This window comes from Conger conger, chromosome 12 (assembly GCF_963514075.1).
Source record: "Conger conger chromosome 12, fConCon1.1, whole genome shotgun sequence".
Lineage (NCBI taxonomy): Eukaryota > Metazoa > Chordata > Actinopteri > Anguilliformes > Congridae > Conger > Conger conger.
In genome coordinates, this window is record NC_083771.1 from 6,795,892 (window position 1) to 6,855,827 (window position 59,936).

Genomic DNA, 59,936 nt, shown 5'->3' on the forward strand with positions numbered 1-59,936 from the left:
TAGTCCTCATGGTAGATTGTGCTGTGGAGCTTTGCAGAGCAGAATATAGAAAAGAGGCATTTGTGAAATAGCAAAAAACCCGTATCAGAAATGACATATTTTCTTTTAAATCTTCTCCCTAAACCTTCTTCCCACATACGGTGCATCTGAATCCCTGATGTCCACTTGTCTGTTTTTAGCTTTGTTTGAGGAAGACCTGGCAGAGGGTGACACAGAAGCGGCTGGTTTTTCCTGGTGCAGTCTGTCCTGGTCCTCCCATATTAATCAGATTTGCTGTGGAGCCATATGTCATATCTGCATGATAAATCCTTGTTCCCAGGCAGAGGCTCCACCTATTGTGTGGTGCTAGGGTTTTTTTCCAAGCAAAGCACAAGATTTATTATTGTACTGTATATCCTATTCACGTGTTCTGGCAACAAAATCAGACTTAACAGAAGAACATTTTAAGTATGAAACATGCAAGACTTTGAATGTTCGTATTAATCTTGCGTCCAAATCTAAATTGCAAATATCACCATCAATATATATATATTTTTACTGTTACTAGTTTTATTGACAATTCAGCAGTAAATCAACTCTTAATGTGTACATATGGTCCCTATTGAACTCATTGGACTCAACTCATATGTACTCTGAGTTGAATTAACACTGGACATTTCACTGTGACTGTTTTCTTTGATGGAAAATATTTCATAAAATGTATCATTAATGTTTTTTTACAATCTGAGAAAGGAAAAACATGTAGACCTTTTGAGAAGCCTGGAAAAGATTAGGGCTGACTTGGTAAGTACAGCAGCTGTTCATAATTACGGTTGAAAATTCAGATGGAGATCTGCATGATAGGCATGAGTTAATATGAGCAGGGATCTTCCAGTCATAAATATATGTATTCCTTTGGAAAGGACAGACACAACTGCAATCGATGCAACAATAGAATGAAAAGCTATGGGCATAAACAACGGATCCAGTTGATTTCATGTATATAAAGAAAGAATGGAAAGGACTGATGATGGAGAACTTGGAGCATGTGAGAAGCTGAGATGTAACTTTTCCATGTTAAGAGTGATCCAAGAGGTAGGATAGGAAGCAAACCAGCATAGGGGCTCAGCCTGAGAGTCACACCCTCATCAGGATGGACATGGAGATCTTGCATCCCATAATGTCGGGTGCTGCATAGAGATGACAATAGAGACATGGAAAACTGCCAGCTGATATCAAGGAGTGGAGGGGGTGTTAATAAGAGAACAACTGTGTTCAATTCTAGCCCTGCTCTTACCAGATTGGACAGGGTCAAGGCCATTGTTCCAATAGAGAAACCTGGACTTTTTTTTTTTTAATGCAATGCATCATGTTCAAGTACTCAAAATGGAAAGCAGCTGAAGAGGGACCTGGCTAGGTATCTGTACAATAGAACGGTCAGGACAGGATTTTTCTGAAGATATGCATCTTTTTGTTTTTAAGGAGAAAACCAGAGATATAGGTGCAGTGAAATAGGATCCAGAGCACAAGTGATCATGTTTTGAGACAGTAAAAACTGGGGGATGTCATAATGTGTTAGTAGAGAGTGTGGAGAGGAAATGAAAGCCAGCTAAGAGGCTGGTAGATACTCGTTGGGGACTTTTAAAAGGCCTACCAATGTCACCAATGTTGTTGAAGAGGGGAGTTGAGAACAAAGGTAAACATAAAGAACAGTGAGTTGCTACTATGAATGTTTACCTGAAAGGCAGGTGGTCTGAAGTTAGGAGACAGAGTATATGAGTGTAGAGAAAAAGACAGACTAGAGTCTGTATGGATGGAAAGTGTATGGATGGAAAATTACGTGTATGGATGGAAAATTAGTGCATGGATGGAAAATTAAGTTAAAATACACCAGTCTCACAAATGTTACAATTTATTGATTAGAATTGCTACTTAATTTGCAGTAGTTAAAAAACTCCATTTAAAACCATTTTGGAGTGAATAAAGAGTAAATCAGCTGAAATGGGGATTTAATAACAATAGTTAGCCAATTATATGTTTTTCAGTGTTAGCTTTGCAAACTAGACCCTACATTGCCTATTCAGTGACCCACTATCTTTAGCTTTTTTTGAAAAGTGCAAAAACTTGCAACTATTAGATTTTTTTTAGTTCCAGACCTTCATTATATCAAACAAATTCTTTTTGATTGTAGATTATTTCTGATTATCATCAGTGGAAAGTGAAGAACAGTGATAACTGATAATTATTCATTAGCATTATGATGATTAGGGTGTGCCCTGCGGTGGATTGGCAGCCAGCCCAGGGAGTACTCCTGCCTCTCACCCAAAGCATGCTGGGATAGGCTCCAGCACCCCACAAAACCCTGACCAGGAATAAGCGGGTTAGATAATGGATTGGAGGATGGATGATGATTAAGGTACAGGCGGTTTTATTTTTCTTCACTCCCTTACTGAACTATGAGTGCATTTTTAAACTTTTTGAAGGCATGCCACTAGCCTCCATTCTACATTAGTTGCTTTGTTTGCTGCAAGTGGGAACATTTGAATCATTTTAATGGCAGTGTTTTAGAAGTTTTAATTTCACATTAACGTCCGAATACTAAAATAAAGTTTTTAAGAAAACCAACCATAATTATGCTAGTTCACATTAGTTATTTAATTAGATAAACATCCGTTTGTTTATTAAATAATCTCAAAGTTATGAAATGAAGACATTCACGAGGAAGAGGGGAAAGTTTTTTTTTTATATGTTTACCTTACTTTGTGTCAAGTAACTCTCCTCCCTCTTCCCATGGATCCAAACAGGATGTCCTCTCCTCTGCACTTCAGCTTCCCCCTTTGTTGCCATGTTGAATGGGTGGTCAGAGAACCTAGCACCATTGAACACCCCATAATTTATGGGTTCTCTGCTTGTTTGCCCACAGATGAAACATTGTGAAGTAGTTCCACCAGGAAATTCCTGTAAGAAAGAATTCTCAATTTTCAAAGGTTAAGTTTTTTAAGAATTCAGAACAGTACAGCATATACATTTTACATTTAAATCTGTAGATATGTAGTACGCTGTTTTGATTGTATAGACAAATTTACATCTCGCAGATAATGTGGGAGGTGTTAATATAGACCTATAAACTTAAAACAGCAGACAATATATTCTTTAGAGTTTCCAGTTTTAATGTGGTATTGTTCTGAATGAGCATTTATAAAATGCCATCTTTACTGCTGAAAACTGAGAATTCTTTTGAGAATTTTCCTTGTGCTACTACTTCACCCATCTGGACAGTGGGTTCCATAATTTGTGGGACAAAGACATATTTTTCTCAGTTTGGCATTGTCTGCACAATTTTAGATTGGTGACCAAAAATGTGTTTGACCTCTAATGAATCGCCCCTTTGCTTGACACAAGCTTAAAAATGGCATACCCACAATGAAATAGTTACTATTCTTGAACCCTTTTGACTTCAGGCATAATCTGGTGTCTTCTATAAGGTAACCCTTTTAAGAACTACTGACCCTTAAATATTGCTGAAACAAAGTTACAGAAGCTCAAACACAGTGAAATCTGAAGTCCTGGTTCGACTGGATACAGATCATTGTAGTTGTGGTTTGTGCAACACTGGACAAATTAATCACCTTTCAAAGACATTTGGAGACTCCAAACGGACACATGAAAACTAAATAATATTATGGGTCTTATGAGGTGTAAAATGCTGCAATTTGCTTACTAAAATATCCATCCATCCATCCATCCATCCATTATCTTAACCCGCTTATCCTGAACAGGGTCGCAGGTGGGCTGGAGCCTATCCCAGCAGACAGGTCGCCAGTCCATCACAGGGCACACACACCATTCACTCACACACTCATACCTATGGGCAATTTAGACTCTCCAATCAGCCTAACCTGCATGTCTTTGGACTGTGGGAGGAAACTGGGGTACCCAGAGGAAACCCACGTGAACATGGGGAGAACATGTTCCACACAGAGAGGCCCCAGCCGACCGGGATTCAAACCCAAGACCTCCTTGCTGTGAGGCGGCAGTGCTACCCACTGCACCATCCATGCCACCTGTACTAAATTATACAGCACTTTATTCTGAAAAGGTGTTTGGACTGTTTGGACTGTCACCCTCCCCTACCTCTCTGTTCCAAACTCCCTCTCCTTGCAGCTCTCCTCAGACAGCAACTGGTCGCGAAGTTCATAAAACTCAAGGACAAAAATCACAGTAATCTTAATATATTTATTAAAGGTCAGGCAGGTATGTAGAGGGTTACACAGTTCATAGTCAGAAGTCCAGGCAGAGGTTCATTACAGCGCACAGCAAAGGAAATCCAAAATGCGGTCCCAGGCAAAAGATTGATAAAGAGAAGGCAGTCCAAACCGGTAATCGAAACAAAGTCCACCAGAAGGAGAATCCAAAAGGCGGTGGTACTGGTACACAAGTCAGTCAGGTCAAACCACAGACAGCTCTGAATGGCAGGAGCACATTACAATCTGGCAACAAGTAGACTGATCAGACAGGTTTAAATAGAACAGATAACGAGGGAAACGAGAATCAGGTGTGCCCAATAATCAGGAAGTGAGGCACAGGTGAAACGAATGAATGAAATGAATGCAATGTGCTCAGAGAGGGAAACAAAAGGCAAAACAATGGATAAACATAGATCATGACACAAACAGTCAGAGACATTGGCCAAACCATCAGTTTACCAAAATCCACTGTGTACAGAAAAATAACGCTGGTGAGCTCAGTAATTTGATGATCCATTCTCACTATGGATCTTGATACACATTCTTAATGCATATCACATATCATGTTCAAATCTTGGGGTGTCTTTCTTCCTGAGGCTTGGCTAGCTTTAAATGAGCCAGACTGAAACAAATACAAAATATGAAGCCATCGTCCATCAATACATAGAAATATTCATATCTTAATACACATTCTTAATAGATGTCACAAATCATATGACCATGACTCATCCGCTCTGCTGGAGAACGACCCGTCCATACAACTGTCCGAACTATGGTCAGGATGCAAAGACAGGAAAGGTAACCAGAAGATGTTGGAACGTTTGTATCTATAAATAATGGCTATTTAGAGACTATTAAGTTTGACAGGGGCTCTAATTTTCAGGTAATGAAGGGGAACTAATGAATTAGTACTGCTAGGTGTTGGATTGGCAGAACCATAGATGTCCATGATTATATGCCAATTCGGTATCCTGTTGGGTCCAAGCATTCACATTTCACCTGTCAGCGTGCTTCTACAGGCTATTATTTCTTAATTGAATTCACTGTACTATATGAAAAGATAAAAAAAAGTTATGGTTTTTCTCAACTGATTTTATCAAATCAGAACCTGCATTGCCCTGGTATGATGATGAGCAGAGGTAGCTAGGTAGCTATTTGCCTAACCTAGGTGGTAATTAGCCAACTAAGATAATGTTACCTCATTTAACTGAGAAAACTGTAGCTACCCAGCTGACACAGAATACAAACTAGCAAACTATAAAAGATAACAATTAGCTAGTGTTACATTAAATGATTGGCATTTATATAGCACCTTTATCCAAAGCGCTGTACAATTGATGCTTCTCCATTCACCCATTCATACACACACTCACCCCCCGACGGCGATTGGCTGCCATGCAAGGCCCCGGACCAGCTCGTCAGGAGAATTTGGGGGTTAGGTGTCTTGCTCAGGGACACTTCGACACAGCCCGGGCGGGGGATCGAACCGGCAACCCTCCAACTGCCAGACGACTGCCTGAGCCATGCCGCCCGATTTCAGATAAAACCTGTACGCAAGCTAGCTAGTTAGTTAAAATTTGCAACAGCACATTCAATAATTCTACATTATCTGTTAACCAAGCCACCTGTGGGCTACTGGGGAAACTGCCAACTATTCATAAAGAGAAGCATTGTATATATGGTGTTCAAATTAAAAAAGCGCTATGTAATTTTAACTGAAGTGCTGATATTTTTCACAGCAGTCTCCACTGCATAAACTCCACTGCTTTCTCCTTGCTAGCGAGTTAGCTAGCTTGGACTTGAAGTGTAATCTGTAAGCTGTTTGCTCAGCCAACTTTTTGAATCTTCCGTACCAGTCCCTATGTCGTACATACTGCATAAGCCTCCTGGTGCATGCATGTTTCAACAAGGCGTGTCAGTCACTCGATAATAGCAAAATATGCTTCTAGGCCGGCCCTACTGGGTCCAGCAATAATCTAACATAATCTTAGGCATATATGTTACCTCTTCTCCCAGAGGGCTATCACTCAACAGTTATTAGGTGATGGGAAACGTGAACTTCTGCCAAACTACCATGAAAAATAACAGGGACACAGACAGACATGATTTTAAAGTTTATTTAATACCTACAGCCTTAATTTGCCTAGACTAGCAGCCATTTTCAGGCAGCTGATTCAGCTGCTGCTTACAGTTTTTGCAAGCGTGTGGTTGAGACACCGTCTTCCATGCAAAAAAAACTGACATTATACATAAGGGCCGTGGCCAATTAGCATATATTCCAAACATTTAGTTTCCACATTTGACATTTACGATTACATTAACATTCACATTCATTATTTACATTTATATTTAATATTTACGTTTACATTTAACATTTACATTTATATTTCATGTTTGCATATAATATTTATATTTATATCTATTATATATAATGTTTAAATAATGCACTAATGATTTGCACCAACTTCTCTCTAAATATTTTTAAAAGTGACATTTGAAAATGGTTTGGGGTAGTTTATTTGCAAAAACTTGAAGTATCTAAGTAGTATTAAAAAAAAAAAAAAAACTATTTCAGGTCTGATATAGGCCTATAGATAGGCACAAGAAAATATGCAATGGCTTGCAGTAGTTTGCAATGTAGGCTAATAAGTTACTGTACACAACTCTACACAATCGACTTCTGCAGTGCATTAGCCATGCACGCAAGCTATTTTCACAAAGTACTTGACATCTAGGAGTTAAGTGAAATCAATTTAGCTTACTTTCTTTAAGAATGGGTAATTAAATGTAGTCCATCCACAAATCTGTTCATGCTATAGTACCATTACTAAATGCGCAATGGAGAAATCTTTGGCAAGAAAAAAAATAAAAATAAACACAGGGCACACAATTAAGATAAATGATCTGTTCTGCTAATAGTTCCTGTTTTACTTATATTAACAATTATGTTTGTAAATGCTTGTCTATTCTTACTGAAAAACATTTGCTTGCATTCTTCATGTGCAGTGTTGATTCATTCAGTGAGACACATTTAGTTTTGGATGAGCGTTGACCAAAGCTAAGCTCAAAGGCTCTAAGGAAGATGCAAGTGATAAATGATAAATCCTTGATGAATTACAATATACCATGATACCCATTAAACATCAAACATGCAAAGACCCAGTACTATTAAATAATAATACCCAGTGGCCAAGTTGATAAAGGTGTTCCCCATCATCACAGATGGTACCATACAGTTACAGGTTTGAACCTAGGCTTACAACCAACAGTGGAACACATACGGTGTTGTTGTTACAGTATGTGAATCTGAATGGGTAATTACCAATTTGGTCAGTAAGCTGCAAAGACAGATTTTAGTTTGTTTAAAAAATGGCCTTTTATTTAGTGTATTTCACTTTTTGTTGGAATGAAACATTTCTGCTTCCACACCAAACATGTACAGTCTGACACTCACTTCATAGGCACAACTGATGCCAGAAATTAACATATTTTAAGGACAAGTTGATTGGCCATGTTGTTTTCCTTCTCAATTTCTCACTTTCTTCTTAGAATTCTGCCAAAGTTATAACAATACTCAAGAGATTTTGGAGTATTTTATGAGTTATCTGTGAATGCACTGAAATTGTCATTTTGTACTGCGTGTATCCAGTTTCCCAAACATGGAGTTGGTACTCATAGGCTACAGTACAACTCCTTGTAAATAGCTAGAACTGCAGCATGAATTGTTAAGCACAGAAACCATATTACACAGCATCCATATTACATTTGAAGTATGCAATAACATGCTATAAACTCCAAAATTGTGGAATCTTTTTTTTCTATATGGTTGCGGGGAGGCTTGTCCTACTATTTTAGGGAATGGGGGGGCCCATGGTCTGGTGTGAATCCAGACATGCCAGTGCCAACTGTGGCCAGCAAACCCCACACAACAACACATAGCTGGCTCTACCGTCTCCAAGGGATGGGAAGGATTAATTTAGCCAGGATGACAGTGTTTCATGGAGGTGTGGTATTGTAGCATTATGGCCATAGAACTGGGCTTGCAACTGTGGGTTTGATTCCCAGTTAGGGTAAGGGAGATTGGGGTCTGTTATGGCCCGGGGTGTTTTCTGAGTATGAAAATGACGCAAAACTGATCCATTGAAATCCTAGGTGAAAGAGGACGTTTATGGGGGTGTGCAATGTGATTTACAGCAGGCTAGCTTGTTTCTGATCAGGCAAAAGAAAACATTGGGTAACAGTGGACCCCGTGTCACAACAGAACCAGATCTCCCCTACTGCTGTGGTAGCCACTGAGCAAGGCACTCCTTCTAATCTTCTGCAAATATCCTGCGGTATACTTGAATTGTGTGTAGAAAATGTAACTAAGATGTATGTACCTATCTAAAAGTGCTTCCTAAATGCCAAAATATTATGTTGTTCTGTAGGCACCTCGCTCTGTCCATGGTGTGTCTGTATCCTTGTTCTATTTGTAATGTTATACTAAATTCCTTCCACATACCCAGCTTTGCATTCTTCCATGGTATTTTACAATATATGCAAAATATATGAAAGAAATAATGGGAATGTATTATCAGTGTATTATATTTTCTCGTGCATGTTGCAATCATGCAGATTACATTAAAGTTAAAATCACCCAGGAGCTACACTTGTGATGAAACCATAGGTAATGGGCAAAGGATGGATAAACTGGAGTAATTATAGTCTAGCCTAATTCTCAGATGAATGAAATAAATCTTATATGGAATTAGCCAACAGCATTCACCCTCCTTTTTTCCAATAAACAAAGAGGTAGGCCTATCCCAACAAATCTCAATTATTTTAAAATGAAATAGTGACAGGGTGTGATAGGTTCAAAGTGCTATTCCAACTGGGCAATAGTTTCGTTTTTAATAATGTCTACAATAGCTATAAACGTCTTTAGTTGCAGACACATGTTGATACGTTTATATATGCATACGTGGTTCAACAAAGTCTTCCATAGTCATGTAAATTCAAGTAGGCAACCTCATTAATGTATTTATTCATTCATTGCTTCGCTAAACCTGTGCTGAAATGACACCGAAAATATGGATGGTCGAATATTCAATGGAAATGCGAGAACTGAAGGTAAACTGGACTGGGACGCTGTTCGATTAGACTTCCATCAATGCGAAGAGAGATCTGCATTAATCAAGGATGATAGTTTTTTTTCCACGAAACACACGTTGACCATTCCACTGCTCTCCCATCTCAATGCAAACTCTTGCGCACCCTCTGGTGCTTGCTAGTCTCCCAAACTTCTTTGTGTTGCTTGCTTTGCAGATTGTCTTCCTTGTCTCTGTGGTTGCTCATTATTCAGACAGACGGAGCTCAGGTCATCTGCAGCTGCAGCATAGGAGAAGCAGGAAAGATGGCGATCATTCACTAGACCAGGCACACGCATGAGCTACAAAACAACTTTCAGAAAGATCGCTTTTCTGGACAAACCCGTAAGTAAAAATACAATTCCAAAACGTCAAGCTCAAAGCTGTATTTGTGATCCATATGCAAGACGTTGTGCTAGACCGAATAATCTGGAGAACGTCTCGTGAATGACCTGGAAAGAGCTGAAGGGTTTTCTTTTTTCTTAGCTAGCTAGTTTATGACCAGTCGTGGTGACTTGGGAGAGCCCGAGAGAGAACGAACATTTCAGAGCTGGTGCTGGCACCTTAACATGTAGCTAAAGTCAACTAGAGATCATGTCCTCTTCATTATTCTTACCACCCTTTTATTTATTGCTTTCGATACGTGGTTCTTTTGGAAAATCTGGACTCTGAAATGGACCTCATTAGGGATTGTGCTGTGTTGTGAGATCCAACATTGGAGAGTTTTATTTTGGCAAGCCTGGTCAGGGAATTTGCTTTCACCCTCTCAATCTATTATTCGCCTGCTTGAAGGAGAAGCCATTGCACGGATTGCTCTTCTCTCCCAGCACCAGCGGTACAGAGCTGAGCCTCCATTAGCGACAGTCTGGCATTGCCGCTGGTCCACGTCCAGACACTCACTTAAAGCCATGTCCAGTTATTCTGCTCCTACATGTCTTCTGTTCAGTTAAAATCTAAACTGTTGGATTTTTAACGTGCTCTCTCTCCTGACTGGAAGTACATAGTTTTGTGGCGAAATATTTTGCTTTGCAGTTCGGATTCTTTACGTTCTTTCTCACCCCCTGCTACGGCTGCAAGCTGGGGTTTTGGATGTCTGTGCTGTCAGTGTTCTGAAGTCAGGTATGTCATTGTGGGCTTCACCATAAAATGGAGGAAGGCAGATGAGTCTCTTAGGAGAGCCAGGAGTCAGACAGGATTTCCAACGCAAGAACAAAGGTTGACTTTCTTGTTTTGGTTATCGGTAGGAGTTACGTTCGTACTGGTTGTGCGTCTGCTGAGAGAAGAAGATTCCAAGTGCGATTTTTTTTTGCTGTGGCAGAAATGGTCATGGTTAAGTTTTCCTTTTGTAGAAAATGGAGGGCGTTAGGGCTTCCAGAAGCCGGACTGCGAGAAGGGTTGGAGCCGACAGTGTGAGGGTGAGAGAGGGGCATGGATGAGATAGGAATTTTAATGCTTAATTATTCAGTGGTAGAGCCTACAGGTTTTTAACGTTCTACAGAGTGGCCTTCAAGAAGATTGGAGAAGTTTATTCTTGCAGACTTTAAAAGTTCCTGGAATTATCTTCTACCCACTTGACAAATTAAATGGCATCAATTAACCTAACACTTTCCACCAAGGTAAAGATTTATGGAAAGTATTAGCTTGTACTGCTGAAAACAGAATTCATCAGAGAAAGTACATGTCTTGGATTTGTATTTAATTAAAGTGTCATGTTGAATTTGTTTGTGTTCACAAGTTCATTAGAGGCCATCTAAAGTGGCATTCATTCAAATTGTGGGATTCTGCAACCAATTCAAAGCAGCTTAATAACAATTTGCGCATTTTTACATTTGACATGAAATGGTGTGATGTGTGTTTAGATATTGTGGACAGTTAAAATCCAAAGTATAATCATCCAATTGATAAATCAATATAACTGCTGTATATAATATGATTTCCCTGAAATGCTCATAATTGTACCAACGCAGATGATTTATAGATTGAAATATTGATATTTATACAAATATCAACTGCAGTTTTAATGGTTAAATAGTTTTTTATAGTCACATTTTTGCTGGTATATAGTGTGAATGCACATTTCACACATTTCACTAGAATTGTTTTAAGCATGTTTTACTGCCTTTCAAGAGAAAAGGGTTTTTGCTGCTTCTGCAGTAACACTGTTTAGTATGGAATCTTGCTGACAAGCAGACAGAGCTAGACAGTCTTTCTGCGACAGACTATTGGCTACAAATGATCAAAATGGAGGCGTTTCTGATATCAAAACGAATTAAATTCTCAGAGATGGGTGCTGTTTTAGAGTGTTTTGTAAGAACTGTTGTGTTTGACTGATATGATTTCCATAGGAGGGAGTAGATGTTGGCTTCTTCACAAGGTCATGAGTAGATTGTTCCAATTTCAAAATTTTTAAAGCTGATATTGGCCTGATGCTGTCCAGCCCATCTCTTGTGTTCTCCCCAGTATAACCTTTCATTATGCCTGTGTACCTAGCTCTTGATCTGGATCCACCTGAAGCTTGCTCTGAAGGATTCTTTTCAATATGATGCATATTCTCTTTATTTTACATAAATAACTAACCTTAAGGAAAGCTAACATCTATAATTTTTCAGACCCGAGTAAATAGCATAGTAAAACATACAGGCCTGTTTCCTCCAAATGCCTCTTTGTTATACAACTTCTTTTGTAAAAGTTTGCTTGTGTCGGTCTCAGGTTTGATGACCTTTGTTTCAACAGGGTCATAAGATGCCTCCTGATGGTTAGTCTCAGCTATACCTGTTTGGATATTTATTTTCTGAAATCTGGGCTGTAGTCTTTATCTGTGGCTCCCCAGTGTATTATTCCTACAGGAAAATGCATTCCTATTCAATACTTATTTGATCCCTACAAAACTGAACTTGTGTGCAGTGACTGTAGATGAGATTGGATACTGCAGTAGACACATTTAAATTCCTACAATGTTGTCAGATTTTGTGGATTGTATTTCATGTGATTTGTGAGGTGGTCTAGAAATAAAATAGCCTCCTCACAGTCAGTAAATAAAATAAAAATAAAAACATTAATTGACAGGAAATAAGTAGAATAAGGGGGTGACTGTTACCCACTACTGACACCCACAGCTAGAGTTTCAGTGGTAGGCTAGTTTTGTAATGAATATTTAGAATTATTCAGCATTCTGATAACAACACACAAGAGGTTTTTCTACAAACTGGTCCAGGAACGGGTTTAAATTGGATTATTAATTCATTACAGCTTTGGGGGCATTGAGAAAATTAAGTGTTTCATTGTATGATGTGAAATTGATGGAATCAAACAACAGATTTTTGAAGCCAGGTTATTTGTAATGAGTATAGAAATTGTGCTAACTCTATATGAGGACAATTGTACCGTGAAAAGATTGAAGTAAGCACAGTCTGACAAAAACTGAATTTTGCTGCATGTTTAATAGCTTTGATGTACAGCTGCTTGATCTTATTTTGTTCATCAAAGACATTGCACCTGCAGCTGGCTGTAATTGGAGCGCTGGTTGACTAAGTTATGGCCTTAGTGCTACTCTTATTTATTTTATCCTTGCCTTTGGATGAAACTGAGTAATGGAATAATGTATAGTTCAGACTGGGAACACTAAATTTATATTAGCATTTTACTGGAAATGATTTTGAAATCTTTATTCTGAATAAGGTGAAGGGAATGGATTTAAACTTGTCTACATTTCAAGATCCTGATGGATTAACCGGATTAGCGTATGGTAAACTGGAAATGATAACTTCTGTTAATGATCAATTTATCTTTCTGGAAAAGATCCTAGTCAAAATTTAGTTTTCTTAAAGTGACAATATGTAAGATTCTCATTTTTGTTTGTTTCATGACATCTGCATTGGTAGGTGGTGATTGCAGTAGAATTGCACACTCCCCTGTCGCCTTTCACATATCGATAGTGTTGTCCATGTTGTGACACAACTCAATAGCTACTAGAGATGTTCCCGAATTGTACTCCCAAAGTGCAAATTATGTGTTTTATACAAATTTTTGAATAAAATTTGTTCCTTCCTAATTTCTTCAATATTATTTGTATTTGGAGGCTTACCATATAGCTAGTTGTGAGTAGCTATAGCCTTGTGGGCTGAAAATAGCCGAAGTTACTTGACTTGCTTTTATTAACTGGCTCCTGACATGAGCCAGTTTTGGGGTAGGCTTTTCACTCGCTGCATTTTTTTGGCACTGCTATGCGTGTAGTCACATTTTGACTAATAACGTTAATTCACTAATAGTTTCTAATTTGAGAGTGAAGTTTAAGTAGTCTCTAACTGTGTTGGCAGTGTTGTCTGTGTTGTCTGCTCACTTGTTCTGAAACTTAAAGGACCACGCTGGTATTTTGGAGAAAGGCCATTAGTCTATATTATTTTAGTTTTTACATTGTTTTACATCATACCTTCCAGGTAGCCTTGTTAAAAAGACAAGAAGATGAAAATACAGGATGGAACTTTTAACTAGCTTATAACATTCTCTCTGGTTTGTAGTCACACCTTCACAACAGAATATTTCTCTGCAAAGAAACTAACTAAAAAACAAGCAAAATGAAATCCATTTTGTATATCCTAGATTTGTATTGTTAACCACCTAGTAATTGGCTAGCTTTTGGTATTTAGCTAGTCGTTTTTCTATATGAATATAGTATTCATATAGGAAAGTATTTTGAACTGTATCTAACATTAGCATGGAAATGTTAGCCTCCTAGGCTATTTTCTCTTGTTTTAGGGGTAAGAGCTCTTTTTCCACCGTGCCATAAAATATTTGGCTCAATTGTTAGCAATTTTGTTCTACTTTTGCATACCATGTTAGCCTGCTATTTATTGTGTGAAATTCAATTTGATTCCCTAAAACAGTATTGGGTTCACTTATGCACCTTACTTGCAACAACATGCAGATAAAACTTCTCAAACATAGCTAGCTAGCGATCTAAACTCAAGTGGTAACACAGTCTCCAGTGGCATAATTCAACAACCTTACCAGTCTAAATGCTAGGTGCTAGTGTAACAGGTGAGAAATTGCCTGCGAACCCCGGCCTCTCACTCGTCCAAATATTTGTTGAACAAACGCGTTACCAGTCAGCTAAAGACAAACTCGCCCCTAGCCAAGGGCAACAACGTTCTTTTGAATTTGAGGGTTACGTCATCAGGGAGGGTTGTCGCGGTAATCTGCTACAAGCCTTCGCTTTCACTGCACTTCACCATGCTTACTAGCGAACTAGCTGAGCTAACCACGCTACACTAGCCTACCTCTGCATCCGTCCATGTTCTTCTCTTTCTAAAACACTGTTTGAAACAATGACCTGTTTAATTCTTGTATCTTTTTCAGATAGTTGCTTTGGTTTTCTTCGATAGCTCGACATGTTTGTAATCAAACTTTTTGTCGCCGGACCAGACTAGAGGCTGAAAATAGCTAATGCAATTATAATGTAATTATACATTTAGTTTAACCTTACCAGCAAAATAGTCACCACAAGGTTTCAACAAGCACACTATACAGCGATCAAAGGAAATTTGAGAAGTGATGAGAAAAGAAATGTTGAAATATACCAGTCTCGAAAGGGTTACAAAGCCATTTTTTAAGGCTCTGCGACTGCACCAAACCACAGTGAGAGCCATTATCTCCAAATGGAGAACACTTGGAACAGTGGGCAATCTTCCCAGGAGTGGTCAGCCTGCCAAAATTTCTCCAAGGGCACAGCAACGACTCATCCAGGAAGTCACACAAAATCCCAGAAGAGCATCCAAAGAATTGCAGGCCTCTCTACCCTCAGCTAATGTCGGTGTTCATGACTCCATAATGAGAATCAGACTGGGTTTCACAGGAGAGTAGCTAGGCGGAAACCACTGCAAACCAAGAGAAGCATCAGTGCTTATCTCACGTTTGCAAGCAAGCACCTGGATGATCCACAAGTCTTTTTGGATAATGTTTTAATGGACAGATGAGTCAAAGGTGCAGGGTCCCATTATGTCTGGCTTAAAGCAAATGTAGAATTTCATAGTCAGAACATCATACCAACAGTCAAACATGGTGGTGGTAGTGTGATGGTGTGGAGATGCTTTGCTACCTCAGGACCTGGACGGCTTGCCAATATTGAAGGAACCATAAAATTCTGCTCTGTACCAGATAATTCTTAAGTAGAATGTCTAGCCATCTGTCAGTGAACTGAAGTGTAATTAGGTTATGCAGCAAGACAATGATCCAAAACTGATTGGAATTTTCAGGGAGGAATACGAAACTATTCTTCCCCAAGAAAGTCACTCAAGCTTAGTTAGTTATTGAAAATTCTGTCTCAGGAATTGTTCCAGAATAACCCTTATGTGTTTGATTTGATCTGGCTGATAAGATGGTGGCATAGGTGATGTACACCTCCTCAGGCAACTATAACAGCTTGTAAATGCTTCCTGTAGTTGCTAGTAGTCTTTAAATTCTCGCTTTTTTTATTTTTCCCCATTCTTCCTGGTAGAACACTAGCTCAGAAATATTAATTCCAAAACCTTCATCTGTCTTCCCTGGAGGTACTTAATGGTTGATTTTGAGGTATGCTTTGGATCATTGTCTTGCTGGAATACCCAATCTCTCTTCAACTTCAGTGTCTGGACTGACCTTTGTACATTAGCCTCTAGAATTTCTTGATCCACTTGCTCAATATTGCCTGTGCCCCCAGCTGCCACACATCCCTAAAGCATAATGGATCCACCTCTATACTTCACAGTTGGCAAGGTGTTCTTCAGGTCTCAGGCCATTCTGTGAAATCTTTCTTGGTCTTCCAGACCTTGCCTTGACTTCAACTGTTCTACGAATCCTTGGACAATGGTTTAGAGAAACTCATGGTTGTTAACGCCAGACAGAACAGTCACTGCAGTTGGATATTTTAGAAGGCATGGAGAGAATAAAATTTTATACTTCAGAATAAAATGTTCAGCGCTGGAATTCATTGAAGCCCCAATGAGTAAATCACCTGGGTCTGGGCCTTAGTAATCATCTTAACAAAGAATCAAGTAACAAAGAATAATCCAAAAGGGCTGCCAAACTTTTACACAAGGCCATTTTCCTTTTTTATAATTTATAAACTGATTTAGAGTTTTCGATTGCATACAGATGCATTGTAACAGACATTTAAACCAGGGGTGCCCAAATATTTGCGCCTCATTTTAATTGTATTACTAGCATAATAGCCTAATTGAGGAGAACGGGTTATATTTGAATACTGTGCCTATATTAATTTCATAATTTCAATGCAGATGCAAACAAAACTTTTCTTAGAATTTTTCAAAATACTGAAGGTGTGCAGAGGACTCTCTACCAGTTAGACCAAACACCACCACAAGCCTTGCCCGGATGGGGCTACATCATTCCATTACTATCCTTTAGGAAATTTGTTTGTCTAAATAGATTAGTTATATGCCTTCATGACGGTGCAACCCCCTGCGGCAGGGCCAAGACTATGGTCTCTGGCTCCAATGTAGACAACCGTTTGTGAAACCAGGTCTTATGGTCACTAGGCAACAAGGAGTCATGTCTAAGGCCCCATCAATTATGGAATTGACATTCATGCAACTGCTGGTGCTTTTCGTTTTGTAGATGTGCACATCCGCAGAAATAGTGTGAAACACGCCGTTTCTGCCAGCTGTCAATAGAACTGGTCAGCTTGTTTAAACTGACCCGAGGCCACTTAAATCCATTTGTGGAATAGCATGAGTGTACGCAAAAAGGCTGCATCAACTTCCGTGTTTGTAAATGGGACGCAGTAAGCAAATTCTGATGCCACTGGTGCTGTGGAAAAATTCTGAATTCTTGAGAGTGGCTTGATTCTCCGCCAGTCCGCACTGACTGGACAAGGCGTTCTTTGAATATGAACAGTCATGGTCCTGTAGAGGGGATCCAATGGTGCCCAGAGGCAATGCAGCCGTTCAAGACAGATTAAATATTTAAGGTCTTGGGAGAAGGTCTCCCTGCTAAGTTAATATTAATGGATCTCTCATCTTTCCACCACAAATGGTATTACTGCAAGAGGGTGGTTTGGCTCACCTGGAGGGTAATTTCATTTATCAAATTATAAATAAGAAAAAATTAGATTCCTATGTTTAATTGTGCCCAAATGCATAAATCCCCACTTTTATAAAAAAAACAAAAAAAAAAACATGCAGTTGTCTTTTGATTAGATATTTAGGATTTGTCATTATTCACCTGTCTTTCCATATTTCAAAATAGTCAAATTTTAGAAATATATGTTTGTCCTGAAAAAAAGAAAACCAAAATACTAAATCCAACGTGTCATAGGAGGTCCACACAAAAGCTGTCCTGATGGTGGATCAAGCCTGCAGATCTGTAGGTATGTCCTCTACAGGTCTCTCCAAGTCAGTCGGTCTTGTAACCTCACCCGATGTAACCAAAGTAACTGCTATGTCAGGGCTGCACGGAAGGAGGCAAAGCTGAAAGTATTTGGCCGGGGTCCATGGGATTGGTCATTATGTGAAATCTGGCCTGTGCTTCCATCAGAACAACTACATTTTTGCATTTGACATGGGTGTGCTCAGTTATCATGGGACTATTTGATAGTGTCCAAGGATAAAAGAAGCCATCTAAAGGGTTTTGGAACAGTTAATTATGTCTACATTTGGCAGTGTGAACATGCTGAAGTCCATAAAGTTGGCAACGGCATGCAGAATGTAGTTGCAAGATAGGTGATAAGCAGAATTATTAGCTTTGTGGAATTGGTTGGTACTGCGTGGGTATAATAAATGGGTTCACGTGGAAATTAGTCTCGTTGATCTGGCGCGCCGTATATTGTTTCTCACTCATGCAAGGCATTTCTCACCAAGTACCAGATATGTGTGCTCCCAGTACATGATCTTTGAAGAGCTAACACATGCACTTTTTTTTCTTAAAAAAAATAAATAAATAGAATGTATGTTACCTTCAAAAACATTGTCCCTGATAGATGCAATAATACATATTTGTGGAACGGTATTTCTTGATTGACTGTTCTTTAATCATAAAGACCTTTCCTTAAATCCTTACACTTCTGTATTAATTCTGAAATTGGTGGGGGGGATTCAAATATCTAATTTTAATAATATCATATTTAATATTTAGTAATAATATTTCATAATATGAAACTCTTAACAGCAGTTTTGGATTGCTATACAGTAACTCATCATTTTATTATTATTATAATTATTATTATTAACATAACATAACTGTATTACCAAAAAGGATACCATCAACTATTATTATTATTTTTATTGTTTTATTATAAAAAAATATTATAGGAAGAAAGAAACCAAGAAGGCAAATTTGTCCTGCTGTATTCTAACGCCATCCATGCAAAAGGCACCAATTATGTGCTTATTAGCGAGAAATTGGCAACCCATTAAGCTTGTTTTAGCACTTAATAAGTGCCGATTAGACATTTGATTTTCTTATGCATATTCATATATTTTATAGGCCTCATGTTCAACCTGGATATTTTATTTTATTTTTGGAACCTTTTTAAAAAAATCTATATATATTTTTTTTAGCAGTCAAGCAAGTTCTCCGTTTCTTATACATATAAATTGAAACGATTGGTAATCATAGGAACATCAACATTTTTTGTGCTGACTGGAGGATTTGGAATACAAATTCATTGTAAGGCTTGCATACTATTTAATATCTTAAACTTGTTGTTGATTCTTATACATTTATGTGGCTTTTGTTTTTAAGTGCAAGTGTTTGCATGTCAATTGCTCAAATTACATAAATGTATACTGTGGGAGTGTAGTCTAAATATTTGTACCTTCTTAAGTAACAGTAATGCTGCATTTTTCAAAATTGTGTAGCTAATACACCCAGTTTATTTGCCTATTTGCAGCAAATTAGTTGTGAGTTTAGCATGTAGCACCTAATAAATGGTAAGTAGGTTATTGTGATGCTTATACATTTTCATATGTCATTTATACGTATATGAGTCATTTTAGCTCCTTATATTATTTCCAACTATACGAGTAAATAACCTATGTAATATGCCACAAAAGTGATCGTATGATTTGTTGGTGTGACTGTTTTCTGGGCCGCTTTATTTTTCCAGCTTTTCCCAGTTTTGTTGAAGGAAAATATTAGTGGGTGTCATTATTTGGTAAATTATTTCTATGTGATCATTCTACAGGATTTCAATTTTTGAACATTTTCCATTGTTGATTTGGTCAAAACTGCTGTATTGCTGAGAGTAACAAAGTTTCATTCTCATAATAATTAAATGTACGCAATTGGTTTGCTCATGCTAATTTTAGAACTAGGCTCACTCATTGACAATGAGTCAATGAGCCGTAGTCATCTCTACCACTAAGATGTTATTTGCAATTAGATTATTACAATTACCATGTTATTATGCCTTTGTAGAATATATCACGGTGCGTAGAGTGTAACTGAAAAGGGCTTGCAAACGATGGGACACGGATAGCATTATTAAAATTCAGATGACATTATTATAATGAATAAAAAAACATAGTATTGAAAGATGAAGAGCAGGCAATGGTTTTTTATTTGGTAGTACCAACAATGTTGATGGACTGATATACATTAAAACAGTTTAAAGAACAATTAAACCAGGACCATAAAGTGTATGACCTGGGCTTGTAATGCTGACGTTGTAGATTTGGTTCCCTGGCGGAGCACTGATGTTACACCCTTGAGCAAAAAGTGAAATCACTCTGGATACAAGCACCTGCTAAATGCCTAGAAACAAAAATGTAATTTAATTTAGCAAAATAATGATTAACTTAATATCGTATTAATATGTTGCATAATGCAGTTTTCATAATTAGAAAATGAATTACCATAGCTATATAAGAAAATATCATTGTGAAATGTAGCCATTGACTCCAAATGCCATATCATTACTTTATGAATTTTAGATTCGGTGATAATTTTGTCCTAATTTCTTTCATCATAAAGAAGCCTGAGGTAGCATGATCCAGGCATTTTAATGTCTAATTCCATTTATAAAGGAATCGGATCCAAGGGAATCTTGGAAGTTGCTGGAAGTATGTTTGCTGGTACCTCTCCCTGAACACTGTAAAATGTAGACAAGGTATGGACAAGACGTTGTAAAAGCTGACCACAAACGATGATCTCTGTCCTGCTCTCATTGGCCTCGGTGACAAAAACAAACATGAAGAGGAACTGGCTCAGGTCTTTGGTCTCAACCAGACGGTCCCATCGGTGCAGGAAGGTTGCAATAATGCCAGTCGAGAGGGTATTGCATTGCCTTGGCTTTGAGGATCATAAAATGGGGGACAACCGGCCACAGTTACTTTGGAGAATGCGGTAGGCAATCTAAAATGGAGGCATCTGTGCCGAGCCAGCATTCTTGCTGCCTCGGCTGTGATGCATAAGATAATTCTGTCAGGCCAGATGCAGCCGTTGAGGGAGGTGGCTTCTTGAGCAGGTTGTGTAATAGTCTTTTCAAGCAGTGAACGTTGAACCTCACTTCTCTTTGGCTCTGAATGGTTTGGTGTTCTGCTTTTGTGAAACGGTCGCGTGTCTTCATTCAGAGGTCTTAACTTGGTTTGGACTACAAGATGTTGTCATCACACCATTTTAACAACGCATGTTACAGTTATGTTCATGAAAAAATTATGGAATGCTGGGAAGGAATTTATAAAAGGAGCCTGTTTCTGTCGGTTGGCTAATGAAACTATAGATGGCAGGAATAATATTGAAGGCTGTTTTGGTGCACCTACCAAAATATTTGATTCTTTCGTCTTGTAATTGAGAAATAGACTGACCCTAAGTCTATTGCACCAGTCTCGGAAGAAGCAATCAGCTTTCTGAGGAGGGGGAAAAAAGGTTTCCTTTTCCACGGTGTATCTTTGATTCTAGGCTGATATGAACAATTATGCTTGACGGAAAATGTCTTTGTGTAGCAGGCCCATGATACATAGAGCTGCAGGCTGATGGTAAGCATTAAGGGCCAGCTGGGTAAGGTCAGGTAACCATCTGTGGTCTTGTGGAAGCTTTATGTGACCTTGCGTGATTGGTTTCAAGTCATCAAAGGGCAAATTACTTGATCATTTCACTTGGTAGATGTCACTTGGGACATGTTGCTGTCAGCGTATGGTATTGGCTTGTAACGGTACTATTACATACCATTTCATTACAATAAATGGCAAGTAAAGCTATTTTTGAGACCGGTTAATCTTGCAGCCGTCAGTATCATTTGTAAACATAATGTAAGTTGCAAATGTAAGAATGGAAAATGTTTTTGCAACTTTTTCCATCCTGTATGCTAGAAGCAATAAGTGATGTCTGTGAATCAAAAAATTGTAAGAGGAGGACTATTATATTTTAATTGTATTTTTAGCAAGTGATCTGTATTGTAATATGTACTTAAATGCAGGTGACTAAATTTAAATGGAGACAGTGTGCAAAACGTCATAGTGTAGTTTTGAGGCAAGTGCCCAAAGCAATATCCACTGTACCTAAAGGTGAGAACTGATAATACAGAGCATCTCCTTTCATTGGCCCCCAGTCAGGCAGAGTGCCCGATAAGCTTATTTAAATCAGGAAATTGGGTTTAGGGTTTGCAAAAAAATGAGAAATGTTATCACATAACAAAAGTTACATATATTCACGTAGTGTTCTGGAGAGAGGCTCAACTAATCACTGTCTACATTGGTAGCAACAAAGGGAACAAAATAACGCGACTACCTCCGGTGGAAACCTTCGCACGCCTAGCGCACGGAGACCTGAGCATTCACAACGCTTCTGTTCCAGTGGAGTGTTTTTTTTTTTTTTTTTCATCCACAGGGAACATTGTAAATTAAAACGTGCAATACTTGCCTCGAACCAAGTGGATTGTCTTGTGTTTTCGGGATAATACAACCTTTAAAGGAATTGTGTATGTAAAATTTTCAAGTTGAACATTACCTTCCTTTGCCTTTGTACTCTTCTTGAACTTTTAGGCACATAACCGAATGTGCCTAAAAATATCCTCTATAGATTATGGCAATGTGATAATTATGCAATACATATTTAAATATAATTGCATTTCTTGAATACAATAATCAAATTTCATTTAATTTTGTGTCCACTTGACAGCCCTCAGCCACTTTACCTTTTTTTTTTTCTAATATAGGCCTACCACGTCATGACACTTTGTATAGCAAGTGGCTTCTGGCTTGAAGTAAAGCATAGCAGAACTGAACTTCTATGAATTAGCCTAAATGGCCTCCTCGCTACATACAGTATAATACAAAATATGACGCTGTACAGTAAGCAGGGGAGTCAAATGTGAATTGCCCTGCTCTTTTAATGTCCTGGAATATGACATTATTGAACGTTGTTGTAAAAATAAAATAAAAAAGAGAAAAAGAAACGCACACATTTAAAGGGGCATCTGTTGAGTGTTTTCAGAGATGCTTCCTGTTAGTTGGTTAATGGTTGACCTAGTTCTGTTGCCATATGCTTCCTGGAACAGATTTTTAATGACTTGTTGTGAAGAACCGTTCTATTTGAGGGAAGACGACTTCAGCTGTCAAGAACTAATCCAGATGGAGGTCCATAGATGTCAATAATATTATAATGTCAATGGTGTACTTTTGGATTATGTAGGAATTATGTGGGGTTTTCTAACCATGGAATGGCTCAAATCAATTTACAGGTTAATTGATACCAGAATATAAAATATTCTGGCATGGCCTCTAACCAACCCTATGGATGGAACTATTTTGAATGCTTCCCAAGTGCATGTGAATGCTGTGTGAAATCAATGGCTTACCTCTGTGTATTATGATGTCCTCACATGAGTTTTAACATATGTCGAAAGTGTGCTTGTATTTGAATTTCAGCTGAATACTATGTGGGACGTGTACAGTATCTGTACAATATGTACGTGCAGCATATGTGTTTTCTACTGTAATACTGGGTACCCACAACCTGGGTAAAATGGGCATATGTGGTCTTAAAACATTATGCTCCACTGCACAGAATAATAGGAAAGGGACTGGAATGGAGGCTACCCAGGTATTGCTAGGGAAAATGGCATGGTTCATTCATATACTCTTCCAGCAATCAGTTGTTTGCAACTACATGTGCAATGTTGTGTGCAATGTTTGGACTGTAGATATTTCACCCGAAATGGAAAAATAATGCGAGCATCAATCACAGCCAGGAATATGTACAAGCATGCGATTCTTTCCCCTTTGATACTGGGATGTGTCTTCTTATCCATTATTGCAAACAGTCCAGTTCAAACGCCCTACCCTCTTCAAGCTGGAACATGAAACCGAGAAGTGATCTGTAGGAACGACTGGTGTTTTAACTTGTAGGTTGTGTGTTGTAGCCCCACATGCAACTACAGCAGCTTAAAACATTAGTTGTGAAGTGCTGTATTCATTGGGAAGATTACCTTGTGCTTGAGTTTTCATCCACCTGAGCATGGTATAGGGATAACTGATGTAGTAGGGTTTTATCTGCCAGATTGCAACCTGATTTTCCATGACTATACAGTCAAGTGAAAAAGTATTTACCCCTTCTTGATTTCCTTTATTATTGCGTATATTTCACACTGAATTCATACAAGATGTAATATTACACAAAGGTAACCTGAGCAAACACAAAACATTTTTTTACAATTATCGTTTCATTGATTTCATGAAAGAAAGTTCTCAAACATCCATGTCACCCCTGAGGAAAAAGTAATTGTCCCCTTAAATTTAATAACTGGTTTCACCACCTTTATCAGAAATTGCAACTATAAGCAGTTCCTATAATTTGGTATCAGTCTTTAACATCACTGTGGAGGAATTGTAGGCCACTCTCCTGCTTTAATCAAGACAAATTGGTAGGTTTTTGAAATAGACCACTCCAAAACTTTAATGTTGATTCTTTTCAGTTAATTAAATGTGGACTTGCTTTTGTGTTTTGGATTATTGTCTTGTTATGCTTCAAGTATGCTTCACCTCATGGACAGATGATCAGACATTCTCCTTAAGAATGTTGGTACAGAATTTATGATTTCCTTCACTAATTTTGAGGTCCCAAGGCAGCAATGCATCCACACACCATCACACTAACGTCACCATGTTTGACTTTTGGTATGTTCTTACTGTGAAATTCTTTATTTCTTTTATTCTTTACACCAGCTTTGCCTCATCTGCCCATAGAACATTGTCCCAAAAGGCTTGGGGATCATCCAAGTCCTTTTTTGCCGTTGTTAGGCGAGCATTGATGTTGTTCTTGGTTCGCAGTGGATTTGACCTTGCGACTCTCCTGAATCCCTTCTTTGCCCAGTCTCTTTCTTATTGTAGTGTCATGAAAACTGATATAGCTGAGGCTAGAGAGGCCTGCAGGTCTTTGGATGTTCTTCTGGGATCATGTGTGACTTCCTGGATTAGTTGTCACTGTACCCTTGGAGGAATTTTGTCAGGCCAGCCACTCTTGGGAATGTTCCAGTTGTTCTCCATTTGCACATAATGGCTCTCACTGTGGTTCATTGGAGTCCCAGATCCATAAGGATGGCGTTGTTACCCTTTGCAGACTGATATTTTTTTTCTCATCTCTTCTCAAGTTTCCATTGATCATGGCATATCAAACCTATGAGTTTGTCTGTACTAGAGATGAATGGTAATGGCATTTATATAGCGCCTTTATGCAAAGTGCTGTACAATTGTTGCTTTTCATGTACCCTTTCACACACACACGCACTCACACACCAACGGCCATTGGCTGCCATGCAAGGCACCAACAAGTTTGTGAGAAGCAATTGGGGGTTAGGTGTCTTGCCCAGGGACACTTCGACACACATGTATTCAGCTGAATAGTCACAGTTACATTTTTAGGCTTAAAGTATGCCTTCTCTATGAAGGTACAAGGTAAATTAATATAAAATGGCGAATCAACAACTGTCATATAATTGTTTTATATTCCTACTAGCCTAATACGATAAAAAATAATGATGTGTACACGTCTACTAAGGTGAGCCCAAACGCCCATCACTATGATTTCTGAAGCCTATTGTTAGGCCTATGTCTCTGCCTTTTTTTTTGTCTTCTTATGTCTCAGCCTCCTAATTGCTTACTTGACTGTCATTGTCGCAACTGTCCAAATGCCAATGACAGAATCCAAAGGCAATGAAACACCTAGAATCAAGACTAGACACTGAAAGGTTTCTTATAGCGGCAATAAGGACACTATTGAATACACCTGACTAATCAACAGCAGCTGAGAAGCCAACTGTCCAATCATGTTTGGTCCCCTAAAATGGGTACTATGTATAAAAAGGATGTAATTCCTACACGGATCACCTGATATGGATGTACAGTAAATACCCTCAAAATAAAGGTGACAGTGTGCATTTTAACCTCTTCTTAATTGTTTCATTTCAAATCCGATGTGCTGGAGCACATAGCCAAAATGTCCCACTCCCGTAATACTTACAGAATGCACAAGTATAGTAATATGAGAGGACGGGGACACGTTATTTACATCGCAAATATCAAAATACCAATATCACAATTCTGTGTTGCAAACTTAATTATGAATTTTGCTACATTTGGTTTCAGTAGGGCTTCATTCTTGCCACTACTGTACAAGTCAGCTTTGTGGAGTGACCAGGATATTGTTGACATTTTCCTCCATGTCAGCCTTTGATCTTTTAGCTCCTTCGCCGCCACCATTAGCCTTTATGGTTTACCTCACCAGGGACGGTCTGATATGCAGTGTCCAGGTGGTATATTACACCTTCCACTTCTTAATGATTTACTTGATTGTGCTCAATGGGATATTCAGCGATTTTGGCAATTTCCTCCTTGCTTAGCTAGCTCCAGTATAGGTTATAGTGAATTGTAACTGCTTGTTAAATCATTCCATCTTGGTTTGAATGAAATGGTGGTCCTCAACCTGGTCGCCAATAGCGGTGAATAGTCAAGTGAGCTGCAATAGTCAAGTCAAATCAAGTAAGCAGCAATGATCCACAAATTGCATTTTTACAGCACTGATTGGCTACCGTTGAATTACACATATAGGAATTTAATATGGACAGATAGGAACTGTGTGTTTTATGCTGCTTTAGAAACAGCAGCACCTGTCTATATTTACTTTAGCCAGCAGCCCTCCTGTAATGTACCCTGCTCCTGCGAAATAACTGAAGCTAAGTAGGTGTGAGGTTCTTTGATATTTACGTCGGTGACCTTTTGGAAAAACTAGGCTACTTCTGGACGTTGTATTGGTAGTCCAGTTGCTGTCTTTGCATTTCGAGCAATAGACCAAGACTGCTATGGTCATCAAAGGCCCAATGAAACTTACAGTGTAGCAAAGAGACAGTTACCTATTTCTTTGGCGGAATTCACAACCTGGCTCTGAATGTGCCGACTAGTCATCGTCCTGTTTAATGTGCGCAGTAATTCCCTCCTCCTCTACCTCAGCTGATATGTGATTGCTCTGACACAAAGCGCTGTGCATCACCCAGACGGCTGCTATTGTATTGTTTGTGGATGATGCGAGTTTGTACTTCACTGTGAAGGACTTTTGGGATCATGAGCTGAGTGAGTATTGCAAGCGCAATCCAATTTTCATTACTAAGCTGAGAAACCAGCATTTAGCACCCATGAATTACCATATAAAGGGTCCGCTGTGTGAAATAAGGCATTTGTAGAGTTATTAACTCAGTTGTCATGGTGGTGAGGGAGTTACATGTCCTAAAGAACTATTTTCTATGTAAATAATAGCCAGTGTCCTCCATTTTATGTTGTGAAACGGCAGCAGAAGCTAGTTATTATGGGCCCTTTGTCATCCCCAGATGCGTACACACCACAGCATTACTCCTAGATATTTTGCAGTTGAGTGTGTTGGTTGGTATGAGTTGGACTATTGGTTAAGTAGGCGAAGGTAGACTTCAGAACCAATGGGGGTGGGTGATGGGAGTTTCAACAACAGCGTGTTAACAGAGAAGGGGGAGGGATAAACAGTGTTGTGGTTTCAGGGTGTTTTTTGCTGCAATTCTTCTCTGGCCTTTCGAAGTTCAAAATGACCTTTTGTGCCTCCTTTAAAACTACATGTTTTTTTTAGAATGGACATACCCTGTAGGCTACGTTTGACCTGATCACAGACTATTGATGAGAGACAAATTAATAACTATGAAGAAGATGAGTTTGTTTATTGACGGATATATATGACAGTTGGTCTTTCTGTTTGAGAGTCCATACAAGGAAGGACTCTTTGATGGTAGGACCTGCTCTTAGCAATGGGATCTAGGGCCTGCAAACCACAGGCCCCACTGCACCATCTACTGTATATCTCTTCCACAACATTGGTACAACCAAATTAATCTATACACATGTACCCTTCAGAAGTATGTTATTTTTTATAAAATAATATTTCAATATTTTCACAATTGCCGTTTCCTGATCCAAAGGATGATCAACCTTACTTCACCAAGTCAAATCTGAAGTCAAAAGAAATTTCATAATGGTTGCATGCCTCTCAGACAAAGAGCACGATTGTCGAAAGATTGTAGTTTACAGACCAGGTGTCTGTTTGATGCCAAAATCCCTCACTGAGTAACCCCACAGTCTTCTGTCCATGTATGTCCAAGTTCAATATTAACATACTGTATCAGTTTTGTTGCGTGAACATAATAGTGAACATAAATCCAAAAAGTACAATCTTATGTACAGTGTTGTATGGTTTACATACAATCCCTGATCACTCCCTACTCCCCAGCTAGACCACTCCGGTCTGCCAGCTCTGGTTGCCTTACGGTTCCCTCTTTACGTGCACCTGGCGGTCGAGCTGCACGTTCACGCCTGTTTTCCGTTCTGGTTCCTCAGTGGTGGAATGACCTGCCTACCACTGTCAGAACTGCAGAATCCCTCCCCCTATTTCGACGCAGACTCAAAACCCACCTTTTCAAACTCTACCTTAGTCCTCCCTCCTGATTTCCCCTGCCCCTCCTTTCTGATATCCCTATCCTTGTCTAACCCCACCCCCCCAAAAAAAAAAAAAAAAAATTTCAAAAAAAATTGATGACAACTATGTTTAGAACAGCATTTCCTGTGTATTTTGCTAGTTTCTGGATGTGATGCTCTGACTTATGGTAGAACCTATGCACTTGTAAGTCGCTTTGGATTAAAAGCGTCTGCCAAATGACTAAAATGTAAATGTTTAATATTCTTCAATTAGCAGTAATATTTAGAGGGCCATGCTTGGCCCTTTAAATATTACTGCTAATTGAAGAATATTAAACTGTAACAAAGAATGGAGAAGGAAAATGTGCTGGACAAGCAACATCAAAATTAACTGAAATAATAATCCAAGGTCTTGTTAATTGTCTTTGAATGCCAGATTTGGTTGATGGAGTGCGCTCACTGATGAATGTAGAACTGTTAGAGATGTTTTGCTTTGTTTCCCTTCTTCTCTTCCTGTGTTTAGATTTTTTGATTGTGTATGATGGAATCTTGTTCTTGAACTGAAAGAACCAGATACCTTTGTCTAAGAAGTATTTGTCAGCACCTAGGCTAGTTTCTGAATATGATCCTTCACCTTGGAATAAGGAGGGATGAATCATGCCTGGGCCATACATAAAATAATCAGTATCCTCATCCAAGTGGTGAGATGGTGGACCAACGGTTAAGGACAAAACCTATGTGCTCCTAATCAGCTTAAAGCTAGCTTATTCAAAGGCCCTCTTTCAGACCGCAGCTGCTGCAGACGAGTTTAAGTAGAGGGTGTGACTGCTGGCAGCTCTTCGCCGATGCAGAGAGACCGGTTGGTGATTAACAAATGTCAGTAGACTTTGGAATCTGGGGAGCAGAGTCAGATGGCTTTGTCTATGTGCTGTGAGGAAAGTCTCCCAGGTGGCTGGGTCATGGCTGGCATGTCTCTCCCCCCTTCTCTTTTCACCCAAGGCTGCAGATGTTTTCTGAGCTGAAAAAGGAAGTTCAGACATGCTTTGCATTTTTAGACCCCCTTGTGGAGCTTAGTTGGCAGTTCCCATTTTCCCCCCAGTTTGAAGAAGCATTTGTCTGACCCTACATGTCTCTGCTATCTTTTTCTGTTCCAAAATATGACATGTATTGTTCCAGTATATGAAAAGTGTAAGCTGGCAGATGCACTGGTTTGTCGAGCTGTGAAGGGAGAGGAGTTGGGTACATCTGGCAGATAGATTTCTGTCAGATGCTCTCTGGTGACTGATTTCCTGTGATGAGGATCAGATCAGTGGGTCCATGTTGTAAGCAGCCTGGACACCTCAGCAAACATCTTTGTCTCCTAAAATGGCTGCCCCTGAAGCTCTCAGGATCCGAGCAGCTCGGAGCTTTTCCCAGTGAGCTGGTGAAACTATGACGGATATCGCCCATTAACATGGTTTGACACAGAGAAAACAAAGGTGGGGGGATGGTCGATTTTATTTTTCTTTCTTGAAATCCATGACATGTCGCCTGGCAGCAAAATGAGAACTTGTTCTGAATTTCTATGAGCTGTTGAAGATCAGGGCGGGGCATTCATACTGCTGTAACCTGACCTAGATGCACAATAGGCAGCAGGCTCCTCCAGGACAGTGGCAGTGTTTGTCCTGTCGTCAAATGGATGAGATATACAGTTTCAAGGATGACACAGCTCATGAAACCTTCCTGTGCATGTTTTTTTTTTTTTTTTTTTTGGGCTGTTACTAGGAAATTTTGGAATGATTTGGTATTTTACTCATTGAGTTGAGTCATTTTGTTTTGGAACTTGCCTGATGTGTCGGGCTGCTAGCTTACATTACTGTGAACCAGGCCAGCTTGACAATCAAATGTGAAAGAACCACTTGCTCATCATCCTAGGGTCAGTTACTCCTTCTGATGGGCTATATTTGCAAGGGATACATGTATATACGGTGCTGTGAAAAAGTATTTGCCCCCTTCCTCTATTATTGCATGTAAGATCTTTAGACAAAGGGAACCTGAGTAAACATAAAGACATTTTTTTTAAATGATTGTTTCATTGATTTAATGAAAAATTTTACCAAACATCCCTGTCACCCCTGTGAAAAAGTCATTGCCATTTCCAATTAATGAAATTTTATTACTGGTTTTGCCACCTTAAATTTTATAACTGGTTTCATTACATTACATTACATTATTGGCATTTGGCAGACGCTCTTATCCAGAGCGACGTACAGTTGATTAGATTAACCAGGAGACAATCCCCCCCTGGAGCAATGCTGGGTTAAGGGCCTTGCTCAAGGGCCCAGCGGCTGTGCAGATCTTATTGTGGCAACCCCGGGATTAGAACCGCCGACCTTGCGTGTGCCAGTCATTTACCTTAACCACTACGCTACAGGCCGCCCTGTTTCACCACCTTTAGCAGCGATAATAGCAACCAAACACTTCTTATAAAATGAATGTCAGTCTTTTACATCACTGTGGAGGAATTTCTGCACACTCTTCTGCTTTACTAAATACAACTGGTAGGTTTTCAGTCAGTTGTATGTGCACTTACTTTCCTGTTTTGGGGTTCACCCAGGTGCTTTTTTGCAATTGTGAGATGAGAAGTTGGCAGTGGTTTCGACCTTACTACTCTCATGAATCCCTTCTTTGCCCTGTCTTATTAACAATCATACAGCTCAGGCTAGAGAGGCCTGCAGGTCTTTGGATGTTCTTCTAGGATAATGTGTGACCTGGATTAGTTGTCACTGTGCCCTTGGAGGAATTTTGGCTGGCCAGAGTACAGAGCTGACGTACTGGTTCCGGAAGTAAAAATCCCATTCATACTCGCCATAGAGAATTTGATTTGTATATGAGTATGTATGTAAAAGTAAAGGCAACACTTACCATGAGCTACCAGGTTGTGAAACAATAGTGTATGCTTCTTTAGAAGACATCAATCAGTTTGATTTCAACTTTTTTTTATAAGAAACCATGTTTTAATCCTGGCTAAGTATGGGTGAAAACTACGGAGATGTCCACTGCTCCAAGTTTCATGGGTGATATATGAACTCTCAATGAAAAGTACAGAGTCAGAGTTTCCATCAGTTAGCAACCTGTTCCACTCCCACCATGGACCAGCACTGCGATATACACTCACCAGCCTGTTAATGTAAATATTGAATTAGCCAATCATGTGGCAGCAACTAAATGCATAAAAGCATGCAGACCTGGTCAAGAGGTTGAGCTGTTTTTCAGACCAGATTTCAGAATTGGGAAGAAATGTGATCTGAGTGACTCTGACCGTGGAATGATTGTTGGTGCCAGACAGGGTGGTTTGAATATCTCAGAAACTGCAGATCTCCTGGGATTTTCATGCACAGCAGTCTCTAGAGTTTGCAGAGAATGGTGCGAAAAACCAAAAAACATCCTGTAAGCTGCAGTTCTTTGGGCAAAAAAGGCCTTATTAATGAGAGAGGTCAGTGGAGAATGGTCAGACTGGTCAAAGCAGACGGGAAGGTGACAATAATGCAAATAAGCAAACATTACAACAGTGGTATGCAGAAGAGAAAACAAACAAGAAATTGAGAGCCCACTCAGTGTCTACACTTAAATCCCATCAATCCTGTGGTCTGAATTGAAGAGGGTGGTCCATAAGCGCAAAAACGATATGAATGATTTTAAACCATTCTGCTTGGAAGAATGGTCAAAAGTCCACCCATGTGTGTCCTCTAACCTTGTTACAAATTATAGGAATCAGCTGTCATGGGAGGTTGCACAAATAATTAAACCAGGGGTGCCAATAGTTGTGAAACCAGTTTTTTAGGGAAATACATTTTTATTTGAAAAATGTATGACTTGTTGATTCCATTGAATCATTAATAAAGCAGATTGCACATAACGTGATTAACAGATTGAAAATAACGTTTGTCAATAATGGTATAAAACTTTTTTGTTTTATTTTGTTTACAGTATTTTTTTATACAGCAAAATGGAATGACATCAGTGCCCCATTTTTGGCCCACTAGATGCAATAATACCTTAGGTCATAAAAATAGATTATACCCACCTTCAAATGTGATGAAGACATAATCCTGTATATTTTCATGGAAACTTTGAAGCACTTTGTGTTCCCCCATCTCCCAGTAGATTCAATGAATCTTATTTCGGAAGGCTTGATGCAATCTGACAGTATTGTCAGATGTAAGTACGGAAATGCCCCGTGCTGTCCAGCTGTGGCTTATCCTAAAGTAATAAAAATTGAACAAATCCATTTATAATCCCGCTTCAGCATTTTTTTTTTGTTTTGTTCTTAGAACAATGATATAATTTAACATGCTACAACACCAGAGCTTTATTTCTTCTTAAAATCCTTTGTGTTGCACAGGGATGTATTTTAGGAGACTCCATATTGTTGTGGTTTCTCTGCCCTTTTTGTTTTATGATATAATGGTACATACCCTCCTGATTTCTTAAATTGTTCTTTTTCCTCAGCAGTTTTCCCTGATTTTACGGGGAGCCCTCAGCAATGGAGGTGCTACAGTGCGATGGCTGTGACTTCAGGGCAGAATCTTATGATGACCTCAAGGCCCATATCCAGGATGTCCACACAGCCTTCTTGCAGCCCACGGAGGTTGGCGACGGGACCCCCAGCCACTCCAGGTCTGACTCCCTCAACTCCTTCAGCCAGGCAGAGGAGGAGGATGAAGAAGATCTGGCAACTCTGAACAATGAGTTTGACACCCAACATGAACAAGCAGGTATACATACGTGTGTACAGTGATTGTAATGTCCATTAGTGGCGAAAGCTACTGAGAGAAGATCAAAACCAAGATGCTACTTAAACCTTTTGGTTTAATGTTGGGAATTTTATTTCACATATGTTCGATCCAGAGATTTAAAGATACTAACTTTTTTCAAATAAAAAGGTATCATTTTGTTATTTATGTTATGTTTTGTTACTGATGTACTTTGTACATGATACATGAGTGGGTATTGTTTATTTATGAATTGAATATATTTGGAAATTGTAAAAGCTTTAGCTTTTTTTAAGTTCGATTATTAGCACACTTAAAAAAAATGCTTGCATTTGCAGTTTTTTTTTTAACTCACTTTGAATGTCTCTCTTGACCTTTGAACCATTAATAACACTCATGTGTTCTTCTATAAAATGTATGTTCTCTTTGTTTTTAGGCCCTCATTCCATTGACTCTGGACAGTTTTCCAGTTCTAGCCAAATGACTCACAAGCAAACAGTCAACCAGTCTGCAAATCCTGCAAACCAGTTTTTCCAGTGCAAGTTCTGTATCCGCTACTTCAGATCGAAATCCCTTCTCAGCGAACACACAAAGAAAGTTCATGGTATCATGGAAGGTGCTACACTAAGTGAAAGCACTTCCCCTACTTCCCAGGCATCCAACTTCAATGTCCTCATTCAAGATTTTGGGAAGGTGTTCTCCTGTCAGTATTGCACATACAAATCTCCCCGTAGAGCCAGGATCATAAAACACCAAAAAATGTATCACAAGGGCCACTTGCTAGACTCCCCAGGGTCCCCATCGGAGGCTGTCACAGAATCTAGCTCAAATGCCCTATTCTCTGAGGAATCTTGCAGCGATCTATCTGAGGAGGTAGTAGAGCGTAGTATCTTGGAATCCATGGTTAAACCTCTGACCAAATCCAGGGGAAACTTCTCCTGTGAGTGGTGTGGCTACCAGACCCTTCGACGAGAACGCTGGTGTGATCACATGATGAAGAAGCACCGCAGCATGGTGAAGATCTTTTCCTCTATCCAGGAGCCACATGAAGGAGAAGGGAGTGTGGGCTCCTCTAAACCTCACTCACCTGCTTCGCCGAGAACACCAAACTCCAATTTAATGCCTAATAACTTGAGTGGCAGTGAAGGTTCCGCAGCTAACGCCTCCAATGTTAAAGGATCCTCTGGAAATACGATGCTCACATCCACATCTGGGCAAACAAGCAAGATTTCAGCGTATGAGTATGCACAGATTAAGTCCAAGGTTCCAAACAGTACAGGCTCCTCTATTTTGTCTGAAAGGTCAACTTTTGCCATGTCAGATGTGTCTAACACTGCTATAGATGAAGACATCATCCTCAATGATTCTGGAAGCAGCTCAGATGATGAATTGGGAGATGAAGGTGATCCAAATGACCCAAACTCAACAGAAGGTTCTGTTAAACAGCTATTGTCTGAAGAAGATAATAAAATGCTGGAGACAAAAGGGATACCGTTCAGGAGGTACATGAATAGGTTCCAGTGCCCTTTTTGCTCCTTCCTTACCATGCACCGACGGAGCATCTCTCGTCATATTGAAAACATCCACTTGTCTGGCAAGACCACTGTATATAAATGTAATGAATGTCCTTTCATCTGTACCAGTCTCCTAAAGTTAGGCACACACAAGCAGTGTCACGTGGGGTCGTCCTCAGAGTGGGATGCTACTGATTTCCAAAATGAAAGCCCAAGTGTTCGTGTTGAGGGTCCAGTAAATGGAGGAAATAATGGCTCCAAGGTCAATGGGAGAAAATCCACCCCAGTAAGTGAAATAACACAACAGAATCCGCACCGATGTACAATTTGCAGCTTTTCAACAACAACACTTAAAGGCCTGCGTGTCCACCAACAACACAAGCATTCTTACTGTGATGACATGCAAGCCACTACTCATGAGGGTTCAAATGAACAGCAAGATTCTGAATCCGAAACATATAATTCTCTGAATTATGTTAAGAAAACCCAGACATCAATTCTTGGATTTTCATCCAAGAAGCACTTGATCAACAAAACTGCAAGAAAGTCCATCAATGACTTACCTTTGGACCTGTCTCCAGTAAAGAAAAGAACCAGAATCGATGAAATTGCCAATAATCTACAGAGTAAAATCAGCCAAAGCAAGCAGCAGGAGGATACAATAATCAACCTGGAAGAGATGGATGATGATGAAGAAGAAGATGATGATAATATTGAAATTTTCATGGATGAAGATGATGATGATGCAGAAGCATTTGACAGACAGCATTTACCTTTGAGAGAATCAGAGGGAGGCACCAGTAGAAAGAAGAAGCACAGCCTTCAGTCAAAATTTAGCACAAGGAACCTGCCCATCCAGCTAAGTATCTCAGATGATGAAGACAATGAAAACGATTATGGTGCCCCTGTTGAGCCCAAAGATCTCCATGATAGAGGTAGCCAAGACAGCAGAGATGCTTTTCAGGAGAACCTTGATTACAGTGAGGAACCTGGGACACTTTTTTACTGTAAACATTGTGAATACCAGAATAAGTCGGCACGCAGTGTAAGCACACATTATCAGAGAATGCACCCATATATCAAGTTCAGCTTTAGATACATCTTGGATCCAGAAGATCAGAGCGCTGTCTTCCGTTGCTTGGAGTGTTATATTGAATGCAACACTTTTGATGACTTGAATCAGCACTACATGGAACATCACCCAGAAGCCATTAATGCGCTCAACTTCAATCAACCTGATTTGGTTTACAGGTGCCGTTTCTGCTCCTATACCAGTCCAAATGTGCGGAGCTTGATGCCACATTACCAAAGAATGCATCCTACCGTGAAAATAAACAATGCCATGATCTTCTCCAGTTATGTGGTTGAACAGCCTCAAAAGGGTGCAGAGTCCCAAACATTAAGAGAGATTTTAAACTCTGGACCTAAAACATTTTCAGCTTCCACCCCTGTACCCAGGTCATCAGCTCATTCAAGTCCAATTCACAAAACGCACTCCAAGACACAAGAGTCGAGCATAGAATCCGAAGCTGGCAAAGAAACCACCGTTAACAATGTTGTAGTCTATGACTGTGACATCTGTTCTTTTGCCAGCCCCAACATGCACTCCGTTCTGGTTCATTACCAGAAAAAGCACCCTGAGCAGAAAGCTTCATATTTCCGCATTCAGAAAACCATGAGGGTAATCTCTGTTGATAGGTCTCAGACTTCAGGTAACACTACCTACAACGTGAACACACCCACTGCTCCAAAGACATCTAATGTCAATCCTTTGGGAGCAGATGCAGAGATCTACTACTGCAAACATTGTGTCTACAGCAACCGCTCTGTAGTTGGTGTACTTGTCCATTACCAAAAGAGACATCCGGAAATAAAGGTGACTGCAAAATACATCAAACACGCCCCTCCTACACCTGGATTGATGAAACTAATGGATGAGCTACAGATTGCACCACCGAAGCAGTTTTTGAAACAGTTCAGCAACAATGGACTAGACGCTTCAAGTACTTCCCACCCGAGGATTGGTGGGGAAAAGGGGGAAGCTGAGATGCTGTTCTTTTGTCAGCACTGTGACTACGGTAATCGCACTGTGAAAGGAGTGCTGATACATTACCAGAAGAAACACAGGGACGTGAAGGCGAACGCTGATCTGGTCCGCAGACACACCGCTGTCGTACGTAGCCAACGAGAGCGGGCCCAAATGATTCAGTCTGGCAGCATGTCGGTCAATGCCACTGCGTCTGAGATTGATAAGACGAGGGCCCTTCGGTCCTTGAAGTGCAGGCATTGCTCTTATTCATCTCCATATGTCTATGCTTTGAAGAAGCACCTGAAGAAGGATCATCCCACCGTGAAGGCCACTGCTATGACCATCTTGCACTGGGCTTATCAAGATGGCATCCTTGAGGCTGGGTATCACTGTGAGTGGTGCATCTATTCGCATGCAGAACCAAATGGACTACTCATGCATTACCAAAGACGTCACCCTGAGCACAATGTTGACTACACCTACATGGCCAGTAAGTTGTGGGCTGGTCCAGATGCCTCTTCCAAGCAAGCGGGAAATTCAGACACCAAGCATTACCAATGCAGAGACTGTGCCTTTGAGGCTTGCTCCATTTGGGATATCACTAACCACTATCAAGCTGTACATCCTTGGGCTATCAAAGGGGATGAGTCTGTGCTATTGGACATAATCAAAGGCAACCGTTCGTCAAACAAATCAAGAACCATGGTTTCTAAAGGACATTTCACTCTGTCCAGTACACTCAATAGTCATCATACTGAGCATGACGAGGAATCGTATGATGCACGAAGACCATCTGAAGAAATGGGCCCTCCACATCTCTCCTTTGCTAGCACCTCAATTTCAAACAACACCTACCAGTGTACTGTTTGTCTGTCTGAATACAACAGCCTTCATGGGCTCTTGACCCACTATGGCAAGAAACATCCAGGGATGAAAGTCAAAGCTGCTGACTTTGCACAAGAAGCTGACATCAACCCTAGCTCAGTTTACAAGTGTCGGCATTGTCCTTATGTGAACTCGCGAATCCATGGGGTTCTCACTCATTACCAGAAGAGGCATCCACTCGTCAAAGTCACTGCAGAGGATTTTGCAGATGACATTGAGCAACTTAAGGACGGCAGTGAAGGCGATGACAAGTCCAAATCACAAAGACAGGGTTATGGTGCCTACCGATGCAAAATGTGTCCATATAGTCACGGAACCTTAGAGAAGCTGAGAATTCACTATGAAAATTACCACAATCAGCCGGCGTCGGACATGTTCAAAACCCCTCTCACATTTGCTGCCAATAAAGATGATGCAATTGCTGAATGCAGTGGCGCAAGTGTGGCAGAAACGCAAGACTTGACTGACTTTCAGCTAGCCCTCTCACAGTTTCCTGTTGACAAAGGAGCAAAGCACTCTGTGTTTAGGTGTCAGCTTTGCAAGTACTTCTGCTCCACCAGAAAAGGCATAGCTCGCCATTACCGCATCAAGCACAACAATGTCAGAGCTCAACCTGAGGGTAAGAACAATGTTTTCAAGTGTGCTCTGTGTTCTTATACAAATCCTATTCGCAAAGGTCTGGCAGCCCACTACCAAAAGCGTCATGATATTGATGCTTACTACACTCACTGTTTGGCAGCTTCTAAATCCATTAGTGATAAGCCAAACAAGGTGGTAGTACCTGTGTCTTCTCAGGTGGAAGGACCAGAATTGAGTGAGGAGCTGAGACTGGCTGTAGAAAGGAGAAAGTGCTCTCTCTGCTCCTTCCAAGCTTTCAGCAAGAAGAGCATCGTCTCGCATTACATCAAACGTCATCCAGGAGTCTTTCCCAAGAGGCAGAATTCCAGCAAGATGGGGCGATACTTCACAGTGGTCTATGCCAAGGAGCCTGAAAACCAAATCGCTGCTGAGGAGAAGAAACTGTCAGAAGATCAGTTGGAAGTAGAGCAGGAGAAGGATGGAGAGAGACTGCCATTCAAATGTTTGAAGTGCTTCAAGCTGTCCTTCAACACCATAGAATTGCTCTGTATGCACTACACCGACTACCACAGCAAGGACCTGAAGCGGGACTTCAGTACTCTTGTGAGTCCTATGCAGGATGACATTGACTACTACCAGTGTGCTCACTGTGACTTCAAGTTCCTGGGCCTACCGGATCTCAGTACCCACCTCATTAACCACAACGAGGATTTCCAGAAGCGGGCAATGCGTCAGGAGAGGCGAAAACAGCTCCTGAGCAAACAAAAGGGAAATGAGCTGCCAGATAGCAAGCCCGAGAAGGTGGGTGAATTTCAGTGAATTGCTTCATATTTGTTCTCTAGCAGAAACTGGCAGTAGCAGTAGTGTCAAACCTTTGAAAAATATGTAGCAGCATCCATGTGTGACCCATTAGAAAGGTGGTATCAATTGTTAGTTGTGTTTAGTTAGAAGAAAATGTGATCCCTAGCCTTTCCTCAGTAGCTTCCATCCATCATTCTTGGGTTTAGTTTTATTTATATTTAAAAAAACGAAGAAAAAAGCGTGAACATGTTTTTACGCGTGAAAAGTATATGATGCCGTGAAAAAATATTGCTGTGTCAATGACATCCCCTTGCAAATTCTCAAAGTATTTTTTTTTTCATATGGAATTGTATTTCATTTTATATGTATTTCATGGGCCACCAACCTGTCATACCATTTGTGTTCTTCCATTTCAGGTAGAAAACCATGCGGATAAAACCCCTATTGGCTATAGGTGTAATTTTTGTGTGGAGGTCCACCCAACTTTGAGAGCAATATGTAATCATCTGCGGAAACACGTCCAGTATGGAGAGGTCAAGGCAGGACATGTGAAGGTAAGCCAACCATTGTGCTGTCATGAGCTGTGAAGGAGATGAGCGTTCAAATCAAGCTTCAAATTGTGCACAAATTGTGCATAGTGCTCAGAGAGGATATTGCGAGTTCCAATGCCTTTTTGATTGTGTCTGCTGGAAAACAAATTGGGCACACTGTGCCTAAACGTGATAATAATATTATTGTTATTAGTAGTGTTTATTATTATTATCATAATTGTAATGAATCATTCAATCAATAATTTGTTCAAATAATTGGAATAACCGTGGGCCTTTTATGCAAATAAATAAATAAATAAATCCCTTCCACATTGGTTATGTCTTGACAGTTGAGTTCTGCAGTAGCTGTTAGAAAAACCTGTCTCTGAAGAGGCCTTCATAATGGGCTGGTGTTCTATTTCCCAGTTTGTTTATTGTAACAGAGGCCCTGGTTAGACGGTCTTTTAACTTCTCTGGGGCAAATTGTGGCGGTCCTATTGCAAGGGCAGAAGAAAGCGCAGCTTTGAGAGGGCAGTGGGTAACACTTTCAACATTAGTATTCCAGCGAGGGTGCCAGGGACCTGGCAGGGAGGAGCGAGCCAAAGGATTTAGTGTCTCAGCTGAAACGGAAGCCAAATGTGAAGGGCTGTTTCTGTAGGCCAAGCCAGACATTTCAATACATTAGATGGCAATCTTGAGGCTTCTTTATAAAGGCAGTGGTTCTTCTTGAGACAAGCCAGAGTAGACTACAAATACTCTGAGAATCGCTGTGGAATACTGCATCAACTCTGCATATAAGCGTTTCGATAAATTATGTTACGTCTAGGCAAGATAATTGGTTTTCCCTGCTACAATTTAAGTGTGTGTGTGTGCATGCATGTGTGTGATATAATTCAAGATTAAGTTTAATGATTGTATTTTTTTTATCAGTTCTGTAGAGCCTCCAAAAAACTTTGGAATGAATTGCCATCTACCATTAGGACCGACGATGCAAGGCTGGTGATTTCTTTGAAAGCCGTTATATCTTATTTACGGTCCTATCAAGTGCAGGGTCAGGCACTTTTTCAGAAATGTCAAGTTTCTTTTAAACCATAAAAAGCGGGTTTGTTGTCACGGAGCAGCATGGGGCTCACTTTGTGCTGAGGGTATTTGATGCATTTCCTCCTAAGACAGAGCAAGGAGGTTGTTCTTGAGTTGGTTGGTTGAGGCCCCAATACAGCTCATGTGCAGATAATCAACTCCAGGCAAAGGTTGAAGGTCAAATTTTGTGCCTTGTAGAAAATCAAGGGGCAATTATTTTATTGAGGGATTTGAACATATCCATTTCAAAAATTGATTTCCCGAGCATGAATTCACATTTTTGATCAAATGGATGTAAAATGTAGCATCTCCATTTGTACGCTAAAGTACAAGTATCCTTTTTTAGTTTTCTGGTTCGTCTTGATTAAACTACAATATTACCGTATGTCTAAATAGTTTAATTTTTTTATTATTTTTTTTTCTATTCTCACAGCAGGAAGTAACAGAAATGCCGGTTCTCCTCCCAGTGGAGGGCAAGGCTAATGGGGATGTAGCAGATGTGGTCGCTGTGGAACCCGGCCCTGTGGAGATCATTCCTCTGGAGCTCGCTCAGGCCTCTGTCGCCCTGTCTCCTGTCGCCATGGAGACAGCAGAGGTGGAGAAGGGCCCTGAGGAGGTGGTGGAGATGAAGGAGCGGCTGGTGGGGGGGCATTCCTGTGGCCAGTGTGACCGCGTCTTCATGTCCATGCAGGGCCTGCGCTCACACGAAAGGAGCCACTCCGCTATGGCCCTTTTCACTCGTGAGGACAAATACAGCTGTCAGTACTGCCAGTTCTCATCTGCTTTCAGACACAAGTAAGGAGGCCCGCCGTCTGTTTGTGTACAGCGCGTCTGCTCGGAAGATGCACTTTGTTGTCTTCGGTTTAATTTCTTGTGTGGTGCTTCTTACAGCCTCTGCTCAGAGTTGATTGCAATTTTCTTTACTGTCAGTACCTGGGCTGTATTATTATCATCTGAATATATTCCCCTTTTATTGGACTACATGCAATCCTTTATAACAAAATGCTGTTATTAGTTAACTCCAGTGAGACTTTCAGACATTTTGATGGAATAATTTATCTTTTACGGTGTCGACAGACCTGGGCCATATTGTGCTATTGAGCTCCCTTATGTGATTTGACTGTACTGGATGTGCCCTGACCCAGAAACAAAATGGTGTCCTGTCGTACCACCCAGGGGGCTATTGTAAAAACCCAAATGTATTCTAGAGCTGCAAGTCCAAAACAAACTCTGAGACAGAGGGACGCTATAAATTGGTTTTGTTGAGTTTGTATCTACATTAAATTCCTGTGTGTAACAATGTCCTGCAAGCAGTGTCACCCTCCAGGCCTGGTAATGGTGAAGCCATGCGTGAAGGTCACTGAAGTGTTTTGCTTTATTGTCGCAAACTTCTCTTCTGAAAGCTGAACTGAATGCAAGTCTTGACTCTGTGCCTGCATCATTCCTCAGCCTGGATCGTCATGTTCAGTCTCACCATGGTCATCACAAGCCTTTCCGTTGCAAGCTGTGTTCCTTCAAGTCTGCCTACCTGAGCCGCCTCAAGAGTCACCTGTACAAAGCTCATGCAGGTAAAAGTGCGCTTTGACTTCTCTTCTGCTTAATTTGCCACAACAAGCCTCTCTGTTGTGATGTTATTTTAGAGAGGGTGTGTATTTGCTTATGTGCTTTGAATTCACCAGAATTTCACTGGGAAAGTGTGGGGTTACATTTTTGTTTTCTTTATCTAAATTACACCAGAACTGGACTGACCAGTCAACTTAGCAGGATATATAACCCTAGAATTAGCATAAGAAATTATGTATTTTCAAGCTCTTTCTTATACAATGTAGAGATTATCTTGCTCATCATCACTGGTGCTGAAAAAGTGAAGACTAAATGGAAATGAGACTTTAGACTGATGAGCCTTATTTCATCCTCAAGTGATTTAAATAATTCAAGTTATGCTGATGGCCAACAAACATTGCTCTCCTGCTGAACGGAAACATGAATGATTAGTTTCACTGTCATATTGCAACCTTACTCTTTGAACACTCTTTGGTTAAAGACGGTTGCCTCAGCTTTATGAAGTGCTCAGATCTCTAAAGTAAATTTTTTGTGTCTTTATTTTGCACGATTTTTGTCTTGCTGAGAAGACTTAAGAGGGTAGACTGGGGGATGATCTGAGCCTCAATGGCTTTACTTGCATACATTTTAAGACATAAAATTAAAGCAGCCAACATCCTTTAGCATCAGTAGGAATCTCTTAGCTGCAATGTTTAAGAGGAGACATATGATTCCTGTGGTCTTGTGTCTTGACTATATAGGACGACGTAGAACTAAAATGCTTTTTATTCACATTTTATTTATTGTTTGGCATTAATATGACACCAAATATGCATTCTGTAAATAGTTGATGTATTGAGCTGAAAGTAATTTTTAGAGCGCTTTATTATTACCTGCCAAGTGTATATGTGAACAATATTTCAGTGGGCACAATTCCATCAAATGACATGTCAAATGTATGTGTACATTTGTTGTCTTATTCTCAACAAGTGGATTGCCCTGTAGTCAAAAATAAGATTAGATTGCAGTCGTTTGGCTTTATCCTTTCATAAAGGGTGCGGTGTGAATTTAGCTTTATCCTAAATATGGATAAATATGGGTTTGCGGTTGTACTGTTATTGGAAAAGCATTAATGTAGAAATGTGTTTCTAACAATGTACTATGCTTTTGATAATTATTGAATTTTGGAATTATTGACTTCTCATCTTCGGCCAGCATCATGTTCCCTATCACATCATTTTAGATATTCCAAAGTATTACCTTATCCTCCCAATCTATATGTCACGTTAATGTTTACACCTATAAAAACTGAATTTCCCTTTTCCCTCTGAAAGCTCACTGGACTTAATTGTCATTCAAAAGCAGATCATCCTCACTGATGTTTGGGAGATCCCTTGGCGAGGGGTAAAAATAAAACTGTAATGCTGATTTCAGTCTTTTTTTTAATTTTTATGCTGTTTATCAGGTGAAAGCACATACAAGTGCTCGTCCTGCTCCTTTGCCACCATGACCATTAGCCAGTTGAAGGAGCACTGTCTGAAGGTCCATGGAGAAGCCCTCACCCTCCCCAAACTCCGTGCTGCCACCCAGACTCTGTTCCGCCCCCACAAGTCAGTCCAGGGCGGTGAACAGGCCCTCCTAATCTCTGAATTGGATGGTGAGTGCCTCTAACATGTTCTGCGACAGTAATAATGTAATAATAATAGTGATAATACTACAAAAACTCCACGGGTTTTGTCTGCAAACATGTCTTAGGCCAGTCTTTAAGCCGGTAGACTTCTTTCAATATAAATGTTTATCGAAGAATAATTGTTCAGAAGAATACAAGACTGCTGCTGAAGTACAGTAGCGCTGAATGTCATCTATGTAGGGCCCACAAAGAGGAATTAAAGGGCTTCGGCAAGTTCATTAACATGTTTCTGCCCTCATAGTTAGGGTGGATCCAGTGTGACGTAATAGTTATGAGTAGATGTGGAATAGGTGCAATCCATGACCAAGAGCTTTAAATAGCTTATTTTCCTCTCATTTCACTCTTTCTCTCTTCTTCCATGGGCATTTATTTATTGATTTTGCTTGTTCATTTAGGAGCCCCACAGAGTGCAGCTTTTTGGGTCCATTGTGTCTAATTGCTTTTTGACAGTTGGACCCCATTAGATTTTGTTGTAATGTGTATCAGTATCCTTTCAATTTGTCATACATGCCGTTTCATCTCTGCCTTGATGTTGTCCTGACTGTGACTGGTAGTTTAGATTAAATATTAAAGTCAAGTAATTATGTTGAACTTCTACACTGCAGTTCCTCTCTGTGAATATGAAATGCATAATGCAATTCTTTTTTAAAAGTCAAAGACAATTGATTGCCACCATCTCTTTCTGCAGATACATGCACTAGGTATTTTAATGAGGTGCTGACATACTTCTGTTCTTCATGACATTTTATGTTCTTCTGTTGAAGGTCTGTGAGCAGAGCAGATCTCAGATCCATGACATATTAGACTGCTAACAGAGACAATACCTTACTGGGTTTATTTGTTTTTCGGTCAGTATATCACCAAGAATATTGTTATGGCCGTAGCATAAATCATCATATTTTTGTTGCTACAGGAAGCAAATGGTGAATTGGGAGATTGCATATTTAAAAGCTCTGCCCATCTAGTTGATGGCCCCATAAACAAACAAGAGGGTGATACTTGGAAGACTACTTACCATTCCTTACAGCATAAGACGAACCAGGGCACACCAGATATATAGCCCTTTCTGAAATACCCTGTAAGTCTGTGTTGGGAGAGCGAAATAAGCACTTCAAAAGGCTGAGAAGCAACTATTTCCCCCCTCATATTCAAAATCCAGGGTGAATGAAAATGTCAAGGCAGGTTTTGGCAGATTTCCAGACCCAGTTCTTGGCTGAGTGTGTAAAGGTGTTTTTGCTCTCCCCCCCCCCCCCCCCCCCCACCCCCCCACTGCTCTCCGACTTGCCTCAGAACCAGCGTACCTAGAGCCCCCAGATGTTCAGCAGCAGCTCAGCCACTATCAGCTGGCATCCCGGAGCCAGGCCAGCTGCAGCCCCCCGGACCTGTCCGGGCTGGAGCCTCGGCTGGACGGTACCCTCACCTGCGAGTTCTGCGAGTTCAGCTCCGGGTACATGCAGAGTCTGCGCCGGCACTACCGAGACCGCCACGGCGGCAAGAAGCTCTTCAAATGCAAGGACTGTTCCTTCTTCACATGCTACAAGTAAGGAAACGCTAGTACCGTGGGGACAGCTTTTCAAGCTTTCGTTAAAACATGAATGCACTCAAGACTTGGGAAGTCCTTGGGAAGGTGGCTAAATTATTGGTTCAATCCGGCCATCGTTTGACTCAAAGGTGGGATTGAAAGACCACCTGCAGACACTGCGGGTGTGCTGTAACATAAAAATATTTTGGATTTAGCATATGTATATCCATGCCGAGACCTGAACTGTTGTCCTCCTTAACGAGATAAGGAGGCTTTGTCTGTGCCAAACCACACTGAACATGGTCAAAGTCCACACTGCTTCCTTGCTTTCTAGTCCAATATCTTGAGGTCTGTGGCCCTGTGTGCCTTTGCCAGGTCATCGTTCACCATGCATGTGGAAGCTGGACACCTCAGCACCCCAGAGGAAGGCCCCAAAGACTTGCGCTGCCCCCTCTGTCTCTACCACACCAAGTACAAGAGCAATATGATTGACCACATTGTCCTGCATCGCGGTAGGTCTACCCATGTTCTTCATATGGGAATCGCACATTCTGCATGCCTGCATTGCTGATGCATTCATTGCTGTCTTGACTTTTTTTTGTTGATTATATTATTCTCTTTCAACTACTTCTAGTCCTGCCTGTAGAACAGGAATTTCATTCATGATTCACAGCAAGACTTTTTACAATGAGGAAGCTTATAGAAATAAACAAGGATGAAGCTCTTCTCGTAACCCCAAATAAATGTGCTGATCCGTCAGATAGGGTTGCGCTGTGGCTGTTTCCTCGGGGCTAATATTAAACTGCTGCTTTCCTCAGCACACCTCAAAACCAGCATAGTGCAAATCTTCAACCTCTGTCAACCCTCAGAGGAGAATCACAATGCGCCTGCAAAAGCCAGGCTTCCCTGGCACACATAAAAGTATTCATGAGCTAGTGCTACTACGGAATGTGAGTTCATGTGCTCTTACTGTATAAAGGCTTCTGTAGCATTTCCAAACAGATTGGGGAAAAGTATAATAGTTAGATACTGAGCCATATTGGGCATTTTGGGCCACATTCAGAACACGGATCAGCAGTTGTGTGGTTATGAAAAACAAGGAAGTTGATTACACTGCATACGTGTGTACTTGCTTCCTTGAGCCCTTAGATAAATAAGGAGTGGTGCACCAAAGTACAACAATCTATTAGCAATGGAAGGATAATATCTCTCCTACAAATGTAGCTAGTTTGTGTAGATATTGGGAAAAAATATATACTAGAACACAGTTATGTTTAAAACCTAAATTGAAGTAGAAAGAAGAAACTTCACTGAATGCCTTCCCTCGCTCTCTCCAGAGGAACGCGTCGTGCCCCTGGAGGTCTGCCGATCCAAGCTGTCGCGCCACCTGCAGGGCGTGGTGTTCCGCTGCCACAAGTGCACCTTCACCTGCTCCAGCGACGAGAGCCTCCAGCTGCACATCCACAAGCATGACGAGCTGAAGCCCTACCGGTGCCAGCTGTGCTACTACGACAGCAAGCAGCACGGAGACCTGGAGGCCCACCTGCGCAGCGAACACAAGGTCAGACCCAGCTCTCCCTAGAGACACGCACACATACACACATACACGCACCAACACACATGCACTCTCACACATACAATAACAGACAGACACACGCACAGACACACACACCGTCATGCATGCACTCTCACAAACGCAAAAACCGACACACACATTCACATGCACAGAATGACACACACACACACACACACACACACACACACACACACACACAAGCAGACATATGCACACATACACACATGCACTGCACATGCACAGACACAGACCCATGCACTGCACACACACAGACACACACATATGCACACACACACACACACTGGGAAACACTGATACAAACACAGACGCACAGTCACATTCAGCAGACATCCCATCGAGTTGCTTATATCCCTTACAGTTTCCTCTACAGTATGTGGGATAAACTAGTTTATTATTTTATAGATCACAGGTCCCATTCTCATGTCTCTCTCCCCACACAATTCTTGCTACCATAATAAAATCTGACAGGGAGCTATGCACTATACTGCTGTGTTATTGTACTCTTGGAATATGTGTGCCATTTAAAGTTGTTGTTTTCTTAAAATAAATATACATTACAATAGGACTTACAAACTTCTCCTGCATGCGTGAGGACATTTATTTTAGACCAGAAAATTACACTATTGTCTTTCCTTTATCCTTGCTTCATGGAATTTCAGAAGAATGTATTCTTATATTGAATTATTTCATGACAGAAATATGATTTAATACCAGGATTCATTTCAACTTAAATCCCAAGGATGTTGAGCTGAAAAGAAGCTCAGCATGGCCTAGTTTTGGTGTCACCTGACTGTCTGATTCATGTGGGTACTGTTTTGGTAGCACTGCAATAGCTTCTGAAACAAAATGAGAAAAGGCAATTACATTGTGACAATGTTACTGCACCAGTGCAGAGACGTGCCTTTAACACTTCCTCCAAATTTATTGAATATTTTGAACCCTTTCCCCCTTGTGCCAGAGTTGTGCTTACATTATTTTCTTGAGAATTGTGTTTTTGGAAGGTCCCCACCCACACGTAACAGTAACAGTTCTACACATTTGCGGGTTGTTGAATTAATACTATGATTAAGCATGGAACTTGATCATTGATCAAGCATGGAATTTGTGTGTGTGTGTGTGTGTGTGTGTGTGTGTGTGTGTGTGTGTGTGTCTATGGCCCTCTCACGAACATGCAGTGTTTGTTGAACACATGCTATATTGTATAAATTCCATTTCCCATATTTAAATAATGCTATTGAAATGCTGCAAAAAATTAAATGGTATTTCAGATTAGCTGCCTGCAAGGGTTCAGTGGCACAAGCAGGGAAACCAGTGAGTTTGGAACTGCAGTATCCCAGATATACCAGATATCCTGGATGACATGCTGAATAGCATTGTGTGAGGAAGGGCTAGATTCTCTGCATGGAAAGAATGGAAAGAATCTGCATTCCTGTCTCACTGTCACAACATGGGGCAGAGAAGGAACGTCTTGAGGTATCTAGCGGTCACTGTTTTGTCAGTGTCTTCTCATAAGAGAAATGATGGATCAATACTGGCCAGATGATTGATGAGATGTAGAATTCTCTGTTGCTATCCAGCAATAAAGTAGTATAATATATCATCTGATGGCACAGTGAAGAATTTCTCCATTTTAAAGAAAATACACTCTAGCACTTTATTAGGAACCTACTTATTCATGCGATTATCTAATCAGCCAATCATGTGGTAGCAGTGCAATACATAAAATCATGTAGATACGGATCAGGAGCTTCAGTTAATGTTCACATCAGCCATCAGAATGGGGTGAAATTTCAACTGCGTCATAACTGTTGTTGCCAGACTGGCTGGTTTGAGTATTTCTGTAACTGCTGATCTCCTGGGATTTTCACGCACAACGGTCTCTAGAGTTTACTCAGAATGGTGCAGAAAACAAAAAACATGCCAGTGGCTGTTCTGCGGATGGAGAGAGGTCAACGGAGAATGGCCAGACTGGTTTGAGCTGACAGAAAGGCTACAGTAACTCAGATAACTACTCCATTGTGTGCGAGCAGAAAAGCATCTCAGAATACACAACACGTCGAACCTTGAGGCGGATGGGCTACAACAGCAGAAGACCACGTCGGGTTCCACTTCTGTCGGCCAAGAACAGAAAGCTGAGGCCGCAGCAGGCACCAAAACTGGACAGTTGAAGACTGGAAAAACATAGCCTGGTCTGATTAATTTTTGCTGAGGCATACAGATGATAGAGTCAGACTTTGGTGCCAACAGCATGAATCCATGGACCCAACCTGCCTTGTGTCAACAGTCCAGGCTGGTAGCGGTGGTGTGATGATGTGGGGAATGTTTTCTTGGCACACTGTGAGCCTGCTAATACCAATCAATCATCGCTTGAATGCCACAGCCTATCTGAGTATTGTTGCTGACCATGTGCATCCCTTCATGGCCACAATGTACCAATCTTCTCATGGCTACTTTCAGCATGATAATGCACCATGTCACAAAGCAAAAGTCGTCTCAAACTGGTTTTATGAACAATGAGTTCAATGTTCTTCACTGGCCCTCCCAGTAACAATCCAATAGAACACCTTTTGGATGTTGTAGAATGGGAGATTCACAGCCTGAATGTGCAGCTGACAAATCTGCAGAAATTGAATTGCATGATGCAATCATGTCAACATGGAACAGAATCTCAAAGGAATGTTTTCAACATCTTGTGGAATCCACAAAAACATTAGGCTGTTTTGAGAGCAAAGGGAGGCCCTACTTAATATTAGTATAGTGTTCCTAATAAAGTACTCAGTGATTGTAGATGCTTTGTTACTATCCAGTAATATAGAAATATAATGTACCATCAGATGGCACAATGAAGAATTTTTCATTTTTAAACTAAATGTATGCTCTCTGTAATATGTACTTTAGCTAAACTTATAGTTTATTGTCTGAACCACTGTGTCCTGTGCACAGTAATGGATGGAATCCATATTCCTGACTGCTGTGTTGGGATCCTAATCCCTGTTCTCACAGTTGTACGTGTGCTCCATTTCAGGTGATCCGGAACTTCGAGTTGGCCGGGCAAGTCAGCCTGGACCAGCTTGAGGCCTTGAAGGACAAACGGACCACTCTCAGCAGTGCCGAGGAAGAGGAGGGGGAGGAAGAGAACGAGGAGGAGGAGGAGGAAGAAGAGGAGGCTGAGAAATTCGACACGAAAGGTAGAATGCGGCGTTAGTGGTAAATGGTTGCCATTTATATAGTGCCTTTATCCAAAGCGCTGTGCATTTGATGCTTCTCATTCACTCATTCACACACACACACACACACACACACACACACACACACACACGACGATTGGTTGCCATGCAAGGCGCCAACCAGCTCGTCAGGAGCATTTGGGGCTGGGCGTTTTGCTCAGGGACACACCCAGGGCAGAATCGAACCGGCAACCCTCCGACTGCCAGACAACTGCTCTTACCGCCTGAGCCAATGTCGCCCCTGGTGGTCATGAGGATGTGAGTAAGAGCGGTTCAGTTTTGCCTTGCCTTCCTTCACCTCGTGTGTGGCCTCCCCCCCCCTGCCCAGATGTTCCCGGGTCCCCGAGCAGCAGTCTGTCGGCCTGCAGTGAGAAGCGCTTCCCCTGCGAGTTCTGCGGCCGCACCTTCACCCACAGCGGCGAGTGGGAGCGCCACGTCCTCCGGCACGGCATGTAAGTCAGCCCTCTCCCCGCCTCAATTCATCCGCTCTCTCCGCGGCTCCTCACCGCGGCGGCGGACGGTGACGCTTGTCTTCCTCCCTCGCCTCGCTGTAACTGCAGGACTGTTGGGAGCAGGAGCGCCGAGGCCTGCTCGTCCCACACGATGGACGCCGCGGTCCAGTCGGAGACGAGCCCGCTGGGTGTCATGGCGGACGGAGACGGAGACGGAGACAGCCCCGGCGACACTGTGCAGGTGGAGAGCAAATATCCCTCAGACCTGCCAAAGGAATATGCCCTGAAAGAGGAGGAGGGGGAAATGCCTGTGACCAAAAACGATTCTTAGGAAGAGTTCTGCAGCTTCAGTTTGTACTGTACTTGAAAACCATGGATTAGGCTGGTGGGGTGTGGGACAAAAAGGCTGCTTTTACAAACACTTAAAAAAAACCCTGAAATAACTACATGTTTAAGGAAACCCTCATACTTTGTTTGACTTTTAAATGTAACACATTCAAAATTAGAGACTGTGTTGCATCCTAAATAGAAAAAGAAATGTACTTGTTGAACCTTGAAAGTGAGTTGGTCCCCTAGGACAGATGCTATTATATTGGTAACCAATAGTGATTGGTACTGTAATGAAGTCATTCAGGTCAAATTCTGTGTGTACAGCTGCAATAGCAAGTGAATATGCACAGATTTAGGTGTATTTCTGTGTGAATTAGGTAAAGCTGAGATTTCTTTACCCAGGCTTATTTTTCCTCTTACTGCAAAATTCTTTTTAAATATTTGGCTTTTTTAATTTTCCAAATCTGTACATTTCACCGCCTACAGAAGGGGCACAACCCTCCAACTATTGAGGAAAACCTTAAGCCAATGTAGCAGTTAATGTGGATGGAAGGTTTAGATACCTTTTTCCAAAGGTAATCGCATTTCATGAGCATCCAGTGGTTCCTGTCTTTTATTCACTCAACTGCTACAGGTTAATTATCACCTTACTGATTTACCATGTGATTGGCTGTTGAAGACTACTGAGTTCTCTTATTTTCTTTCTTCTTTGTGTGATTTGACCCGAATGATGACTTACAGACATTACATTTTAGTGATTCTGTGTTAATCTATAGCGAAATTCCTTGAGGAATAGTGGCTTCTTTTTATATTCATATCAATGTATACGTTTTAGACATTTAAAATAGTTGATCTTGCCCCCACATTTGCAGCAAATTGCTGTTTGTACCTTTAGGAATTGCCTGCACTTCCACATTTTAAATTCAGAACAAAATTGCCTAACTTCTAATTTACATGCAGGCCAGAATAGAATAACATTTGACACAAGCACTGCATGGTTCTCTATTAGGGAAACTGCACGATTCAAACTTAGTCATAAATGCTTTTGGTTTTTTTAAATATATAAATTCAGATTATCCAATAATCTTTCTGTTTTGTTTCACATTATGTAAATGTATGAAAAAAGGAGAAAACATCTGAAACTGGTATACTGTTAATCTTTCAGTTACGTTTTTCTTATTGACCTTAGAAAGTCCTACAGAGTGAATGGTTTTCCTGTTTGAAGCCAGTTTGATATGAGCAGCAGAATCTTCTCAGAACCAGGGTTAACTGATCCTTCATTGTCCAGTTCTGTCGGAAATAGCATGTGCATCAGAGGCAAAGGTGGGTGGTGGTTTGGCAACCTGTAGCAAAAAATAATAATAAATAGAATTGGGTGTAAATCTTAACTACGACTAACACCTTGCCATGTCCTTTATAATGTAATCCTGAAGAAATTGGTAAATGTAGTAATCGTGTCTGGTTTGATGAGACTGATTAAAAAATAAAATAAAAATAATAAAAAATAATAATAGTTTTATGTTTTAGAGGTTGCTGCTCAAATACCCTAAAGCCTTATCGATATTAAGAATAGCAATTGTTTTGGCACTTGATTGAAATAGCTTTTTCCAACATCAGTTGGACCAACAAAAAAAAAAAAAAAGCAATTCACATGAAAAATGACATTCAGCCATGAAAAATATATACTCAAAGATAACTGTTTTCTAGGTACCAAAAGTGTCAGCTTCCAGAAAATGTGGCCGACTCTCTTTGCTATGTTTTTATTTCTTGAACAATCAGCCATTGCTACAAGCCCAGGATAGCCCAGGATAGCCCAGGTGCTTCTGGGTACATTCTGGGAATTCCGCATGCTGTATTCAGCCGTGTACAGATAACAAGCTACTTGTCAAGTGTTTGAAACTGTGGTGTCTCAGAAGGGATAGTTTGAGCTTTTCCTTTACATGTTGTTCTCTTATGAATGGGGTGGGGTGGGGGAGACAAAGTTTGGAGTTGTCTGGCTTGTTGTTAGTTTAAAAAATAATGTACGATATATCTGAACATGAAGCATATACTCTTTTCTTTTTTAAAAAGTGAGGGCAATAAGGTGGCAAAATCTTTTTTGCACCTCTTTTCCTTCATAAGGACTAGCCTGCCTTTTTTAAAATAATAATAATTAGAAAAATGTTAAAGAAATAAGCTTTTAAATGGCAGCTGATTGCTAGCAGTTCCCATTAATAACACACTGGAAACTTGTATATATTTTTGTTTTTGTTATGTTGTTTTACCTTCTATACAGACTGTTGGAAGTCACCATAGTTTGACTTAGCTCCTCCATTTTGCCTTTCTCCTGTGAAAAACTGATTCCTGAAGGTGGATTGTGATGTTGCCTAGAATGGTTGTTTACACTTTTATTCCATTTATTTCTGGATATTCTGTAAATATTGTAATTCATTTGTCTTTTTTAACTTGTTAATAAAGTTACAAGATAACATTAGACTGGGATTTTCTTTTGCCTTTTTCATCCCTTGCAATCATGAATTGTATAGGATTAACATACCTGAGTAAATAAATTCAAAAGGAAAGATTTTGTGTCTGTGAAGATTACTTCAAATTTACAAGCAAAAGGCCTAAAACTTACTGGACACAATGTAATTTGAAACACCTTACAGAGATTTTTAAAGTTTTAATAAATGGTATACACTATAGGCAACATCCTGCAGCCAATGTACAGTACCATATGTTTTAGCTAGTCCCATATAAGAAAAAAATAAAAATAATAACCTCTAATATACAATTCCCTCCAAAAGTATGGTAATGCTAGAGGTCACTCTACTGGCTGCCGGTTGCTGCCAGGGTCAGATTCCAAGTTTTGACTCTGGCCTACACTGCAGCCAATAGGACAGCCCATTCCGACCCACAGGACATAATTCAACCTAACATTATTTGCCATCTTCTCCAGCCTAGCTCCCCAGTGGGGGAACAGACTCCCCATTCCTCTTCAAACTGCTCAGTCACTGCCCGTTTTCAGCCGTGGTCTGAAGACGCATTTCTTCAGACTGTATTGCAATTAACTCCCAATGCTACTCCACTACAGGCCTATCCCCAATGTAGTATCATTTTCATGTAACTCTTGTATTTTGATCTTTTAGCCCTTTCAAGGATCTTAATCTAGCACTTTCATGTTGTATCTTCATCTTGATAATTATAAGTCTTTATCATCTCTTGTAATAATGCCTCACTATTAGTTTATGATGTGCCATAACCTTACGGATTTAGCCTATGCTTACCGTGTGAACTAGACTTGATGTTCATGGCTATGGATCTCTGATATCTTATGAGAATTGTACCTCATCTGACCTGTCTTCTGTAGTTGTTCCAACAACCCTTGTTATGCACTTGTTTTACGTTGCTTCGGATAAAAGCGTCTGCCAAGTAAAATAATGTGTTGTATGGATCGTTCACACATCAATAAGCAGTAACTGTCTAGTCTTGGTTTTAGTCTTTGTTTTAATCTGCAGAGATTGCATTTCGAGTCAGTAGGTATATGCCTTAAAAAAAACGAGAACCAACTATGGCTTAAAAACAAGTAATTTGTAACCTGGGAGAACAGAAGAATTCATGAACAAGGATAGCACAGAAATATCCAGGGTATTTCAAGTATACTAGGTACAGTGGTGTGAAAAAGTGTTTGCCCCCTTCCTGATTTCTTATTTTTTTGCATGTTTGTCACACTTAAATGTTTCAGATCATCAAACAAATTTAAATATTAGTCAAAGACAACACAAGTAAACACAAAATGCAGTTTTTAAATGAAGGTTTTTATTATTAAGGGAGAAAAAAAATCCAAACCTACATGGCCCTGTATGAAAAAGTGATTGCCCCCCCTGTTAAAACATAACTTAACTGTGGTTTATCAAACCTGAGTTCAATTTCTCTAGCCACACCCAGGCCTGATTACTGCCACACATGTTCTCAATCAAGAAATCACTTAAATAGGACCTGCCTGACAAAGTGAAGTAGACCAAATGATCCTCAAAAGCTAGACATCATGCCGAGATCTAATGAAATTCAGGAACAAATGAGAAAGAAAGTAATTGAGATCTATCAGTCTGGAGAAGGTTATAAAGCCATTTCTAAAGCTTTGGGACTCCAGCGAACCACAGTGAGAGCCATTATCCACAAATGGCGAAAAACATGGAACAGTGGTGAACCTTCCCAGGAGTGGCTGGCCGACCAAAATTACCCCAAGAGCGCAGTGCCGACTCATCCAAGAGGTCACAAAAGACCCCACAACAACATCCAAAGAACTGCAGGCCTCACTTGCCTCAGTTAAGGTCAGTGTTCATGACTCCACCATAAGAAAGAGACTGGGCAAAAATGGCCTGCATGGCAGAGTTCCAAGACGAAAACCACTGCTGAGCAAAAAGAACATTAAGGCTTGTCTCAATTTTGCCAGAAAACATCTTGATGATCCCCAAGACTTTTGGGAAAATACTCTGTGGTCTGACGAGACAAAAGTTGAACTTTTTGGAAGGTGCGTGTCCCATTACATCTGGCGTAAAAGTAACACCGCATTTCAGAAAAAGAACATCATACCAACAGTAAAATATGGTGGTGGTAGTGTGCTGGTCTGGGGCTGTTTTGCTGCTTCAGGACCTGGAAGACTTGCTGTGATAAATGGAGCCATGAATTCTGCTGTCTACCAAAAAATCCTGAAGGAGAATGTCCGGCCATCTGTTCGTGACCTCAAGCTGAAATGAACTTGGGTTCTGCAGCAGGACAATGATCCAAAACACACCAGCAAGTCCACCTCTGTATGGCTGAAGAAAAACAAAATGAAGACTTTGGAGTGGCCTAGTCAAAGTCCTGACCTGAATCCTATTGAGATGCTGTGGCATGACCTTAAAAAGGCGGTTCATGCTCGAAAACCCTCCAATGTGGCTGAATTACAACAATTCTGCAAAGATGAGTGGGCCAAAATTCCTCCACAGCGCTGTAAGAGACTCATTGCAAGTTATCGCAAATGCTTGATTGCAGTTGTTGCTGCTAAGGGTGGCCCAACCAGTTATTAGGTTTAGGGGGCAATCACTTTTTCACACAGGGCCATGTAGGTTTGGATTTTTTTTCTCCCTTAATAATAAAAACCTTCATTTAAAAACTGCATTTTGTGTTTACTTGTGTTGTCTTTGACTAATATTTAAATTTGTTTGATCTGAAACATTTAAGTGTGACAAACATGCAAAGAAAGTAAGAAATCAGGAAGGGGGCAAACACTTTTTCACACCACTGTATATCTAGTGGAACAGTTTGTAAAGTATTGGAGAATTCTTCAAGAGTAGGAAGAATCGAAGGCCAGATTGGAGTTTCACAAAAAAAATACAGAAATAAGCCAGGAGAGTTCTGGAGCAATGTTATATGGACAGGGTTGCACATATTTATTGATGATGTAATGGAGGATGGCAGCCTTAAGATGAACTCCGATGTGGACAGGGAGATTTTGTCTGGCTATGTACACAGACATTCCTCCAGCCTCATCTGCTGGCACTTCATCCTGCAGCATGACAATGACCCCAAACACACTGCCTACACAACCAAAGCTTTCATCAATGGGGGAAAAAGTGGAATGTTTTTGTACTGTCCCAAGTCCAGGCAAGCACACATTTCACTTGCTGACGAGGAGACTGAAGACCAAAACCTTCCAAAACAAAGATCAACCTAAACTGCAGTGAAGGCCTGGAAAATAATTTCCAAAGAAGCTACCAAATATTTGGTAGTGGGTTATAGACTTGGTGCAGTTATTGCATTTTAAGGGCTGTTGGGAGACAGACGAATTTGTGTATTGGACCACTTCACATATGATAATGACTGCTATCAGTTTCAAGGTTCCCCCTCTGGGGATTTTCCACTGGACTCCAGGGGGGAGCGGGCCTCACAACCATTAAGGATTTGAATGGCCCAATCCGAGGTGCTCGTGATAGGCGCAATTCCTTACCACCAATCAGAGGTTACACTTGGATTTGTAGACATATTTGAATATATGCTAATGTAATCCTTTAAAACATCCCAAACACCATTGCTCTTTGGAACATTTTCCTGATTGTAATAAACTTTCCTGTTTTCTAATGACGAACATCGGATCTGCTTCTTCCTGTGACAACGGTCATCTTACTGGTTCCTGGTAAAACTTTGTTTTACTAACAGGGCTATGTAATATTAGACTTTCTTGCTTTTAAGTTAATCCATTAATTTTGAACAGCTGAAACTTGGGGCACAAGAGCAGTCGTTTCTGTAAAGTGATAAAACATATAGGCATTGAGACACCATAAAATAAAAGCTGATTGCCTGTACTTTTGTCTCGTATTCATCTTTTAATCTCAAATCCAAAGGCCTTAAGAATATACAGTATGATATAACAATATAACACATTTCACTCTCCTGTTACCACTTTTTTTTTAGGACACTGTATATAGTTTATTTTTGCATGTCCCTTGACTTAAACCCACGGCTCAGGGCTGGAGAAGAAAAAAAGAAAAAAAGAAAGAAATGTGTTGGGTTGTTGTGATGCTCTCACTGTCATCACAGATAAGAGAATGTGACAGTCAATCAAACTGTGAAAACCAGACAAAGCATTTGGATATTCATTGCTGAGGCCCCATGTGTATGCATTTACCCCAGGTCAGAACAAATGGGGTGAAAGGATAAAAGTTTTCCACAAAGTCAGAAAGGCAGGCCTTTCTTCATTGACTAGGCCTACACCCACTGCTGTGCATTGCCATGTGAACTCTTGGGTTCCATCCTATAGTGTTTTTGTAGCTTTGAAATTGCAGATGTTATCAAAATACCAGACTAATTTCCTTGTGCATTATGTTGCTGTGACTCTTATACAGTCAGCTCCAGAATTATTGGCATCCTCAATAAAAATTAAGAAAAAAAGACTGCATATGATAAACAACACAGATGATAATCTATGTTATATTCCAACATATTGGAAAGCTATATTATGTTTTTCAATACATTTCAATTTCAATGTTTTTTATGAAGTTTATGATCTTTTTCTGAAAACCATAAGTGTCAAAATGATTGGCACCCCAAACAATTATTGTATATGAAATAATACAATAATACAATTGTATTTAATTTATATTATATTATATATTATACCTAATATTCCCATCACTTCCTGTTTCACTAGAGTATAAGAGGTAACAAGCATGCAAAATCCATTTGTCATCCATCAGCATTGGAAAAGCCAAAACACTGTCAGTTCAGAAGAGAAAGACGGCAATTGACCTCCAAAAGTCTGGTTATGGGTACAAAAAATACATAAACAGTTAAACATACCGCTTTGCACTGTAAGGGCAATAAGAAAAACAATTCAAACATGGTGAGGGTGGCCATAAAGAGCCAAAGGATCATGATTTAAGAATTGCACAGATTGGTTGCATCTTGGGGTGACCAAGTCTCAAAAAACCCCATAAAACACCAACTTCATACCAACAAACACTTTGGAATGGTGGAACAAGGAAAGCTATGGTCACACAAGACCAAAATTGGCCGTACACACCATGTTGACATGTTTGGCGGCAAAAGACAAATGCATACAAGGAGAAACACCTCATACCTCCTGTCAAATATGGAGGTGGGTCATTGATGTTTTGGGGATGTTTTGCTGCCAGTGGTCCAGGGGCACTACTGAAGATCAAGGACATTATGAATTCAAAAAGTACCAGGCCATTTTAACAGAAAATCCAGTTGTCTCTGCTAGTAAGCTGAGACTTGATTGTAGGTGGATTGTTCAGCGGGACAATGACTCCAGGCATACAGTATACAACAGAAGTGAGTACACCCCTGTGCAATATCACTTAAATGTCAAATGATTCAATATTATATCACCTCTCAATGATTGTATTATTTCTAATTTGACAAGTAGAGTATTTCCTCTTAAGAACAATCAGAAACAAATACTTTAGAAAGACTATATTGAAAATACAGGCCTCAAAGTAGAAACTCAATGTAACAAAAGTGAATACACCTGTGATCATTGAACCAAAATTGAATACACCTGTGATTACCAATTAGCCTAATTGCACTAATTACATCAACATGGTTATAAAATGACCTGGGAACACCAGAACCTTCTCAATTCTGGACCTTTGAGCTGTCTCTATCTGCATGTCTGCATCATGGCTCCACATGGAAAACAATTGCCAGAGGAAATAGAAAAATCTTCACAAAGATGGAAAAGGATACAGGAAGATTGGTGACCAACTAAAAATCAGTAGAAACACAGTTGCAACAGTAATCAGGAGGTATGGAACGAGCCATAGTACCACTAATCAGAGCCGCAGTGGCCGTCCTCCTAAAATGAGTTTCTGTGACAGCTCAGACAGTGCAAAGGACATTGCATAGCGTCAACCTCCATGGATGGCGCCACAAAAACAACCTGTGCTTGCTCTTCAGCACAACACTGCAAGATTTAACTTTGCTGAAGAGCAAAAAGAAAAGCCCAGTGAATATTGGGAGCACATTCTTTGGTCAGGTGAGACCAACATAAATTTGTTTGGCTCAGATGGGGTCCAGCATGTTTGGAGTGAACCTGGCCAGGACTACCACAGTGAATGCATAGTCCCGACAGTGAAGCATGGAGGTGGGAGAGTGATGATGTGGGGCCGCGTGAGTGCAAAAGGGGTTGGGGAGATGACATTTATAAATGGCACCATGAAGGCCTGTGGATATACCAAAATACTGGCTGACAAGATGACTCCCAGTCTCCAGAAGCTTGCAGGAGAGGATTATTCCAGCATGATAATGATCCCAAGCACACTGCCAAAATCTAAAGAACAAAAGAGTGAAAACTATGACCTGGCCAAGTATGTCACCAGACTTGAATCCAATAGAACACCTTTGGGGTATTTTAAAGTGAAAGGTAGAGCAACACAACCCCTCCATGGTATCCTCCATGCCGAGGAGGATTGAGTCTCATCAAAAATAAATGTGGACATACCAAGTATTGAGAAAATAAAATATTTGAATCTCAGTAATGAAAGGTGTACTGGCTTTTGTTGCATTGAGTTCCTACTGTGGGGCCCATATTTTTTTATATAGTAAATCTAAACTGTTAGTTTTTAATTTTACAAAAGAGCAAATACCCTACTG

General features: G+C 40.4%; 1 protein-coding gene across 3 annotated transcripts; it reads left to right on the forward strand.

The window, feature by feature from the left end:
• Window positions 1–9,585: 9,585 nt before the first annotated feature.
• Window positions 9,586–53,274, forward strand: znf462 (zinc finger protein 462). Of its 3 annotated transcripts, none has more exons than XM_061215873.1 (13): window positions 9,586–9,697; window positions 32,764–33,026; window positions 33,460–38,831; window positions 39,248–39,385; window positions 40,875–41,236; window positions 41,891–42,009; window positions 43,449–43,640; window positions 44,964–45,213; window positions 45,571–45,707; window positions 46,533–46,756; window positions 49,818–49,980; window positions 50,348–50,471; window positions 50,580–53,274. In XM_061215873.1, the coding sequence occupies exons 2-13, from the start codon at window positions 32,795–32,797 to the stop codon at window positions 50,800–50,802; spliced, it is 7,536 nt and encodes a 2,511-aa protein (XP_061071857.1). In that variant the 5' UTR covers window positions 9,586–9,697; window positions 32,764–32,794; the 3' UTR covers window positions 50,803–53,274. The 3 variants fall into 3 exon arrangements, with proteins under 3 accessions (XP_061071857.1, XP_061071859.1, XP_061071858.1); XM_061215875.1 differs by having other exon boundaries at window positions 44,970–45,213; XM_061215874.1 differs by having other exon boundaries at window positions 40,878–41,236.
• The last annotated feature ends 6,662 nt before the right edge of the window (window positions 53,275–59,936 follow it).

Excerpts from the sequence above, each read along its gene's own strand:
- znf462 (XM_061215873.1), top strand. The coding sequence starts at position 32,795 with ATGGAGGTGCTACAGTGCGATGGCTGTGACTTCAGGGCAGAATCTTAT. Across the intron at positions 39,386-40,874 it reads TCAAGGCAGGACATGTGAAG|CAGGAAGTAACAGAAATGCC; the intron begins GTAAGCCAACCA and ends CTATTCTCACAG. Across the intron at positions 46,757-49,817 it reads ACCTGCGCAGCGAACACAAG|GTGATCCGGAACTTCGAGTT; the intron begins GTCAGACCCAGC and ends GCTCCATTTCAG.